At 44.6% G+C, this 72,089-nt stretch overlaps 1 protein-coding gene across 1 annotated transcript; it reads left to right on the top strand.

Moving 5' to 3' along the window:
- The first annotated feature begins 32,776 nt into the window (after positions 1 to 32,776).
- On the top strand, positions 32,777 to 70,079 carry LOC125433508 (thyrotropin-releasing hormone receptor-like). Its single transcript, XM_048498054.1, has 3 exons — positions 32,777 to 32,901; positions 34,254 to 35,140; positions 69,061 to 70,079. The coding sequence occupies exons 2-3, from the start codon at positions 34,331 to 34,333 to the stop codon at positions 69,439 to 69,441; spliced, it is 1,191 nt and encodes a 396-aa protein (XP_048354011.1). The 5' UTR covers positions 32,777 to 32,901; positions 34,254 to 34,330; the 3' UTR covers positions 69,442 to 70,079.
- Positions 70,080 to 72,089: the final 2,010 nt, after the last annotated feature.

Here is a 72,089-nt window from a genome sequence, read left to right as displayed (position 1 = left end):
GAGAGTCCCAGAATTTAGCTTGGTGGCACAAAAGGAGGAAAGGATATAGATGTACTTAAAATGTTCCACATTGCAACAGGAGTCAAAACTAAGGAAGAATGCCTGTGGCTGTATCTTCCTAACGGGCTGTAATACATCAGCACTATGGGGTGGTTTTGTAGCTCAAACACTTATTGTTGTGATGTTAAAAAGTTGACACTTTGATATTCTAGGAACTGAAATCAACCATAATTACTATCCTATTTTTTTTTCTTGCCAGGGATTTCTGCCCTCCTCATTTGATCCCTGTGTCTCCCTTCCACTTTAGCCCTATCATTATCTCTTCAGGAGCATAGGGTATAATAGCTCAACCACTGAGAATTGTTTTCAGGAGACTTTATTTTCTCCCATCCAACATATTTCGATGTGTTCCAATCATGCCCCTTTCATTGCTGGAATGTTAGGTAACCCAAGCAATGCAACAATCTAAGCCCAAATGTGAACTCTAGGATTTGACTACACTGTATTCAAATTATATCTATATCTATAGATGTCAATGCTTATCCCCAAATGTACTAAATCTGAGTCATCTATCTGATCACCTGTGGCATGTTTATATCATGCAATGAAAGTTTTCAAAAGCTCCCCTTGCATGGTTGTCTCATATGCTCCTGGTTTTCCCATGTAGTAGGATCATTTTAAGTTTCCTTCTCCATATCTTTGATAAATTGCTGTCCTTATCTGGAAAAGATTTTAGATGACTTTTTTATTTACGGGAAGGAAGGAATGTCAGTGTTGCTTAATGCTAGCACAGGCTTTGGAACTATGGGGGAGGGCAACAGAGAGTGAGTAGAGGGTAGGTAGGATACTTTCTGACCTTTCCTTTGTCCAGTTCTGCTGCTGTCTTGTTGTTACCAAGAATGCTACTCTTAGAGGTTCCTTTCTTCCAGTAATTTTCTCTCTTCTCTCTCTCTCTCCCTTTGTCCACCATGACTGATGGGCATGTGTTCTACAATCTTTCTCTGTCTAAGCTTAGATAGATGAATAGGTGAGCAGATGACCAAATTAATTAACAGTGTTTTTAGCTTGCCTTTCCTCTGCCCTTCCTATCCGGTACGGAACTTTCTTGCAATGAATGAATGAATGAATGAATGAATGAATGAATGAATGAATGAATGAATGAATGAATGAATGAATGTGTGTGTGTGTGTGTGTGTGTGTGTGTGTGTGTGTGTGTGTGTGTGTGTGTGTGTGTGTGTGTGTGTGTGTGTGTGTGTGTGTGTGTGTGTGTGCATGCTTTATTTATTTATTTATTTATTTATTTATTTATTTATTTATTTATTTATTTATTTATTTATTATACCACCCATCTCCGAAGGGCTCTAGGTGGTGTACAATATATAAAATTAAGAAGAAGAAGAAGAAGAAGAAGAAAAAGGAGAAGAAGGAGAAGAAGGAGAAGGAGGAGAAGAAGAAGAAGAGTAGTAGTAGTAGTAGTAGTAGTAGTAGTAGTTTGGATTTATATTCCCCCCTTTCTCTCCTGCAGGAGACTCAAAGGGGCTTACAATCTCCTTGCCCTTCCCCCCTCACAACCAACACCCTGTGAGGTAGGTGGGGCTGAGAGAGCTCTGAGAAGCTGTGACTAGCCCAAGGTCACCCAGCTGGCGTGTGTGGGAGTGTACAGGCTAATCTGAATTCCCCAGATAAGCCTCCACAGCTCAGGTGGCAGAGCGGAAAATCAAACCCGGTTCCTCCAGATTAGATACACGAGCTCTTAACCTCCTACGCCACTACGCCAAATTAAATAGTATAAAACCCAATTACAAGCATAAAACCAGTTAAAATTAATAAATACAATACAAAAATAGATGGCAAGATGCTAATCCAATACAACCATTCTATTTATTGTCTAAGAAACAGTTTTTTTCTTTTCTAAGTAGAAATTGTTCTCACATTTCTCTTAGCGGGAACTTATTTTATTTATTTATTTATTTATAATCAATTTTATATACTGCCCCTCCCCTGAAGGGCTCTGGGCGGTGAACAACACAATAATAACAACAATAACGTTAAAACCCCAATTAAAACAGCAAATTAAAAAAAATTCCTCAAGCAGCCCAGTTATAAAATTCTGCTGTGCGGATTCAGCTTTCATTTTTAATCTCCAGGTCAAGCTAAGGATGTTTGAACACCTGCTGGTTATCTCATGTCCTGTTCACCAGTCCTGAATAGGCATGATGTTCATCCTCCTGTCAACCCATTCATGGCTATCTTACAAAGCGGCTTTTTAATAGTGCAGTACAGCACAATCAGCTTCTCTTGCATGCCCATTCTCACACAGCCTAATGGAGTTCTGTTCCCCCCCTTTGCTGCCCTGTTGCCCCACATGGCAGTCAATTATTTAAAGAGCCAGATCAGTCATAAATCACTCTACCAGTGGTTTCCCTCTAAGTAGTCCTTAGTAATGGCTGGTGATGTGTTTCAACTGGTACTCTTTCTGCAGTGGAAACGCTCACTGCCCCTGCAATATAATAGCTTGAATTTGTAAAGTTGCAGTAGATCGCTTCTGTACTCATTGGTCCCTACCTTCAGTGTACCTGAGGTGGAAATTCTATCCCCATAAAGAAATGTAAATCACAGATTTGGAAAACTGAAATCAATCTGGAATCTGATGTCTCAAGTTTCTATGGTAACCCCTCCTCACTAATCAGAAATACCCATGGATAATTAGAGCTCTGTGACAACCACAGGCCTATTTCTGCTGCTACAGCTTAGTCTATTACAAAAAAAAATCACCCAAAGGGAGATATGCTAATTCCCCAGCTTCCTCAGATCAGTATCGTTGAAGTTTTATGAACCAAAAAACGAAACAAAACAAGTTCATTTAATATTTGGCACCTCTAAACAAGCGAGAATTTTTAACAAGCAGAACAACTCTGTGTGTGTGTGTGTGTGTGTGCGTGTGCGTGCGCGTGTGTGTGTGTGTGTGTGTGTGTGTGTGCGTGCACTGGTAAGGTCACTGAAGTGGAACATCCTCCTTATATTGTCCATGTAGTGCTCCTATTCTCTGAAAACAGACTTTACTGGAAGGAGGAAAGTCATTTCTCATATCCTTTCTGGTTCCTTGACTAGAAAAGTTTATGGGCTTAATGCTGGAGTTTCTTTTTGGACTGGAGAGACACAATCTGGCACAGAGCTGCAGAGATCAATTCCCCTGGATAAAAGGGTGGCTCCGAAGGGTAGACTCCGTGATATTATACCCTTCTGAGATCCCTGGCTCTCCAGGCCCCACCTCCAAATCTCCAGGAATTTCCTAACCCAGAGTTGGCAACCCTAGAAATGTCAATGAGAGGGAAGTGGATCGCCCCCTACTCCTGCCCACTCCCGCCTATGGAAGCAACCACTATTTTGCACAGCCAGCAGACTGAGAAAACAAATACTAAACAACTATTTTCCATGGGTCTTTTTCAGGCCTGGCTCCTTTTTTAAAGATGAAGCAGCAACTGGCTACTGCCTGAAAAGTAAGTGTATGAATTGAATACTGCATACTGCAGTAAGGATCTTTCCGCACGGGTGGAATAGAGTGCCCCAGGGATGCAAAAACACCGTCCCTGGGGAGGGCATTGTCACGCCTAAGCTGCACGTGAAACACCCTTTTTGAACCCTCGGGCCCACAAGTGAGGTTTTTTCAGCAGCACCTTTCCAGCCACCGCCATGCTTAACGGGCAGTGGCTGGAAGGCAGCATTTCCCTCCCGCTTTCCCCAGCTGACTTACCTGCTCCTGCTGACTCCCATTGCATTGTGGAGGCCAGGGGACATGCCCCCCCTGGCCTCCGTCTACAGCGCCATCGCTCTGGCCAGGGGGGCGTGTCCCCTGGCCTCCACAACGTGACAGGAGCCAGCAGGGAGCAGGTGGTGTTGGTTGGGAAAGGCTGTGTGCCTTCCCGCGCTCTACCTCGGGACCATCTGTGTGAACGGGTCCCCTGGTAAAAGCGTCGGCATACTTATGCCGATGCACCCCTCGCCTATGGCCCGGTATGTATGAAAGGGCCTCTGGCATGAGATCTTAAACAAGTTACACTACAGTTACTGCCTGTTCAGAGGACAAAAAAAGTCTCAGAGTAACTTGTCCAGTCCTGGTTGAGAGGACAGTTCCCTTCATACTGAGATGTAATTTCCCCAAGACCTCCTAGTCCCAGGCAAGAGGATAGACAACAAATTTGACAACACAAAGACAACAAATGTTTGCTGTATGGGGAGGGGTCCTGGTTCAGTCCCTGAAATCTTCAATTAAAAGGACTGGGTAGTAGGTAATGCGAAGGACCTCCTCCTGAAAGCCTGGAGAACTTCTGGCAGTCTGAATAAACAATACTAACCTTGTTGGACCAACAGTCTGAGTCGGGATAATGCAACTTCATGTGTACATTTGTATATGGAACCAGTATATAGGCAACAATGGAGGATATTTACTCTCTCCTCTCTTCTTGTAAATAGTATTCCTGACCAAAGACACCTGCTCCATCCTCATATAGAAGGTATGCTTGATCTACACTACACATTTTATCATCTTCTTTTAATAGTTATGGCATCACCCAAAGAATCTTGGGAAGTGTGGCTTGTTGAAATGCTGAGAAATTTCTATTAGAGGCCTGTTCTGCCTTTGAACTGAAGTTCCTTAGGTTCTCTGGGGAAAGGGAACTAGGAAAGGGACATGAGATTTGTGTTCTGATCACAATATTCTAACAAATAGTGAGCAGAGTCTTCAAACGCTCAGTTTTTGGGGGAAAGTTCAAAATGCCATTCGTTTCAAATTGCACGCAAATCAGAGGAAATGGGTATGGCACAAAAGATGCATTGAGTTCAAAGTGACTGCATTGCAAACATCAAATCATTCTTAGTTTTAACTATTAAATTGGTTTAAATGAATGTGGTATAGCTATTTATGCGTTTACAGAATCTATATCCCATCTTTCTGCCCTTACAAGGATATGCTGGGGTTTCCAGATGTCCACTGAAGATGGAAGGCCCCTTCCCATTGCAGGTCTTCACTCAGATGAGCAGTGGATTTAAGATGGAGGGAGAAAAGACTCAGAAGTGGTCACCGCTTCTCTCCACTAATGCTCTAGGAACTGATCAAATCTCTATCATATTTGCCTTAGAGTTTTGAGGTTCAGAGTGCTGCTGGGGAAATTACATCATTTTCAGATCTTCATCCAGAAGTGACATAAAACAAGCCCTGCTCCCCAAAAGCTCCTAGGGAGTGTGGGTGAGGCCTTGACATCCCTAGGACAGTGTTGGAGAACCTTTTCGAGACCGAGTGCCCAAATTGCAACCCCAAACCCACTTATTTATCGCAAAGTGCCAACATAGCAATTTAACCTGAACACTGAGGTTTTAGTCCTGCGTGCACCTGCCGCTCTGCCCAGTGCCTCCACCCCACCTGCTCGAGCAGGGGCCAGCCTGCTCTAGCCTGCAGCAAGTCCCACGCGCACCAGTCTGTGCCTCTCTAGCATCTCTGTCTCCTCTGCCTCTCCCCTCCCCCCATGGGCAGCAGCCACCTGGAGCACAGGCACCAGGCCCGCCAGCTGAGTCTGCCCTGCTCGCTGCAGGGCGTTGTGCCCAGCGACCCAGGCCACCCTAGGTGTGAGTGCGGGGGGGTGATTTTCTGCCCCCCCCACATGATGAACTCTGTACACGCCTGCCCACAGAGAGGGCTCTGAGTGCCACCTCTGGCACTCGTGCCACAGGTTCTCCACCACTGCCCTAGGATATTCCCATGGGCTGTACATAGAAGCCACAGGAGATACAGCCCAGGTAGTTGGCTTAAAAACCATTGAGCAACATTGTTTCTTCTTTTCCCTTGAACTACTTATGAAAATTATGGTTTCTGTTGAAGCAATGAAAAAGAAAGCATAAAGTGTCCTTCGAGAAGCCCAGGTTATGCATGAGGGAAGTTGTATGCAAAATATTAGCTGCAGCATTAGGATATTTTTGAGTCCGCTGCCCCCTGTCCCTGCCCAGCAACATGTATTTGAAAAGGAGGAGAGGTATTAAGTTATGATTCAATCAGCTTCAACGAAGCTCATATTCTTTCATTTCCTGCCACTCTATATAATCTTTTGTAAGGCAGCCTAGGCTACAGACACTTAGGTTTCTTCCCCAGATGACCTCACATCCTGAGGTTACATTCTGCAGATTAATTATAGTGTGCAAATGTTTCTGTAGCTGAATTCATTGCAGAATGTGTTGCCTTTATCAGTCCTGAGCATAAGTATATGCAAAGACACTTTGCTTACTTGAATCATAATGGATATGGAAATGACAGGTTTCAGAGCAATAGAGTTGGTATTGGTATAGAGGTATATAATGATATTTCTGGGAAACATGAGATGGCATGCATTACGATGATTGTCTGTGGGTATAAAACAGGCAATATGATATTACTTTTAAAGTGTTTATTTGGATATGCATGCTGCATTTGAAACAAATCAAATGTCAAGGTTTTTACCTCAACAGATTCTGATTGGGTGAAAAATGGGTACATCCTGAAGGCAGAAAGCAGCAATTTCGTTCTTGGATGCTTATAAAGATACTAAAATGAGGCATTTAATTCAATGATAATTCGATCAACCAACCAACCAACCAACCAACCAACCAACCAACCAACCAACCAACCAACCAACCAACCAACCAACCAACCAACCAACCAACCAACCAACCAACCAACCAACTGATCAATCAATCCATCCATCCATCCATCCATCCATCCATCCATCCATCCATCCATCCATCCATCCATCCATCCATCCATCCATCCATCCATCCATCCATCCATCCATCCATCCATCCATCCATCCATCCATCCATCCATCCATCCATCCATCCATCCATTACAGTCAAAGACCAGCATAGACCAGCATAAGATAAACACATTCAATGATGAATTTCAGGAGTAATCTTACCTTTTCACAATGGGCATGGATGAGAGAATAGATGGATAACTCAGAGACCAATATCAAACTGCAGAAGAGATATACAAAGCAATAATGACACTTTTTAAAAATCACTAAAGGCATTATGAACCTGGGGACACTCCTGAGTAACCCCGCATGCCTGTGGATCTTAGAACCACCCTGAGTATATCTTAATAATTATAAGCAAGAGAACACCAAACATTTGAATTGTGTTGTGGAATATAACTCTGGAAGGAGGTACATCAGGGACATTGTCCTAAGTATTGCAGAGGTGCAAAGTGTCAGGGTCCACGGGAGACACTGGTGGTAGCCTCACATTTTAACTAGAGCAAGCTGTCCATCAGGTAGGTGGGAGATAGGGAGAAGTTGTAAAGTCTATGGCAGGTCTTTAAATCAGGTTCTTTTTTGAGTTTCCCACCCCCTGCACGCCCCACTTACCTGGCGGGGCGGGGCCAGGCAGGGGCGCCCTTCAGCAGCCTCTGTCAGGTCGGGCCAGGCGAGGGTGGCCCAGCTGTGGCCTCTGCTGGGCCTGGTGGGGCAGGACTGGGTGAGGCTGGGTGAGGCTGGCCTAGCAGTGGCCTCTGCTGGGCCTGGCAGGGTGGGGCAAGGGGGGGAAGGAGGAGGGCTGTGGGGGTGATTTTCCGCCCCCACATGACCCCACCAGCAACCGCTCAGTGCGCTGATCTCCACCCCGCCCGCTGGTAGCTACGCGATTGGTGAGGTATAATACTATAGAAAGTCCACCCTCCAAAGCAACCATTTTCTCCAGGCAGAGGCGTACCTAGGCAAACTGGAGCCCTGGGCAAAACCTGAGTTTGATGCCCCCCCATGGGTGGCCACCCTCCCCCACCGTGACCAAACAATGATTATTTACACCAGATCATTTCAAAGTCACCATCACATTGTAGAACATGCCCCAACTCACAAATCTGAGCACAGCAATGGGCCATGCATGCCACACAGCAGAAATAATTTTTGGACAACGTTTTCAAAATGCTTTCAAAATGTTTTATTACTGCTATGAAAACATTTTATGATGTTGTATCCAGTCCCCCCAATTGAGGGAAACAGCATCACTTTCAATGTTATTTAAACTGGGGACCCCAGATTCTCCCTTTAAGGTGGATTTAAAAGGAGAATCTGGGCCCCCTAGTTTAAACAAGTGATGCTGGAATCCACCCCCAAACAGTATCATTTTCAGTGGTGTTTAAACTAGGGATCCCAGATTCTCCTTTTAAATCCACCTTAAAGGGAGAATCTGAGGTCCCCAGTTTAAACAACATTGAAAGTAATGCTATTTTGGGGTGGATTCTCCCCCACCCTGAAACAGCATCCCTTTCAATGTTAAAACTGGGGACCTCAGATTCTCCCTTTAAATCCATGCGTAAATAATAATAATAATAATAATAATAATAATAATAATAATAATAATAATAATAATAATAATAATAATAAAACAACCTTTATTAGGCATTGAGAGAATAAAAGAAAGAAAGAAAGAAAACAAGCATTGGAAGGAAGGGAGTGGGTTTAAAAAGAGAATCTGGGGAAATTTAGGGGGTGCCTGCTGTCAGGGGTGCAATTGTTAAGCTAGCAGCACCAAAATTTCAGAGTACCTTCATGAGACCCTACAGATGATACCACCCAGTTTTGGTGAAGTTTGGTTCGGGAGGCCAAAGTTATGGACCCTCAAATGTGTAGCCCCATCTCCTATTAGCTCCCATTGGAAACAATGGGGGATGGGGGCACTCCCTTTGGGAGTCCCGAAGTTTGGACTCCCTAAACCAAACCTCACCAAACCTGGGACATATCATCAGGAGAGTATCCCAAAAAATCCTTGAAATTTTGGTGCTGCTAGCTTAACTAGTAGCCTAAAATCTGGTAGCTGGTAGCCTAAAATCTGGTGCTGGAAGCCTAAAATCTGGTAGCCTAAAATCTGGTGCTGGTGGCCTAAAATCTGCACCCCCTGCAGGCCAAAAATGGAAAACACACTGAAAATACAAAATCCCCCACAAATGAACCTGCAATTTTGTCGCCCACCACAAGCTGGTGCTCTGGGCAGATGCCCACTTTGCCCAATGGGAGGAACGCCTCTGCCTCCAGGGGAACTGATCTCTCTAGTCTGGACATCAGTTGTAACTCCAAGAGATCTCCAGGCCCTGTTTGGAGGTGAGCAACCCTATGTTGAGCATATAGATCAAAAAACCAACAACATGTCTGACAACAAGCAAAAAAAAGTATGGCTAGCTTTAGATCAGGAGTACCTAACCATGTTGAGTCTGCGGGCAATTAGTGGGTGTACTGGAGGGGTGTAGAAGACACTCAGGAACGGTGTTGTGTGGTGCTGTAACATGATGTCTAACTGAAAAAATGTGACATCACTACATCACTTGAAAGTGAAGGAATCATCTGATGTCAATAGTTTATAAGGTTGAGAGGATTCTTACAGCATCATATGTCAGGGTGACATCACTTCTGTTTTTTCAGTGTTAAGGCTGTTTCTGAATATGAATTCTCCTAATACATAAATACTCTGCCTCCCAATCTGTTCTGAAGTTCCCTCTGCACCAAGAAAACAGAGGAAAGCTATGGCTGGAGAAGCTGCAACATGCGCATATTTGTGTTGTCATTGCTTTACAGACATGAGCTGCAAGCAGACAAGACCTTTGTGGGGAATCTCCACAGAGAATCTACTGCAGCACACAAAATTGCAGGCACCACTGTGAAGCTGACAAGAGCTCCATGAATCAGGCGGGAAAAAGGATCCATATTAGATTACAATACTTGAAATCTCCCACACTGTGGGAACACAAAATGCCATTTGCATTAGGGGTCATCCTCCTTATATAGTTATTTATATGGGTAGTAAGAATTTCCAAGAAGGATCAATAATCTTCAAATGAAAGATATGCTGAGTCAACAAACATTATACTTTCAATTTTTTAATTTCTATCCTCCAATTCAGACCTGCTGTTTGTCACCCAAATATTCATTTATTTCTGGAAATTGCTTGAACTGTGCATCTTTTCAGTGACGTAGTGCCACAATACAATGTCAGCCTGATTTTCAAGGGACTCCAGATGCTGATATAAAATCCTCAAATTAAAACTACAGATTCTCTTGCATATTTCCCTCCCCCTTTCATTCTATCTGATCATCCATCACTTACCACCGGGAACTGTCCTATATACACGCAGTACAGCAGGTGAGAGATAGAAGAAGATGAAGCGGAAAACAGGTACGAGAAGCTATAGCCTCTTTGTCAAAAAATGTAAAGGTATAATATCAAATCTTTGAGCCGCAGCCTGGCAATCCAAGTTCTTTGTGTGATATAGAGTTTTGGCTGAATTGCATATTGGTGATTCTAAAATTCCTGTCCCTTTGATGGGGTAAAGTGTTGCAAGTGGTGAGTTTTAGTTTATCCATAAGTGAAATATTTAATCAGCCTGTTAAAAAGTTTCTGCTTCTTGAGATTCCAAACCATGCTGCTTCTGGAATATTTGCCCCCACCCAATACTCTCTTCTTCTTTCCAGATTACAGGCTTCACTGCTGAAATCAGGTGAAAAATCATCACATGCTGAGCTTCACCATGATTTTAACATTCTACTATATACAGCATAATTTAATCTCCCTTCGTGCCCTGGCTGCAGTAGATCTGCTTATAAATAAATTCTCACACACACTTTATGAAATGTAAAACAAGTTTTGCAAAGAAGGAGATATTTGTTACTGGGAAATAAATCATAACTTTGTAATGTTTTCTGTTTCCCTCGTGGGCCATTGCTTTGTTTGTTCACTACACAGTCAATTTAGCACCAGCAAGGACTGAAGGAACTGAGCTCATACACAAATTGCAAAGGAAGCGTCTGTTGACCCAGTTGCCACTGTGGGTTTTCATTTATTTCATGTACTCTTTTTCTCATTCTGCGGCACAAAAAAGAACGGTGGAACAGCATAAAGGTTTCATTTCAGACGTCCAGTCAGACAATGGGTTGGATCCAATCAGGTTCTCCATTGGTGAAAAAGGGGGGAGGATTACAAATTCACCATCCTTGGAATAATTGCATCTGCAGTATCGAAATGAATTGGATGCAGGGATAGAGAGAGGGGGGAAAGCGCCCGGTGAACTGGTGCGTCTTCCGCCCCCGCCCCAGAACGCCCCTGCCATGCCCCCTGCCATGCCTGGTGTGTCATGCTCCCCCCAGTCCCCTTGGAGCTACGCTTCTGCTTGGATGAGACAGAGCAAAAAAGAAAAACAAAGCTGGATCCAACCCTATCTATCTGTTCACATATCCATCTCATTTTCATATCATCCTCCTTCCAAGAATCTCATGGTAGTATAACAGTTCTCTCTCCTCCCCATTTCCCCTCAAGAAAGACTGAGAGACATTGGTGGGCCCACAGTCTCCTAGTGGGCCTCCTGGTGGGCCCATCATGTCCCCAGTACTTGCCCAGTACTCATCTCTCCCCTTCACCACAAATATAATCTAATAAGGTTCTGCCACACATATGTGGTCCCAATGTCCGCAATATTCCTTCTTTACAGAGGGAGGAAAAGTGTATAAACTGGATCCGCATGAGTACAGGTCTCTGTTCAACAAGCTCATATCGCTTGTTACTTCAGGTGCATGTTTGTGTGTCTTCATTCCCTCACTGCAAAAATGATTAGTGATAAATCAATGTTTAATCTTTTGTGGGAATGTACATTGTATGTTGCTCACAGAATCTCAGATGGTGTAGAAATGTATATTTTTAAAAGCATGACCAATAATCTAGTTTGTTGCAGAGGGTATCAAAGAAGGATGCTTGGGGGGAAAAGAGTTCCTAGGACTTGTAATATAGAAACAGAGACTATCTATGCTTCCAGCACAGGCCCTACCTGCATAATAGTTAAATCAATACTGAAGGAAGAGGGGATATGATTCACTGTAACTGACCCCTGAGCCACCCCTTCCATTAATGGAGTCATGAACTGCATCCATAAGAAACTTGGAAATTGAGATTATAATGTAAAACTTCAGCTTTAACCGTTCAGCCTTGGTGACAAATTTCTCACTTGAGGAACTTTTCAGGTTGCGGGGGGGAAAAGAGGTGAAAGAAAGGTAACAGAGAAATGCAGTTTTGGCAACTGTCGTTTTTCATAAATCATTTATGGAAAGTTGATTATGAAAAAAATTTCAAAAAGGGAAGGACAACTGACAGAGGCTGACATTAAGAAAAAGCTGTACAGTTCTAGGTAAGAACCTTTTTCCTCAACACCTAGTTTTCGGCACGCTGAGCATTTTTTGTGTGTGGAGGAATGTTCTACTGTTTCAGTCCCAACCTGCAGTCTGATGTGATACAGTCTAAACACCAAATTTATCACGTCAGTGTGAAGCAGGCCAAAGCAAACAAATGCTTAGCATTTCCGAATTCTGCAAGAAAACTTTACAGGTGCTCTCTTTGATCAAGCTCTCATCTCTGCCTCCCTCCAGATCTATCCCACCGAGATTCTGCCAGGGAGAAGGACTCAGTTTTACCCAGGGTGAGGAGATTCAGACAGACAAAGCTTGTGGAAATCCTGACAGGACCTTTCTTCTCAGACCTGGGCTGTAGACCCTCAATGGCCCAGATATTCCACCATGTTCTCCAACTATTTGGAGATAGTTCCGGTTTCCAGGTATTTTGCCCTGTCCCTATCATGCCTTTCAGAGAGATGTTGGATTAGAGTTACCAGTCACCGGATGGGGTCTGGAGATCTCCTGGGATTACAATTGACCATAGAGATTCATTCTCCTGGAAGAAATGGCTGCTTCAGAGGGTAATTTTTATGGCATGATAGCTTGCTAAACTCCCCACCACCCCACACCCCCAAGCCCACCCCCTCTAGGTTCCATCCACAAATCTGCAAAGATTTCCTAACTTGGAGTTGACAATTGTATGCTGGATAAGCTTTTGCAACATACTGAAAAGCTTCAGCTACACATTAAAAGGAGAGAACATTTTTCTCCAAGCATGTTAGCAACCCTAACCCACACTGTAGGTAAGTAAGGATGTTTGTTTCTTGTTGTACTGAGATGTGTCTGCTCCACTCTGCCTTAGCTATGCCCACACTACAGATCTATATTCCTCACGTTCAGCTTACTGAGAGGATCGAAAGCTTGCTTGCTCTGAGTCTGTGCATGCCCAGAGGCTGATGTTTGGTGGAAAAGTTTCACACAGCTGCCTTTTATCAAGACTAAAGATACTGGGCCAGCATCTCCTAATAACAAACAACAACTGAGATAACATATTGTTTTCATGAAGACACTCAACTATTGTTCTCATACCTCATTCAGCATTACTTAGGCTCATTCCGCACATGCAGAATAATGCACTTTCAAACTGCTTTCAGTGCTCTTTGAAGCTGTGCAGAATGGCAAAATCCACTTGCAAACAGTTGTGAAAGTGGTTTGAAAATGCATTATTTTGCGTGTGCGGAAGGGGCCCAAGATCCATTTTCTATATGTAGGATGCTAGCAGCAGATGCTGCCCCTGCGTGGCTGCTCTCACTCCAACTTCACCTCTCTCCTTAGGCCTTATGTGTGGAGGTCATGCATAGCTCCTTTGCTTCCTGACCTGGATTGGTAATGTATAACCCTGCCCTATATCTTTTCCAAATCCCATTCAATACTTTATTTTCTTCAACTCTGTATGAATGAATCACTGTGAAACGATTGCAGTAACTTGTAATATTTTTCACTCAATTGACAATATAGTTCTTATTATTCAAAGGTCTAAACTCCTAGAGAAGGATCTTGCTATGCAATGGTGGAGAGATCTCACTGTTACCCAACTCGGGCATGAATTAAAGTTCCCCCAATAATGTACTTGGTTGCAAACTATTAATTGGGGTAACAATATCGATACACATTACATCAGATACATAACAATAGTGCTGGACAAGTCTGAAAACAATAGCCATTTTGCTTCTTATAGGTGATGCTGTCCCAATTTACACTGTGTAGTGTATATTTTGGAGAGACAGATTAGGATCTAGGAGATCCAGGCTCAAATCCCAACTCTGCCTCACTGGTGCCAGTTACTGTCCCTCGGTCTAATCTACCTCAGAGATAATAGAGGTGTGTGTGGGGGGGGGGGGGGGCAGAGAGAAATATGCTGTTACTTGCTTGGGATCCGAACAGGAAGAAAAGTGAGGAATACCAAAAACAATTCCCTTGGAATTACAGCTCATATCCATAATTCAGAGATGAAGTTAACATTAGCTGCAAATCTCCAGGCATTTCCCAATGTCAATGTGACAACACTACCCCCCCCCCCATATCCCCTACCTGTGGCCAGGGGGCATCTGGCAACCCTGGAAACTAGAGTTTCCAGCTTCAGTATCTGAGGGTATGAAAACATTTACCTCCCTCTTGCATGCCTACACTGCCTCGGTTCTGACTCTGGGAATATCTCATTCTAGGGATGCGAGCTTCTGGGCAGGACCTGGGAATCTCTCAGAGTTATGGCTCAACTACAGGCTTCAGAGATCAATTAGCCCAGAGAAAAAAGATAGTGGACTCTAGGGCTTTGCACACCACTGAGGTCCCTGTCCTCTCCATGCTCCATCCACAAACCTCTGGGAGTTTCCCAACCTGGATCTGGCAACCCTACACCTCCCCATCCCCAGTTGGGGGGCAGGAATGACCTGACACCCCTATCTTACCCCAAATCTTCCAGTGTCTTGTCTCTTCTGAGCTTTAGCTGTTATGACTTTATTTTGCATTTGTCTCAGCCTTGTTCTTTGCTCTTGGAGATACAAAACAACTTGGAGACGCAGCCGGAAAACTTTTCTCCTCTCCCCATCTTTTCCAACTTTGCATTATGCCTGAAGTGATCTATTACCTGCTTTTCAAAATACATATTTTCTGCTCTTCACGGAGCCTTGTACTCATCGATTCAAGCAATGAAATGGAATCTGTTACCCTCCTTTGTTTTGATTTCAGTACTGAGAAGGTGCATTCATCCATGACGCTGGGCTTTCAGTCACAATCTGCTCAATGCCTAGCTGGGCTTACTAAGGCAATTTCTCACTGGCGATTAATCCTGGGATAGTCACCTGAAATAACCAGGTTTCCTCGCGATCTCCCCACTGCCGAACCACGGAACACAGATCAGTCCCATTTCTGGCGCTCCCCCCTCCCTTATCACGGGATTTTCGTGGACCTGCTTGTATATGCACCTTTTTGAAATGAAAAGAAAAACACTCCAATGGGAGCTAATAGGAGATGGGGGCTACACATTTGAGGGTCCATAACTTTGGCCCCCATGAACCAAACTTCACCAAACCTAGGTGGTATCATCAGGAGGGTCTCCTAAAGATACTCGGAAATTTTGCTGCTGCTAGCTTAACAATTGCACCCCTGACAGCAGGCACCCCGCCCCCCCCCCCCGGGACAGGCCTAGATGTCTTCACTAGAAACATGCTGCAGTGAGGATGTTGGAACCTGGATGAAAAAGTGCCGATTCTTTTGAAACTTTGTTGTATCTAGATTAACTTTTCAGTGGGAATTTGGCCGAAGTGTGTGTTGGGAGAATGAGAGACCAGTGGTGCTTTGTCGACTGTCAGAATGAAATGAGCATATTGCCTATTGCAGTGGAATGTATTAAAGTTAATTGAGTCAGTGATCACTAATCAATGGTTTGAGAGAGAGAATTGAGGGCGAGACAGCTGGTAGTAGTAAAAAAAAGTCATTATTCTGAACCCTTTTGACCTGAGATGCCTGTGGCCCACATCTTTGAAAGCATAATAATTTCCAGACAAGTTTCCAAACAAGCAGCGGGTTTATTTCTGCCCCTGGACAGCCCTGTTTCCTCACTTTCCTACAAGAGTGCCGGCAGACACCATGGCCTCCCAGACTCTACAATTCCCTCTAGACTTGAACCACAGTGACATTTTTAGTTGGTGATGTACTGGAAAGCTTTCTCTTGCACTGTGGCCCAGGATTTTTTTAAAAAAACTGGACATGTTGTTCCTTAAGTGCCGGCATCCATGCATACTGATGGCTACCACCACCAACAGCTTGCTTTGAAGTTCAGAACGTAAAAATGGAAATATATGTTTAGGTATCCATATCTGTCCTTTGTCTCCAGTAAGGATCCAAAGCAGCTTCAGCATTACACTCCTCAGTTCTATTTTATTCACAACAACAACAAGCCTATAGGAAGGTTCAGCCGACAGAGAATGACTGTCCCAAGGGTTACCTAGTTAGTTTCCCAGGCAGAGTAGGGATTCTAACCTGGTTCTCCCAGATCATAAACTGGGAGAACCAATTGGTCATACTGGCAGGGGCTGATGAGAATTGTAGTCCATGAACATCTGGAGCACCATAGGTTTGCCACCCCTACATTGGCCATGCTGGCGGAGACTGATAAGAATTGTAGTCCATGAACATCTGGAGCACCATAGGTTGGCCACCCCTAGTAACCAGTACACAACACCGGTTCTTATAACACACACCACTTGATCTCTGGTTAGATCTGGGGTCTCCATCATTTTGGGCTTTATTGTTATTTGATCATTTATGTTTTTGCTTGTGAGATGCCTTGAGCAGGTCTCTGGAGAGATGGCATGTAAGTTTCCCTAAGGAAAATAAATAGATAAATATTGTAAGGTTTAGCTACCTGCCACCTATGATGATGGGAGAATGTTTTCAGCTTCCTTTTCCCTTCCCCCCTGCTGTTCTGAATATTGGAGATTTATAGTCTTTTGTAAAGCCTATTTATAAATCTGAGCAGGTAAGCAGTCAGACAGTCAGTGTTAGTCTTCAAAGCCGCTCTTGTACACAAACAGCCACCTGCCAACACTTGGATTGCTCTTTGATCACATTCTAATTTCCATCCTGCTTCTTAATAAACTATGCACCCAGCAGAATATGCACACAGTAAAGCACTGGCTAGGTTTCCCACCCCGGCAGGGATATGTTCTACATAGCAGCTTCCAACCATCAAAAGACAGCCATTATCACCCACTGAGATAACTTGGGAGGGCAGTATTAGTTAGAAAAATGGGCATCTCCTCACAGTCATTACAGTATGTTAGCAGAGCTAAATTCAAGTCTAGTAGGACCTTAGAATCCAACAAGATTTTCAAATAATCATGGGAAATCATGTACCATATCAGACTCAAAGGATTGAAGGATCTGCTCGAGATGACCCACTGAACAAAACCAGTCCACAAACAAAGGAGTCTAATTATAAAACCAAGGAATAAAGATGTAAATTTTGTAATTTTGTCACTCCAAGGGCCATGATCTATTTGCTTTGAATGTGAAGTTTTGCATATTACCTTGGATTTTAATAGGATTTTAGTGCAGGGGGCTAAAAGTCCAGTTGTTCTGACTCAGGAAGGATGAAGAAGGAGCTTGCACAATGCATACTACCTTCTAGACTAAGGCCTGCATGCATTTAAGGATGTAGTGTGCACAATTCATATGGCTAGAATCCTACCTCAGGTTGAATCAGCTTACAACAACAATTGCATCTGCAAAAGGCCAAAAGGACCGAATGTGGGGTTCATGCATACAGTTTGGTTCCACTTGAAAGCAGCAAAATAGCAGAGCCCCAAGCATCAATTAGTTTTGCCCAAGAAAATGATAAGGAGCAGGTGGACCATGCTCTCATCTTCAAAACAAACAGCACCCAGAGACAAAACAAGCAGCACAGAGCCCTTCCCCATGCACGTCCCTGCTGCTGGGCAGAGGGAGAAGCTCCGTGCCTCGTCAGACTTCCGCCTCCCTCAGCCCCACACATTGTTCAGCTACCCCAGCTGTGGGTGGGCTGAGGGAGGATAAAGTCTGACAAGGCACTGACCCTCTCCCTTAGCACGGCAGCAGGGATGCGTGGGGGCGGGGCTGAGGGACATGGAAATCTGACGAGGCACAGAGCCTCCTCAGACTTCGTCCTCCCTGGGGCAATGTGGGCAGGGTGGAGGGAGGGCGAAGTCTGAGGAGACTCCATGCTTCGTCAGACTTCATCCTTCCTCGACTCAACCCCACATGGCATGGGAAGGGCCATGGAAGGCAGAAGTCTGACAAGGCACAGGGCCTCCTCAGACTTTGTCCTCCTGCCTTGGCCCTGGGATGACGTGGGCAGGGCTGAGGGAGGGCGAAGTCTGACAAGGCACGGGGCCTTTGTCCTCCATCAGCCCTGCAATGACGTGGGCGGGGCCAAGTGAGGCTCCCTCATCAGACTTCGTCGTCCTTCGGCCCCACCCACATAATCAAAGAGGACGATGTGGGCGGGGCTGGGGTAGCTGAACTCTGCCGAGGCTCTGTGCCTCGTCAGACTTCTGTCTCCCTCAGCCCAACTCTCTGGTGACATGGGGGGGCTGATTTTGCGCCTCCCCACATGACTGGAATTATTGTGCCTGTGGACATGGGGTATCCCATATCCCTAGGCCAGTGGTGGCGAACCTTTGGCACTCCAGATGTTATGGACTACAATTCCCATCAGCCCCTTCCAGCATGGCCAATTGGCCATGCTGGAAGGGGCCTGATAAGCCAACAATCCCTGTATCTGGAGGAATATAGAACCGCCACAACCCAAAGGCAGATACGCCTCTGACTGTGGAGCAACTATGGAGGTCCCTTTGCCACAGGGAAATATTCTGCAGCTACCCTGAGGTCAAATAGGAAATCAAGATTTCCTGGGCAGATCTGATGGATTAGTAGAGTGACAATGAAATTTCCAAAATAGTCAATTCTCTATGAATGATGTCACATTCTGGTACTGATTTCCAAAAGGTTACGCTTGCATTTCAGACACAAAATTGAACGCTGACATTTGAAATGCTGCAGATTAGGTTTTTTTCACCTATTCAAGGGAACGTTTCTGTAGCCTTGTGGATCACAGACATTTTGACAGACAAAACAGATTTGCCAGAACAGACTAGCAGATAGCTGATATGTGTATAGGACTGCGGTAATTTGCATATTTAGCCAAGGTTCATGAGTATGCTGGTGAATGATCACCATAACAGTAAAAGATGGTCTAAAGAAGGACTGGGCTCCCTAAAAGAGCAAGAGATTGTTGATTGAGGAAGACTGAAGGCAGTCTTCTTTGAAGGGAAAAGCTTGTTTCACAAAGTTTGGAGCTGAAAAGGGTCAGATCAGAATGCTGAATTAGTTAGCTGGAAAAACTGAACTATCTTCCATGAGAACTGCAATACCTGGAAAGAATTGTGCAATCCTTCTTCAGAGCAGCTGTTACGGGCGAGAGGAAGGAACAGGGCTTCTGCTCTGAAGAGGCGGAGATGCAATGGGGACATCTGGGGCAGCTCGCCCCAGGTGCCTACCACCTCATTGCAGTCAATGCGGCAGGGGGGGCTGGAACAAAGGCAGCCCTGGGAAAACTGTAGCCCTGGGCAAAACCTGAGTTGGATGCCCCCCCCCCCCGATGGGCGGCCACTCCACCATGACCAAAAAAATTTTGCACCAGGACATTGGTGCCTGCAGGGGGTGCATTTTTAGACATATCAGCACCAAAATTTCAGCATATCATTAGGAGGGGGGCACATTTCTGAAGTCACAGTCTCAAAACTTTCAGGGACTCATCTGCAGACTGCCCTAATGATACCCCCAAGTTTGGTGCAGTTTGGTTCGGGGGGCAAAGTTATGGACCCTCAAAACTGTAGCCCCCATCTCCTATTAGCTCCCATTGGAAACAATGCGGGATAGGGGCACCCCCTTTGGTAGTCCATAAATTTGGACTCCCTAAACCAAATCTCACCAAACTTGGGGGGTAGCATAAGGACAGTCTCCTGATTATACGCTGAAATTTTGGTGCCGCTAGCCTAAAAACTGCGCCCCCTGCAGGCCAAAAATGGAAAACCACTAAAATACCCAAAAACGAACCCAGCATTTTGATGCCCCCCACAAGGTGATGCCCTGGACAGCTGCCCACCTTGCCCAATGGGCATTACGCCAGTGGTCACGTGTCAGGGGTGGGGGGCGTATTGGGGTGGGGCGTATCTTGTCGGGGGTGTTTCGGGGTGGGGGCAGGAGGGGACACATGGGCAGTTCATGTCTCGGGCGCAGTTTTCCCTGCATTCGTCACTGCTTGCCACAGCTGAACTCCTGAAGAGCTGCCCCATCTTGTTTTGCCAGGAGAAAGGGGGGCCTGCTCCTAGGGCAGCTACCAAGCTGGAAGACTCATCTGGTTTTTTGGAATTCTGCTTCAGCCGTGGCCTCAGAAAGAACCCACAGTTCCATCTGCAAGGAATTGTGAAGAGGGCTCTGATATGAGATAGTGGTTAGTGAACCAGTGTTGATATTTTTGGGCACGTTTTCACAAATGCTGAAAATAAAGGCTGAGTGGTCCAAAACAACTATAATGGCCCAAAGGTATAATTGATAGCAACATATGGAGAATTTTGAGAAGAATTTTTGGAGGCAATGTTGTTTCAGTATTCAGTAAAAATCAGTGATTTTTCTCCATCTCTTCTGACATGTCCTGCTTCATTTGAACAACCAGGGATCTGGATTCCTTGTCTTATAGGGATTTCCAGCATGATGCAGCTCAGTGGCTTCCACTGCATACTTGAGTCCCCTTTAAATTCGAATCTCCACTCTGTCACGGGAGTTTGCTGGGCGACCTTGGCCCAGTCACAGACTCAGTCTCACAGCTTACTGTAAGGACAAAATGGAGGAGACGAGAATACTGTAAGCCACTTTGGTCCTTATTGGGGGGAGAGTTGGGATATACATGAAATAAAAAAATTCAACAAAACTTAATCCCAGCGAAGTGTTCTTAGGATTGCAGCCTCTGTACCTCATATGAACAGGTGGCCCATAACTACAGAAATAAGGACATTATCAAACTTCTTGCATTATTCCTCCCTTACTGTTTCTTTAGCTGGCCATTCAAGCAGGAGGATTCAATGCCAGCACCCTTCTTTCCCCACCTGTTCTATTTGTAGTCATGCACTAAAGCAGAGGCATATCTAGGGAAAATAGAGCCGGGGCAAAATCTGAGTTCTCCTCCCACTCACCCCCAGCTCCATTTCCCCAAGATATGCCTCTGCCCGGTGCCAGCTTCCCCCGCAGGCACAAGGCACAGCTGTGGCAGGGGGCCCCCCGAAGCCCCCGCCCCATGCAGGGTGCCAGACCAACAAGAGGGGGCTGGAGGAGGCAGGTCAGGCACAGGGTGAGTTGCCCTGACCAATCCCGCATGTGAATCTGGGCTTCATACCAGGGTCTTGGACGCCAGCCCGCCTCCCCTTGGTCCCAGCCAGATCTGCCTGCTCCCCACTGCTGCCTCTTGGCCAGCCCCACGCTGAGTCTGCCTCCCCACCTGGGGTGCTCTCCCCCGGATGGAGGCTGCGCAGGCACCACTCATCCTTCATAGTGGCCAGCATCATCCACATCCTTGGTCAGGGCCCGAGCAGAGGCCAGCAGGGTCAAGTGGGAGCTGCGTGATTGCTGCATTTCCACTGGTCCACCAGGTCAGCCTGCTCACCAGCTTCAACAGCCGCCACCTTCCATCCAGCCCTGGCCCATCCCAGCTCAGCTGCCACCTCCAGAGGACTGTGGGGGGCAATTTTCCACCCTCCACATGACAAAATGGATGCTGCCCAGGGACATGTGGCCCCACACGTCCCCCTGGGCAGTATGGTACACCACTGCCCTAAAGTTTAGCACTGGACTGAATCTTTTTGATAAAAATGTTTGTCCTTAAAATACTAATGCTGTGCTTAGAATTTTATTACGGGATGCTCTCGACCCAATTATGTCTTTCCTTTTGTGTAGACAGCTTCAGCGCTGTGTCTTCCAGGCATGGATAGAACCGGCGGAGTAACACATCTCCTGATGTGAGAGGATTTATGGTGACTGGATTCATAGGACGCCGTTAAAATGAGGCCACTGAAACTGCTGCATATGCTGCATGCTCTTCATTCATGCGCTACTCAGTGGCCTCAGAAGACAAGGCCAATGGCAACCTGTTAAGTGTAATGAGGCAGAAATTGTTTGGCGGCGAGAACACAACCTGAAATTATTTTTTATTTGCTTTGCTCGTCCTGTTGAATTACAGTAATTAAAGGGGAAGAGGAAGAATCATGTCTGATCGGGTCTCTCCTGACTGTCCTCTTGCAGAAGGCGAACGTTCACTGCGCATCTTGTACAAAGAAATTAGGGAAGGGATCATCAGGGCTGTCACAGTCAGCAGCTGGTTGACGCCAAGATGAATTCATTTACAGGGGATCTTAAAGGGCTGCATCTCACATTTTGAGTATAAACTTAGTATAATTTCAGACATAAGTCTGACATCTAAGGTGTGGATGGGACAAATGTCAGCCCTTTTCAAATGCAGTGTAGGGAGGTACAGCCACAAGTTCCGACCTTTGACCTACATATGTTTGTTGGAGAGCGTGCATATATTTCTCTTTCCATACAATCTGGAATGCTACTTTTTAAGGGTTTGTGATCATTCCGCATAAGCCCTCTATGTGTTTATATTATAGGTCAGAGATGGAACTTGCTACTGTGATAAGCCCTTCTTCTAACTTATGTATACCGCAGAATCAAGTACCACATAGATATACCACAGAATCAAACTGAAACTGTGGCATGTGTGCTACTCAAGTAAAGGTGTCCCCAATCTTGTTGAGCCTGTGGACGGTGCTAGAATTTTGACAATGGGGAGTGGAGGGCTCCACAGAATGGCTACCACATGAGTCAATCACAAAATGGCTGCCATTGGGTGCTAGGGTTTGTTATGAAAGGTTGAAAGGTTGAAAGTCAGACATCCTGTTATGATGTGTGCGGCTCTTTCTGAATAGTGCTCCTTGCTGATAAAAAGGTGTTGCCTGTTTGGTTCTTCTGAGGTTTCTCCTGGACCAGTGAGGTAGGAAAAAAGCCTGGACTCATTCACTGCTCTGAGGAAGAGCTGCTTTATTAAATAAGCAAACATGAAATCCATGACACCCACAGGTGCCATGTTGGGGATTACTGCTTTAATATTTCTACCTCTATGCTTGTTCTCCAATTCTGCATCCAAACTCTTTCCTAAGCCTTAAAGCTTATCTATAATTGGATGCTAGCACCTGCTTCTAAGTTTTCTGTTTTGAGTGACAGAAAATTCCAGGGAACAGCCTTTTGCAAGGTCTGGTGAGAGGGGAGAGTTCTGCATCGTAATGGAGGGTTTGTAGGCTTATATTTTTGAATATGTAAGCTACACATGGGGCTCAAGCAGGGATTTTGCACACTCTGAAAAATTGCAACCTTTAATAGCTTTTACTCAGTGGTCCCAGTCCATGAAATCTGGTACTGAATTTGCCAAACTGGTAATAATGAAAGTTCTGCAATGTCAGAAGAGGGTGCATGTGGAGAGTTATCTTCCTTATGTTGAGATCACAGAAATAAGAATGGATCAGGCAAAACATTTACTTGGATTGCTCTTCTATCTTGTGGGCTACCCATCTGTTCCATGGAATTATGGTCATAAGGGCATTTTTGCAGGGAACTTAACTAATGCTGCAAAGCATGAGAACTCAGCACACACCCCCCATTGATGATGCTGCCTCAAGATTGCCCCATTGTCTAGTAGATTTCCCTTCCAGCAAGTATGTGTCTTAACATTTTGTGTGTCTTAACATACAGAAAAAGGAGTCAATACCCTTTTAATCCCAATGCTTTCTCTGGGGTCACTGTGTTATGCTATGCCCCTATCTTGACCAGTCCATCCACTTTGTCTCTCTTCTGTCTCTTTCCTACCGTGAACTGAAGGCAGATTTTTACTCTCTTCCTGGCTCTGCCCTTCTGCTCTCTTCATTTCCCCTGTGTCCCACAGATATGTCACAGGTAAGTGGCATCTGTGAGGCCTTCCCAGGAGGCCACGTTTGAGCTTATTTGCTGCTGCCCAGAGCTGAATTTATGCACAACCTAAATAAGGTACAATTCAGGGCCACAGATCATATGGGACCCCTAAATACAAGAAAGTAACTAAAATCACTAAATTACCTTCTTTGGAAATTCTATGGGGCCTCTTCACATAGTTTACACTCTCAGCAATCAGTATGTCTTAATCAGGCCTTGCTGCTTCTTCAGAAGGGCATAGTCATGAAATAAGAAGATCCCTGCTGGATCAAACCAATGGGCCATCTAGTCCAGCATCCTGTCTCACACAGTGGCCAATCAGATACAATGGAAGTTGAACAACAGGGCATAGAAGCTGAGGTCTTCCCCTAACGTTGCCTCTTGGCACTTGTATTCAAAAGTTTAATGCCTCTGAATCTGGCCCAGCATGCACCACCAGATGTTTACGTGCAAATGTAATGTTCAGAAAGATGCACTTATGTCAAGTACCAAATATCTTGCACCCTGGGAGGCTGTGGAAATCATGAACAGGTGCCTGGAGGGATACACCTTTATGACAGATCAGAGTATCATTGTTTGAATAGATCTCAGCACAAGATTATTTATGTCAATTTAAAGGAGTACCACCATTATTATAAAGAGCAAGAAACATATTTGGACTGAAGAAGTGGACATACATCAACAAAACGAGCAGGAACCAGGGGGCTCGTCAAAAACTGATTCTTCAAATTGCTCTGTCATTCATTGTACAATGATTACAGTCAACTCGCGTAAATTTCTTGGTCTACTCATGAGTAAATTTCATGGTCTACTCATGTCTAAATTTTCCATGGAACTTTTTTGTCTTTAATGTATTGCTGAAGGCTTTCATGACTGGAATCACTGGGGTATTGTGTGGTTTCCGGGCTGTATGGCCATGTCTAGTATAATTTTCTCCTCACGTTTCGCCTGCATCTGTGGCTGGCATCTTCATAGGATTGTCTTTTTTTGTCTTTATTAAATACTGCACACCTTAGCACTCTTTGTGTGGTTGTGATACCCTAGGTATGATTGGTACAGTTGTTGGTTGGGATTTTGTTTCTGTTGTACCTGCTTTGGGTTGTTTGTTGGCTTCCAAAAGACGATAAACACTTCTGCTCCCAACAAACACAGGGAAAATCTCCCTTGCTGCCCTCTTTTAAACAGTTCCTTTGCATGAACCTTCTTCCTTGGGGAACTGGTGACTTGATTCATTCAAAGCAGATGAAAGAAGCAAATTCTAATGAGCCTTTTTTTTTTGTAAGAGAACACATATTGCCGAAGCTTTGGCTGTAATGGTTGAGAGCCAGCATAGTGTAGTAGTGGTAAGGAGTGGTGGACTGTAATCTGGAGAATTGGCTTTCATTTCCCACTCCTCTACACGTGGTCTCCTGGGTGACCTTGGGCCAGTCACAGTTCTCTCAGAACTCTCTCACCTTCACTGCCTTGCAAGGTGCCTGTACAAGGCAATTGTAAGCTGCTTTGAGACTCCTTATGGTAGAGAAAAGCAGAGTATAAAAAACCAAATCTTCTTATATACCCAGGCTGTTCAAGAATGTTCCTGTTGTACATTTCCATAATTTGACATGCCAGAGTTGTAAACATCTCTTTTACCTTCTGAGAATGGCAGCTTTTGTTCCTCCATGTGGGCTACTGGAAGAAAAGTAAAGAACAATAGGTAAGGCAAACTGATTTTGTAAGGGATGTTTCACCATGGTTTCTATGGGTGCAAATTACACCTGGTCAAAAGGAGCAAGCCTATTCACAACTCATAATGAAAAGTGATTATACTTCATAAATGCTCTGTTTGAATCGAAAAAGAGAAGTGACCCTCAGAGAACATTTTATGCTTTACACTTAGGAAGAATACACCAAAGAATGTTGAAACTGTGGCAGTTTCAATTAGCTTTAGTGATTTTGTCAGGTTTTTTAAATATCAATGCAGTTTTGTAAAGAAAAAATGCCTTTCTGTTATTAAATGTTCCTGTTATTAAATGGTGAATAGACCATTGTCAAATAAATTTACTTAAACCGGGTTTAAAAATTGATAAACATAATTGCCATTATGAAATACTGATGAATGATCCTCCCACCTACCAAAAAACCCTCCTAGCTTAAATGGCCGCGACGTTGCCAGGATGCGCCTCTGCACCGCCAAGAGTTCTGGCGGCGCATGCGCAAGTTCCCGCTCGCGATGAACGGGCGGCTGAGGTCGGCAGGCGGCAGGCTGCTCCGCGACGCGAGTCGCCTCTTCCCCCTTCTTCGCCTTCGATTATTAGTAATTGTTGTCGCCGTTGTTGGAGCGTTGTTCAGTCTTCGACGCTGCCCTCCGACCCCCCTGGAGGTCGGTGGAGGACAGTGTGGGCTGGGCTGCGACGCACAGCAGGCTTAATTTCACCTTAAGCGACACATCGCGGAAAGTGGGCGGGATCGGAGACAGCGTTTTCTCTGGTGGCGCTGTTCGCGACCAAGGCCGCCTGGAAGACGCTTCCTTCCCAACAACAACCCTTTAAAGGGTTGTTGGTTTGGCGGCCTGACGCCACCCTGGGGAGGAGGGAAGCGCAGTCAGGCCGCCAGCTGCTGCGCAAGCAGGCAGCGGCGCCTCGTGGAAACGGCGGTCTGGGGGGCGGCTTTTACCGCCCAGGCCGCCGCGGCACGGGTCAGTGTGGAAACGGCCTTATATAGATCCTGAACATGAAATTCTTAACATGCATAAGAAGCACAGGTATAAGACCAAATATGAAGAACGGTTCCAATATAGTCAAGGTGGGAGAGTTCACCAACATGCGATGGGAGCTCTAGAAATGTCTTTTGGGGAACGATATGCACCCCTAGGAGAAGAAGACTTTTCTCAGTCTTTTCAACTACATCACATCCTTGATCAAAAATACCCCTTCTCAGCTGCTATGGGTACCAGTACGGGGGAACGACAGGCATGATAGAGGTGTGTGTTGTGTGTTAAGTGCCATCAAGTTGCTTCCAACTCATAGTGACTCCATGAATTAATGTTCTCCCAAATGTCCAATTGTTAATAGCCTTGCTCAGATCTTGCAAACTGAGGGCTGTGGATTCCTTTATGGATACAATCTATCTCCTGTTGGGTCTTCCTCTTTTCCTGCTGCCTTCAAGCTTTCTTAGTGTTATTGTATTTCTTTGTCTTTCCCAGTGACTCTTGTCTTCTCATTATGTGATCAAAGTGCGACAGCCTCAGTTTAGTCATTTTAGCTTCCAGGAATAGTTCAGGCTTGATTTGATCTACAGCCCGCTTATGTGTTTGAGTTTGGGCAAATAATGCAAGCAAAGGAAAAAGTTAAATTAGGCAAATGATGCAAGCAAAGGAAAAAGTTAAAACTGTTCCAAGCACCGCTTCTCAGATCCATCTTTGGGACCACTGGAACTACTTTTAAAGGCCAAAATATGTATTTTTAGATATTGACAACTCCAGTGTCACAAGTAATTTAATGTGGTGGTTGTTACATGCATGAACACATAAAGCTGCTTTATACTGAACTAGCACTAAAGCCCATTTTAAATTAAAATAAAATAGGCTTAGTGTGGGAGGAGGGACCCCCTTCCCTCCAGGAGAGCAGTCTCTCCAGTTTGGGGCAGGTGTGGCTCCTGGGTTGGGGAAAGGTGGGTGGAAAAATAGGATGGAATGTTTTGAGTCCTGCACACCCATCATCATTGGACATTCTATCTCTTAGGCAGTTATGTATAAGGATTTGACCACTGGTCCATCAAAGTCAGTATTGTCCACTCAGACTGACAGAAACTCTCCAGAATCTCAGACAGAATATACATGTAGAACACACAGGCCCCCTATAGCTCTTGCCTATACTTTGCTTATCAAACCTGGTCAAAATTGTTCATGTTGGTTCAGTTTGGGGACATCCGCATCAACTGGATCTGTCTGAAAGAACTGCACACACATCAGGTCCTTAAGGGTAAAGTTGACTCTCCTGTTTTTGCTTACTTTTGAGAGCAATGTCCGCAATATTGAATTCAGCTCTTGGAGATATAATGTTTGTCACTGATGGGATTTGTCTATCATGTGATGGGAAATGTCTTCAGGAAAACACAGGCTATTTACCATAAGCAACAATCTTATGCAAATTGTCTTATAAGAAGGTGCCTCAGTAGGATTTACTAGTCCCCTTGAGCTTAATGTGATAGTGTCTTGCTGGAGATTTGCAAAGGCTGATCTACTAACAGTTTCACCCCACCATATCCAACTCCAAGTGAAATATTTTGGCCCTGAAGCTGATGTTGATGAAGTAGCTGCTGCAGGGTGTGTGTGTGTGTGTGTGTGTGTGTGTGTGTGTGTGTGTGTGTGTGTGTGTGTGTGTGTGTGTGTGTGTGTGTGTGTGTGTGTGTGTGATTTCCATTCAAAAACTTCAGTTGTCCCCAGCTTCTGCTTATAAAGTATTAGTTATTATTCTGTAATTTATCATTATAGTCAAATAAACATTTTAATATATGAAAGCTTTGTATCAGGCTTCAATGGGGAACCTGTTGGATAGATAGCAATGCATGAACACCAAACATGTACTTTTTCCCTGATGGGCATTGTAACAAAATGTAACAAGAGATAAAGTTCTATCACTAACCGACAAATTACAGCAAATCACTGGAAATAGATGCCAGGAGTTCTTATTGAGTTCAGATGTGAAACTGATCTTTTAACAAAAATGTGCAACTAGTTTTTAAAGTGTGTCTTCTTATTGGAAGACTGGAAAATAGCTCGCATTATATTTGGTTTCGAAAAGGTCTTTGCAGGGGGTGGGGGCAGAAATAACATACTCTACCATTAACCTGCAATCCATCATAAGTAAACAGGAGGAAAGCATTATTAAAGCTGAAATTATAAAAGTTACAAAACAAATATGCTTTGGTGGGAACAAACCAGCACAAATACAAAAGGAACTTCTGACTCACCATCCTGTGAGAATTCCTTAAGAAAGTCAACAAGTATGTAAACAGAGGCACTCTGGAAGAGACTGTATCTTTGGACCTCCAGAAAGGTTTTGATACAACCCCTTGCCAATAACTCCAAATTAAACTTATAGCTTGACAGTACTTTTTTCATTATCATTGTACATATAAAGTAGGTTGTTTATGCCCCTGTTCTGCATGGGTCTTGTTCTGCTGTTGAGTGAATAGCATTTTAATGATGTTCCCTTAATGTTTTAAATTGCAAAGCTAGCTCCACAAACATTAATATGGCACTAAACATACATTGCTTATCATCACTGTTAGACAACCTGAGTCCTATGAGGTGCTATGCACAGTCAGGAAGAAAGGATCAGAGGAATGTGAAAGGATAATTCGACAGCGACTAACAGTGTCACCCTAAACCTTTCTAGGTCCATTGGGTCAAAGGCAGTGGTGGGATTCAGCAAGTTTACACCACTTCGACAGAACCAGTTGTTTAAATGGTGCTTGTAAACAACCAGTTGTTAAATTATTTGAATCCCACTACTGGTCTAAGGGCTTAGGAGCAGCAGTGGCGTAGGAGGTTAAGAGCTCGTGTACTCTTAAGCTGGAGGAACGGGGTTTGATTCCCTGCTCTGCTGCCTGAGCTGTGGAGGCTTATCTGGGGAATTCAGGTTAGCCTGTACACTCCCACACACGCCAGCTGGGTGACCTTGGGCTAGTCACAGCTTCTCGGAGCTCTCTCAGCCCCACCCACCTCACAGGGTGTTTGTTGTGAGGGGGGAAGGGCAAGGAGATTGTGAACCCCTTTGAGTCTCCTGCAGGAGAGAAAGGGGGGGGGATATGAATCCAAACTCTTCTTCTTCTTCTTAGCATGCTGCTTTAAGTCCACTCAGTGATATTAACTACGTAGGTGGACTTTGTAAAGGGACTAAGGCAAGTGAGAAAGAAGATGAATTCTCAGAGAACACAAATGGAACTGCTAACTGGCAACGGTTAGAAGGAAACTGAGAAGGATGGTATTTGCCCTGCTCCTTAAGACACAAAACTCTTATGCAAGCTTTCCTCTAGGGAAGGGGATAGAAATGCCACTTTCTTATGCACAGTTTTAGAACATTCTGGGTTGCTTCTTTCACAGAGACCACAATGAATACATTCTTTCTTACTGGGCAGCCATTGAATCTTTGGCTGAGATGCTAAAAAGAATAAGCCCTGTTCAATTGTTATACTTTGGTGATCCAGTCATATGTAATGCATGATCCTCTTGATATGTGTGGTTAGCATTTTGTGTGAACAGTGCTGTGTGTGTGTGTTTTCAACACATGCAGCTTCAACACATGCAGTTAGGAACTCAGATTTCTGAGGATATGTGTGGTGTAGTGGTTAAGAGCAGGTAGACTCTAATCCGAATGTATCAGATTTGATTTCCCACTTCTTCGCATGAGTGATAGATTATTATCTGGTGAACTGGATTTGTTTCCCTGCTCTTACACATGCTAGGTGATCTTGGGCTAGTCACAGTTCTCTCAGAATTCTCTCAGCCCCACCTGTCTCACAAGTGCCTGTTGTGGGGAGCAGAAGGGACTGTGAGTATAAGCCTCTTTGAGAAAGAGAAAGGTGGAGTATAAATCCCAATTCTTTTTTTTTCAGTGCTAGAAAATATATGTGTGGCTCTTTTCACACAAAATGGCAATTGCCTGTTTTGGGGAGGACTGTAGGTAATATGACATTTGATGTGGTTGAAGTGCCAACATTTTCATGACTTGGCAAGATATTTGTCAGACTGCTCCCTGTTAGCTAACTTTTAACATGAGATCTCAGCTTGGCATTGCATTTGGGATTCATTTGTTTGTTAAATGTCTGTGCCACCTCTCCAGAGAACCAGCATGAGGTGGGTTACAGAATCAAAAGTAATCAGAAATGAAAACACCATCAAAATGCTTGGCAATTTTAAAAAATAGAGCATAAAATACCACAGAACAACAAATAGCTTAAAATCAATTTTATAAAACAGTTCCCACGCTAAAGGCAGCCTCTAAAAGTGATGTTGAAAGATGAGACCTTCATTAAAGAAGCAGAACATGCCACTGAGTTGCAACCAACTCATGGTGTCCCTATCCATAGGATGATCTCAGCAAGTAATGAGCAAAGGTGGTTTGCCATTACCTTCTTCTGCTTAGCACCCCTGGTCTGTCCCTGTTTTGGTCTGGTTTTTGAAAGGCCAGATGACCCTCAAAGGCAAGGGCATTCCACTGGAAAGGTCCCACAGTTGAAAAAGTTCAATCTTGCGTTGTCACCTCCATATGTTTGGGCACAGAGAGCAGGTCTCATGAGGAATATCTTATCTGTTGGCTGGACAGCATGGGCAGAGATGGTCCTCCCAGCACCCTGCCCCCAAGCCATTTAGGGCTTTAAACCGGCCCTTTGAATTACATCCCAAAACAACCAGCTGCTTGATAAGAACATAAGAACTAGCCTGCTGGATCAGACATCTAGTCCAGCTGGATCAGACATCTAGTCCAGCACCATCTAGTCCAGCACTTTGCTACTCGCAGTGGCCCACCAGGTGCCTTTGGGAGCTCACGTGCAGGAGGTGAAAGCAATGGCCTTCTGCTGCTGCTGCTCCTGAGCTAAGGCATTTGCAATTTGAGATCAAGGAGGATCAAGATTGGTAGCCATAGATCAACTTCTCCTCCATAAATCTGTCCAAGCCCTGCTTTAAAGAAGCTATCCAGGTTGAAAGTGGCCCATCACACACCGCCTCCTGTGGCAGCATATTCCAAACACCAATCACACGTTGCATGAAGAAGTGTTTCCTTTTATTAGTCCTAATTCTTCCCCCCAGCATTTTCAATGAATGCCCCCTGGTATTGTGAGAAAGAGAGAAAAATTTCTCTCTGTCAACATTTTCTACCCCATGCATGGTACATAGGCGTCAATCCCATATCCCCTCAAACGTCTCCTCTCCAAACGAAAGAATCCCAAACGCTGCAGCCTCTCCTCATAAGGAAGGTGCTCCAATCCTTCAATCATCCTCGTTGCCCTTCTCTGCCCTTTTTCTATCTCTTCGATATCCTTTTTGAGATGTGGCGACCACAACTGAAAATAGTACTCCAAGTGCGGATAGAATCCTTGTATCCCACTCCTGAAAGTAGCATGGCTGCTGCACTATGCACAAACTGAAGTCAGCAAATCACTTGCATCCTTTTCCCAAACCAATTTCAGCAGCGGTGTATTTGGAATCAAATGTAAAACACTCTGAAACGACAAGATTTCATCTATGTGGAGCTGGGAGGGAGTGGGAGAAGAAATACATAAGGACACCTGGCCAGGAGCAATGCTCAGTGTCAACAGGACAGAAGCCCTGGAAATTGTATGCCTGATGCTAGAAGCCTTTCCTAGTAATCCCAAGCAGTTCACGTACTACTTTGGGGCTTGTGTTCAAAACCACCTCACTCATGATCGGTGCTCCAAAACCAAACCTGATCCAAGAGCCTGGAAAATCAGATGAAGCCCTGGAGGGCAAGAAAGAAGGGACGAATCCCTGTGGGTTGGGCGGGAAATTCAGTTATTAGGTCTTCCCCTTATGTGCAGTCTTTGGCCCCAAATTGCCATTGACCTCAAGGCAGAACCCGTCCCAGAGCCAGCACTAAGCCGCCGGCCTCACCCCTGGAAGGATAACACCCGGCTTGCAATAGGAATCAACAGGTGATGCTTTTCCCGGTTTGGAGATGGAGCCATTGGCGGGGGGGGGGGGTTGGGGGGGGGAGGTGATAAGTACCCCGCCTGCCTTGCGGTGGGAAAAGATCCCTATAAAAGCTGGGGATGCGGAGAGGGGTTGGGGGCCAGGCGAAGGCCGCAGATCCAGCTGGACGAAGGGTCTTGCTCGGAAATTCCCCCAGAATCGTAGGACCCCCCCAGCCCCACCGTGACGGGGCGCTAGGACCCCGCTGCTGCTGCTGGCCAAGGTGGCCTGCGGAGGCAGCCGCGCGGGCTGATCAGACTGCGGCAGCAGGGCCAGTTGGCCGCAAAAAGGCGAAGGAAGGAAGGAAGGAAAGAGCGGCAGGCGGGCGAGTGGGCGAGAAGACCCCCGTCTAAGCTCGCTTTTGACCTGGTCTCCAGCTCAGAGCCTCTTCGACGGCAGACGCGTTCTCTGGCCATGGTAAAGTTCTTTCTTTCTTTCTTTCTTTCTTTCTTTCTTTCTTTCTTTCTTTCTTTCTTTCTTTCTTTCTTTCTTTCTTTCTTTCTTTCTCACTCGCATTTGGGCTTCCAGGGTCGGGCGAGGGTTCAAACCTCTGACGGCCTCTCTGGGAAGTTTGCCGTCGTTGCAGGGGCGCGGGCGGGTCAGCGGAGCTGCGGGGCGCCCACGTGCGGGATTTGGTTCCCGCGGCGGGCGAGCGGGCGAGCGCCCCTCCGGCCGCCCCCCGGTGCCCCAGGTCCGACGGCGCCTTGCAGGCGAGCGCGCAGCCAGTGGCGAGGAAGACTCCCCAAGAGGCGCCGGCTGTTTTCTGCGCCAGGCGGCAGCTCTAGAGGAAGGCGCTCGATGGGTCGGTCGGGATCGCCACTCAGGTGGGCTCTGGGATCGCGGGATGAATGGGAGGCATCTAGAAAGGGAGGACGATCCCGAGCGGTCGTTTTGACGCTAAGAGGGGTTGGAAGAGCGCGGTGGCAGAAAGTCTCCTTGGCTCCGCGCCTGGAGGGAAGCCCGCCTTGCCTGTTGCTTCCAGGCGATGTTGCAGCCTGCAGCAGGTGATGCTAGGGGAAAAGGTGCCGCGGCTCAAACGTCCACAGATGCCTCCTTGTTCAGGCTCTTTCGGAGAAAGGACATATTCATGGTTCTCCGCTTACGATCAGGGGCTTGTTGCTACAAAGGCAGAAAGCGCTGTGGTGCTCTTTTTCAGGTTAGGCTTTGCAAATAATGGTAGTAATGTAATAACAGTAATGTCTTTCGAAATAATAATAAGGTCATAGGAATTGATGTGAAGTCTTCAAAATAGTTTGGAAATATTAATAATAAAGTAATGCAGATAATGTGAAGTCTCTAGAAACAATAATGGTTTAGAAATAATCATGTAATAACAATAATGTGACATCTTTAGAAATGATAATTTAGAAAGATTGATAATAATGTCACACTGATAATGTGAAGTCTCTAGAAACAATAGTGATTTAGAAATAATGTGAAGTCTTTAGAAATAACAATAATTTAAAAATAATAATAATGTGTAGGTAAATAATAATGTAATGGCAATAATAATAATAACCTATTCTCTTAAGCACTCAAAGACACTGACATATATCTCAATAATCCTCACAACAATCTTGCAAGGTAGTTTAGTGCTTTTATTCCCAGGTGAGTATTTGGGTGGGAGAACTGAAGTTGAGCCTCAAGCCTCTTGTTACATTTGTAGGTGAATGGTGGTCTGAATGCCGGCCTTCTCAGCTTTTACCTACTAGACCTACCTAAAACCAACTGTGAGCCTACCAAATAACTTTCCTTTCTTTGTGGCTCAGGGTACCTGCTGAACATCCTACCAGTTTGGAAGCCCCAGCCAACATCCGTTCAAGAAAGAGCACTTGAAGACCTGGCAATGGAGAACCAGACTTGGGACTTCTTTGGGACACCGGTGGGCAACGGGAGCGCCAACCAGACTTTTCTGGGCAACATGCCCCGTTTGCCCCTGGAGATGCAGGTGGTAACCATCTTGCTCGTGCTGCTGATCTGTGGAGTGGGCATTGCGGGCAACGTCATGGTGGTCCTGGTGGTTCTTCGCACCAAGCACATGGTGACCCCCACCAACTGTTACCTGGTCAGCCTGGCCGTGGCGGACCTGATTGTACTGCTGGCAGCCGGTCTGCCCAACATCTCTGAAGTGGTGGCATCTTGGATATATGGCTATGCGGGATGTTTGTGCATTACGTACCTGCAGTACCTGGGGATCAACATCTCCGCCTGCTCCATCACCGCCTTCACAGTGGAGCGCTACATCGCGATTTGCCACTCCATCAAAGCGCAGCTGCTGTGCACCGTGGCACGGGCCAAGCGCATCATCGCCTGCGTGTGGTTCTTCACCTCTCTTTACTGCCTCATGTGGTTCTTCCTCGTAGACACCTCGCAGGTCGTTTTTGCTGATGGCGCGCAAGTCAGCTGTGGCTATCGGGTCTCCAGGAACCTCTATATGCCCATCTACTTCTTGGACTTCACCATCTTCTATGTCATCCCCCTGGGCTTGGCCACAGTCCTCTATGGCCTGATTGCTCGCATCCTCTTCATGAACCCACTGCCTTCCACTCCGCAACATGCCAGCAGGCTGAGCAAACATGGCGGATCCATCAGCACCTCCAGCTCGATGAAGCTTTCTTGCCGAGGGAATAAGAGTGCTTTGAGCTCCAGGAAACAGGTCCTCTTCGTGGCTTTTTGGGCTGGTTTAAAAGAGAAACACATAATGAAATGTAGGGTGGGAATGTGGGTATCTTAAGGGTGCATGAGTGTGCACATAGGAGAGCCAGCATCGTGTAGTGGTAAGAGCGGTAGACTCTAATCTGGAGACCCGGGTTTGATTCCTCACTCCTTCACATGAGCAGCAGCAGACTCTTATCTGCTGTACTTGGTTTGTATCCCCACTCCTATATATGAAGCATGCAGGGCTAGTTACAGTTCTCTCTCAGCAGTGGCGTAGTGGTTAAGAGCAGATGTACTCTAATCTGGAAGAACCGGGTTTGAATCCCCACTCTGCCGCTTGAGCTGTGGAGGCTCATCTGGGGAATTCAGATTAGCCTGTGCACTCCCACACATGCCAGCTAGGTGACCTTGAGCTAGTCACAGTTCTTCTGAGCTCTCTCAGCCCCACCTACCTCACAGGGTGTTTTTTTGTGAGGGGGGAAGGGAAAGGAGTTTGTAAGCCCCTTTACGCTGGTCTCCCTATGGGAGGGAAAGTGGGGAATTGAGTAAATCCTAACTCCTCCTCCTCCCTCCTCCTCCTCCACTCCCTCCCTCAATAATGCCTCTCAAAGTCTACCCATCTACCTCACAAGGTGTTTGTTGTGGGGAGAGGAAGGGAAGGAGCACATAAGCTGCTTTGAGACTCCTTACGGTTGACAAAAGCAGGGTATAAATCCAAACTCTACTTCTATATGGTTGTGGGGGATACCTAGAGAAAGCCCAAGGTTTAGTCGCTTTTGAAGCTCAAATGCCCAATACACCTTTGCTCTTTATTGAGGATGCCAGCAATAACCACTTGCCAGAACAAATCCTACTGTTGGAAAGGGCGAGGCAGCTTATTTCAGGCAGCAAATTGGTTCTTAATTGCAATTCAACATTCAGTGCTTGAGCCGAGCTGCCTCACCTTGCCACAAGTTACGGTTTGGCCCAGTGGTGGGGTTCAAATAATTTAACAACTGGTTGTTTACAAGCACCATTTTAACAACCGGTTCTGCCAAAGTGGTGTGAACCTGCTGAATCCCACCACTGGTTTGGCCCTAGTAATAAGAGGGAGGAGACTTGCCACTGGGAGGCACTGCTTTTCTTTAGGAGGGTGAGAGGACATTGATGAAGAAGGAGATAGAGCAGCGTGCAACATTTTGTCCTGTTTTATTGATAACCTTCTTCTCTGGACACTTCCAGAGCTTGTGCGGTCCCAGGTTGGTCTGATTCTGAATTAATTTGGAGCACCTCAGTGTAGATAAAAGGGGGAACATTATTTAGGGGTGTGAATGTAAGGCCAGGGAGGAAAAAACCCCAATAAAATACAGGTATTTGGGAAACAGTTTGAAGGGAGAGGCATAGCAATATCACAGTTCTAGCAGCATTTTTCAGGTGGTACAGAGGAATAGCAAACATGGGACATGTAGAGTCTGTTTTGAATGCCCCGATTCAGCTGTAAAAATGAGATAGTGGGAGTTTTAAAACAGTGTGCCTCTGAACACGTGCAGAGTGAATTTTCCGTGCTATGGAGTGACTGCTGCCACTCCTGTAAGGTACATTATATATCCAGTGAAGTATATCATTCTTGTTATCCTTATATTGCAGACTGTAAGAAGTCAGGGATGGAGACTGAGACAAAAGCTGAGAGGCTGACTTGTCCAAAGCTGTGTAGTCAGCAGAAGTGAGATTTTAGCTCTGGCTTCCTGATTCACAACCCTGTCCTTATCTTAACACACTTAGGTGGTTTACTCTGAGAAGGAAGAAAAGAAATCAGAAGAACAGCAAAAGACAGCTCCTGTGTCCAAACCTCCTTAAAAATATTTGTAAAAGAGTAATAACTGCAGAGAATTTTTTTTTTAATAGTGTAGGAAAACAGCTCAAAATTCTTTTGAACGCTCTTGGATAAGAGAGAAGGTTCATTTTAAAAGATAAGAAGAGGAGACTGATGAGAACCATGTAGAGGGAAAGTCTGCAGTTGTTTACAGAAGACACAATGTAGGCATAGATGCCACCTTTTCTTGTAGCTCCTGTGGCTCCTGTTCTGTGGAGATTTTATTTATATTTATTTATTTTATAACATTTTTATCCACCCTTTCTGCCCTCACATGAGCCGCCAAGGCAGTTAACAAATTAAAGCTCACAAATTAAAACATGATAAAATGAACCAAAAGCTGGCACCTTTAAAATAATTTAAATCAGAGCTGAAAGACAATCAAAGAAATAAAAAAATGGTTAAAACACGGGATGGGAAGGAAAGGTTACTGAGGAAATGACAGGTGGAAGACATCTACTGAAGGGACAGGTGAGTCTCCATGGGGAAAGAATTCTACAGTTTTGGGACTGTGACCAAAAAGACCCTCTCTAAGGTTCTGTGGGTGTTAAGTGATACCAAGTAGCTTCCAATGTATTGGCAACCCTTTGAATTAATGTCTTTCAAAACATCCTATCATTGACAACCTTGCTCAGGTCTTGGAAACTGAGGGCCAAGACTCCCTCAGGTGCGTCAATCCATCTCACTTTAGGGCCTTCAACTTTTCCTACTGCAATAGTCTTTTCCTGTGACTGTTGTCTTCTCTCAGTGTGGCCAAAGTACGATGGCCTCAGTTTAGTCATTTTTGCTTCTTGAGGAGAGTTCAGGCTTTTTCTCAGTCTTGGAGGGCAGAGCCATTCAAAGCAGGGCTTCCAGAGATGACCATAGTAGTCAGGTAGGTTCATAACTTTTAAAGACATCTATTTGGGAAGCTCTAAGTATCAGGAATTCTTTGGGTGGAGAAAAGTTCAAATGACCCTGTTTTGTGATTCCAGACAATCCCAGGAAGATCAGGGGTTTCTTCTCTTCTCCACCCTGCACCTCATATTTTCATTAAGCATAACCACAACCCTGCAGAAAGACAGAATATCTCACAAACGTTTCCCTTCACTAAGGGACCTCGATTTTCTGCTGCTCCTCAACCAAGAGAAGGTACAAAAGTGTGCATGTGAGCATTGGCAATTTTTGTTGCTCACACTATAGTACAGTGGCTGATTAGGAGAGTGTTAAATTGCACAATGCCTAGAAGAGCGCCTGTCTCTCCAGACTGAGATCAGGTTTAATTAACTCCTCTAATTTAAGACCATTTACCTTAATTCTGAGAGGGAGGGGGAAATTAATTGAACAGCTCCTAATCACATCTGAAAAACCTTTTGGCACTATCTGTTTACCTGTTGCTTAATTGTATCTTGTTTTGACATCTCTTCTGAAAAGTACACTTCTGTTACCGCATTCCCCAAACCAAGATCTTCTTTGCGTTTAGGAAGATAAGAATATAAAACCTGCCTTGCTAAATTAGGAGAAGACCCAGATAGAATGAAAGTGTGTCCTCCAATGATATCCATCTTGGCTGACCTCCCTTTCTGTGCTCCCCCAAGGTTTATTACTGTTTATTAATGTCAGTTATGGAGCCTATACTGAAATTTGGTTTTAAACTGTTATATATAGTGCTTGATGGCTGTGATATTGTGTCTAAATGTTGTGAGCCTCTCTTGAGTCTATCCCAACAGGAATGAGCAGCATAAAAATCTAAGTAATAATAATAATAGCCAGTCTGATATGTTTGGATGAGAGCAGCAAAGGCCTGTTGTTTGTTTCCAGGATTCATTTCTCAGAAGTAGACTGCCTTCTTGGTTACCTTGGCTGATAAATGTCTGATAGATCTAGCCTTCATTCATTCATCCTTTTTAAAACACTATCCTAGTAGCTTGTGAACTATCCTGGGACAGGCTGGGTACTATATGAAGGACTTCCTTTTGTGTGCATGGAACTTCCTACCAATTCATTTCCCTTGAGTATCTGATTTTGAGACCAAGAAAGGTACATTTCTCCGTGTGTGAACTCCCCATCCTGTTTGCAGTGTTGCATATCTCTCGAAACTCTCATTTATCCTGAGGCTAAACAGTCAGAAGCTTTCCTCATAATGCCGGTGCCCTTTGATAATTTTTGATGTCATTATCTGTAACTGTTCCAGATCTTGAATACCTGTTGGCATTGTTTCAATGAGGATGTAATCAGCTGGGAATGACATCACTTCTCCAAATCAGATGCACCATTTTGCAAAGACCACCAGTAATCCCCCCCTCCACACAAATGCTGCCTGACCCTCAGCTGCACCACTTCATTATTTCACTGTAATAAAAGCACCCCTTCTCAGAGTGTTTTCATACAATGACATCCAACAGCAAGGGTCTGTTCTGTGCTGCTACATCAGCAATTCCCCACTGTTTTGTGGAGCTCCTAACAAAATAATGTAACTGTGTACTCCCCTCCTTTGTGATTCAACTGCGTGTCTGAATTCAGGGGGGAGGATGGGGGAAAGAGCAATTAGCTAGGCCTTCCCCTGCCAGTGCAAACATCCCCTTTTCTGTCTGTTGTGCATGGATGGAATGCATTGGGCTTTTAATTGAAAAGAGGTTTGCGGCAGTATCATTAATTTTTAATTTAGTGGAATGAATCCAGCCATGCCCCTGAGGAACGGCTGTTGTTCCCACTCTTATCCAGTAGGGGACGGCCTTTTCCTGTCTCTTGCCATCTTGGTCCTTTGGTGTCAGACTAGGAGACCTGAAGAACAGGGAAACAGTGAAAAGAACATGGGGAGAACTCACAAGGACCTGTAGGGGCATCTCATTCCTCCCTGCTCTTTCCCTTTCTTAGCAACCCCCATAATTTCCCCTTATCATGATTTTTCTCTCTCTTTTCCATTCACCTGCTAATCTACTTTACCTACTCCTGTGTTTTCTGCTTCCCCTCCTTTCCTCCCCCTGGAAACCTCTGGCCAAGTGGAATCTTGCTGGCTCAGACAGGCACGGCAATGCAGTGGGGAACCTTGAAGGACTTGTAGGGGTAACTCGCTTTCCCCTGTATTCCCTTCCCCCACTATTTTCTCTTTCTTCCTGGCTAACCCCTGAAAGAAAGCCTTTGGTTGCTTTAAAATTAAGATTAAATTACTTTCAGGTGAGTGGTTCTATGGCTGGGAGGAGACTGGGGGTGGGGACAGGCCAGGACCCTCCCTGGCCTTGTCCCTCAGACTCTTCCCAGCCACAGTGCTGCTCACCTGAAAGTAATTTAATCTTTAAAGCAACCAAAGGCTTTCTTCTGGTGATGGGACCATTGGCCACTTTTATCCCTCCCCTGCCCCTCCCCGTTGCCACAATAGTCTCAGGTTGCTTTAAAATTAAGATTAATTTAATTAAGGTTAAGATGAATTTACTTCCAGGCAGCAAGGCTGGGTTAGATCAATTGGGGCGGGGGCTCTTCTGGTACCCTCCTCCAGGAGCTCCTGGGGCTCAAGGTACCCCTACCACCCACTGGCGTACCGACCTAGGGGACAAGGGGTCCCCTTTGTCCCCGGGCGCAACAATTTTGGTCACAATGAGGGCCAGGCAAGAAATTTCCTCCCCCCACAGACTTCACCATCATCATTGCACCGGCAGCCTGCTTTACACAGCAGCCATTACTATCAGGCAGCTCAGGCTGCCTTAGCCTCGCCCACTCTGGACGGTGGCCCCACTGGGCCAGTTCCACCTCAGTCTATTTAGCATTAGTGAGCTCCGCCCTCCTTGGAACCACAGCTGCGTGCCTTGCCTCTCAGGGGTGTGGTGGCATGCAAACAAACCTCCTCCCCTGCTCAGAAGGGGAAGGAACGCAGTCTCGAGGAAGCTAAGCAGCAATGGCACGGGCACAGGGGAAAGAGGTGGGTCCTGTCTTTTAGCCTCTGAGTTCTGCCTGTCAGCTGTCGACTCACTCAACAGCTTCATTGTGTCCTCGGCAGAAAGCAGCCATATACTCGCCAGAGGACAGAGAGGTTTGCTGCTAGTCCATCACTACCCCCCCCCACCCCCCCCACACGCACTTATCAGGAAGTTTTGTTTTTTTCCTCCCAGCCCATGCGTTCTCCCTCCCAACAGAGTGGTTTCACCCAGTTCCTTTCTGCTCATGGTCGCCTCCGCCAAGCTGGCCTGCCATGGGCGACTCATGGAGAGGCAGCAAGAGGCGATGCAGGTGAGTGCAGCCTCAACAGGTGTGCAGAGGGGAAACAGCAGCAAGTGGCTCCACGGGCGCTCGAGGCTCTGCCCTCAACTTTATTGTGTGCCAAACAAAAGAGCAGAGTTTGCAGCTCACGCCTTTGCAAAGAGGGAGGTGAAAATCCCTCGTTTTAGAAACTGCCATAATCTCACAATCTTGAACAAGTTGCTTCTCAGGTTTCCTCATTTTTCCCTGCACTTCAGCTAAGCTTCGTTGCTTACCTCGGACCTGGGAGGTGCTGTAGGCACCGGAGGCAACCACGGAGCGAGGTTTCCCAGCACCTTCCAGGTCCGAGGTAAGCAAGAAACGCGGTTTAGCTGAGTGCACAGGGAATGAGGAAATTGAGAGACAGCTACCCGTTCAAGATTGGCGTTGGAGAGACGAGCCTGAAAGAACGAGTTGAAAGTTTCTGACCTCTCTTGGGCATGAAACGGCTAGCTAAACAGAGTTCGGGGTTGGAGGAGCAAGCCGAAGTGTTCAAGCTTCCACTGTTCCCCTCACGGCTTGCTCCTCCAACCTAGGCTTCAAAGTTTGCAGCTCGCCTTTGCAAAGAGGGAGGAAAATCCCCTCGTTTTAGAGCCAGGGGAAGCTAAACTGTCCCCTCCCAATCTTGAAACGTTAAGCTTCTCAGGTTTCCCTCTGAAGGGCTTTTATGTACAAGCTTGCTGCCTCTCCTTGAGTAGCACTCCATCACCCGGGAAGAGTGAACTCCCCAGCCCCTCAGCCTCTGCTGGACTTCCCCACCCCCCCCCTCAATTCAAATTAACACGCAGCCAACTGGAGAGGTAAAAGCACTTCCCTTACTCCCCTGCAGCCCTGCCGCCCACGTCTCAAGCAGTCCTGACACCCCACCCTTATAACCCACTTCCAGGCAGAAATCCCCACTGGCCTCCCTCTCCCCCATACGCCTCTGAATAGTCTGGCACAATCCCCTCCAACTCCTCCTCGAAAAGTGCACGCATTATTCCGTAGCTACTTTTTTTTCCCACCTCCCAGTCCTGTGTTTTAACAATGACTAAATATCCCCCCCTCCTTTCATGCGGCCAGGGGCTTGTGGTAAGATATGTTACTGCTTTTCAACACCACATATAGCTTCATTCCCCCTTGCTCATTCTGAACCCCTTACTCTGTTCTGTATTCATCATTTTGTCACTGTACACCTGTATTGATACTCAAGATTGTTCCCTCTGTATTAGTTGCCCTATTCGTGTCACCCTATTGATTAGTAGCCAATGCCATGGTTAAGGAAAGGGGAAAGCCCCCCCCCCCCCTCCTTTCTGGGCATGTCAGTGTGGATTCTAATCTGCGCCATGAATGACTGTGTCTGGAAACAAGATTGCTCGCATTCATCTCCTTCTGAGTTAGATCTCAGAAGCTAAGCAGGGTTAGCTCTCATTTGAGTACTTGGATGGAACTCTGTTAAAGAAATCCAGGGTCATTGGGCAGAGGCAGGCAATGGCAAAACCACCTTGAACATCTCTTGTTTTGAAAACCCAACAGTGTCACCATAAATTGGCCATGACTAGTGGCACTTTCCACTACCACCACTGGAAACAGGTGCAGGAATTGCTATAGATGGCAGAGTACAGGATTTGATTTTTGGGTATGTGTGCTGTGGGATCTGCCAAATAGTTCATGTTCCTTGAATAGACAGCGCTGAAGTCCAGCATAAACTTGCCTGAGATCCTTTGTATTTGAGACTAAAGGCTGTCAGGACAAAAGTCTAGATAAGTGCTCAAGACCTTGCTGGATTTAATCCTTTGCTGTTGAAATAAGATGTATGCTCATGAGGGGACTGCTGTTTAGATAACACTAGCTTAGTGTAACTAAAACATAATGTAGTAACTAAAACATAATGTAGTTCTTGGAGAAAGATTCAGGTTGATTTATTCAAGTGCTTCAAGTCTCCTGCAATCGTGAAAGGGAAAAAAGCTATATCTTTATTCAGGGAGATTTGGTAAATTGCATCTTTCCAGAGAGGTTTGTCCCTTTAAGCATATGAGAGCTGAAACAGGCATTCCTGCCTGCAGCGAAGGCCAACGGGGGTGTGGATCTCTTTATATTATTCCAATTATTCTTAAAAAACTAAATTCCGTAATAAAGAGGATGTAAAATCTAGCTAAGGTATAAGTAGATCTAAACTAATTTCTTAACTGATGTAGTTCACATAACTTCAGAACTTTTCTATTGGGCAAGGAAAAATTCTACCATTGACATCTTATTGCCAAAACAAAAATTTCTTTGTATTGTCAAAGGCTTCCTGGCTGATTCAACTGGTTGTTGTGGGGTTTCCAGGCTGTGTGGCTGTGGTCTGGTAGATCTTGTTCCTAACGTTTCACCAGCATCTGTGGCTGGCATCTTCAGAGAGAGAAGTGTGTTACACACTGCGCCCAGTATTGTGATTTCATGATTTTACCTTTGTTCTACTGTTAGTTTGGGTTTGAAATTTCTCCCAGTTTGTCCCCACCCCTGCTGCTTTGTGGCTAGGCTGTTACTTGCTAACTTGCTTTGGTTCTACTTTTAAGTTTGTTGTCTTAGTTTTAAAAAAAAAAGAAAAAAACCTTTTCTTAAAAAGTGGGTTTGTTTTCCAGTAGTTCTTGCTGTGCCCTGGCAAACCTTGTAATTCCCACTTCAGTTTTTTTTTTGGGGGACTTGTGTTTCTGCTGTCGTGTAGTGCTGTGTGGATTTGGTAGGAGATTCAGGGCTTGCAAATGCCCTTGATGTCCATAGTTCATTAGGTGTTGTAGAGTGGCTTCATTTTTTAAAAGGAGGTGGAAGGCAGTGTAGGGAAGGGTGTGTGTGCCTCTGTTCTTCTGGAGGGAAAATGCTGCTATTCTCTATTTAAAGCAGTGAGAGAGGTGTGGGATTGGGTGAGGCTTGCTGTTATGCCAAGCTGTCCCTGTGGTAGAGATTTCAATGGCGGTAGCTCAAGGGGTCTTGCTCTGTAGGGGCACCAAATTTACCTCAGTGGCTGCTGCTGAGTGTCCTGACAGGAACCAGTCAACTTTGCTGAAGTTTGCTTTGAGGGGCAAAATGCTATGGGGCACCCAGTTGAAGGTGAAGCTGCTGCCCACAGAATGAGTGCCCAGGACATCCAAACTTCAGCAAAGCTGGCTATTGGTTCTATCTCTAATGTGGAATAGTTCTGAACTGGGCTTCTTAGATAATCTGGGGTGCCTTCTTTAGTGTCATATAGATGAGTTTCTTATCCTTATAGGCTTTAAAACATATTTCAGATGAAAAAAGCAAAGTATTCAGGGTTATTCTTTAAGACTATGTTTCTGCTAAGTTATTATTTTTTCAGAAAGACTGAGTTCATGCTCAGTGCCTTTGTCAGTATTAAAATTCAATGTGTGCAACTACTGTGGAAAACATGACTTGAAATTTGTCCCTGTCCTCTCCCTCTCTCCCTCCCTCCCAGCACTGTGCTGTGTTTCCAATGCTGGGGTCAATTGGGGTGCTGGATAGAACAATCGTGAACGCCACAGCAGTGATAAACATTTTGAAAGCATTTTGAAAAATTGGCTAAAGGTTTGATTTCTGCTGAGTGGTATGGACTATTGCTGCATTGAGGCATGTTCTATAATGTGATGGTGATTAGAAATGACCTGGTGCAAAAGAATCATTGTTTGGTCATGGGGGGGGGGTCATGGGGGGGCGCCAAACTCAAGTTTTGTCCCCGGGCTACAGTTTGCCTAGGTACGCCCCTGCTACCACCCCTGGTTGCGCATCCTCTGGTAGCGATCTCTTTCATGTGAATTAGCACTGAACTGTGAGGGTTACTCCTTATTGGATCAGGCCAATTTTGTAGAAAAACATGTTTGATAGTTTTAAGATCATTAATATTTGTGCTTTCAGTCTTGTGGGTAATGACATGTAAGAACTTTAAGCCAATATTAATTCACTTCAACTTGTGATTGATTGTAGTGGGCACCATTTTGGCTTAAGTTGAGGGATCTACAGATTAGTTTCCTTTATCAGGAGCATTGACTAGTACGTTTGGTGCAGATTTAAGACTCTGGATTTTTAGTTTGATTTTGGTGGCATCCCTGCTGAGTGAAATGGATTAATTCTTGGGTGTTTTTTTGTAAATCTCCTGTGTAGTCTCTTGATCTAAATAATATATTTTCTTGGTCCAGCAATTTATAGACACTGTGAGAAAGGCCAAAGCACACTCAGATCTCCACCTCTGCAAGGGCTTCCACATCAGTTCTATAGGCTCAGATAGAGGCTTCTGTGAAATTTGCTATGAATCTTTAGACAGTCATACATTTCCAGCCTAACTTACCTCCAAGAATTATTGTCAGGATAAAATAAAAAAAACTGAGTGCCATATATGTTGCTGTGAGCTCTTTGGAAAAACAGTGAAATAAAAATGTATTAGGTAAATAAATATGCATCCAAAGCTGTAGGTCTCTGTTGGGGTATATTTTGCAAACTAGACATGTATTGTCAAAGGCTTTCACGGCCGGAATCACTGGGGTGCTGTGTGGTTTCCGGGCTGTATGGCCGTGTTCTAGCAGCATTCTCTCCTGACGTTTCGCCTGCATCTGTGGCTGGCATCTTCTCTGAAGCCCAAAAACCACACAGCACCCCAAACTAGACATGATTTATTAGTGTGAATGAACTGATAAAAAATCTTTTGTGAATATCCTCAGACAATCATCTACACTGACATGTTAAGAACTAAACAATTGTTCAAAAGAATTAATTCAATTCAGCAATTGAATTAATTGTTCAAAAGACTAAACAAGATTAATTCAGTGTTCTACAGTCCTGATGACATTTTAACACTAGAAACATAAGCCAACCTTAAGCATGATTAATTGTCATGGGTCCCTTGATGTGGAGTCAGGCGAATAGCAATTTTCTTTGGAACGGCTACAACTTCTGCATGCTGTACAATTTGTCATTTGTCCATCTATATTCTTATTTCTCTGCTATGATTAAAATTGCTTCTCTTTTTGCTGTGTATGGGTAGAAAATGTGGAAATATTTTGTCAAAACTTTAAAAATTTATTTGGCAAAAAATCTGCTTCAAAAACCTATTGGGGGGGGAGTCTCAAATATCATCTGTCTGTCTGTCATGTATCTGTTTGCTTCACTTTTGAAGTCACAATTTCAGTTTTCTAGCTGTAGCATTTACCTAGAAATTAAAATTTGTTTCTGGTTTATTAGATTTGTATACCACCCTCCCCAGAGGGCTTCTTTACTCCATTAATAATTAAATCATATAGAGAGAGATTTTACAGCAATGAGCTGCTGGCCCTTTCATATAATGCTAGAACTCAGTAAAGTTGATGGGCAAGAGAATTACGGTGGACGAAACAAAGTTCTTCTTTACTCCATTAATAATTAAATCACATAGAGAGAGATTTTAAATGTACTAATTGTTATCTGCATATTTTTTTAATCTTAAGAAACAAGAATTAGCAATTAAATAGCTATGTTGAAATAGCAATTAAGTTAAATCGTATGAGTCCCTCCACCAACTGGCTTCCTTTCTTTATGATAGAAAGCAGGGGGAGGGGTGGGCAGGGTGGCATGCTAGGGAAGGGGAGGGGCCTCGGCATCTGGACATGACCCACCCACCCTAGTGGAGGGAGGGGGAGAGGGAGGGGTGGTATGCAAGGGGGAGGGGAGGAAGGGGTAGCATGCAAGGGAAAAGGAGGGGCCTCAGCATCTGGACATGGCCCATTCACCCTAGTGGAGGAAGGGGGAGGGGAGGGAGGCGTGGCATGCAAGGGAAGGGAAGCTAGTTGGTGGAGGGACTCACACAAGTTCTACCAGTGCACATAGTGATGGCCACTAGCATAGATGGCTTTAAAATGGCGTTAAGAGTCATGGAGGATCGATCCATCAATTATTACTAGCCATGTTGAATTAAAGGAACTCCCTTATAAAGAATCAGCAAACCTCTGAATGCTAGTACTAGGGGGTAACATCAGGGAAAGGTCTTGACTTCTATGGCCTGTTTGTTAGTCTTCCCAGGCAACTGTTTGACTGCTGTGCAAGAAAGAACACTTGACTAAATGGACCACTGGCCTGATGAAGTAGGCTTTTCTTAGGGAGTTCAAATAATAATAATAATAATAATAATAATAATAATAATAATAATAATAATAATAATAATAGGGCAGCACTTGAAACATCTTCGAATTGACAAAATTAACATCTGTTAAATTCAGAAGGCAGCCCTGCTGGGATCCGCACGAATACTACGCCGATACATTACAACTTCCTAGGCCTCTGGGTGAGGCTCGAATTGTAATGAAGGCCAACAACCAGCTCAAGATCTGGCAGCTGTGAAATCTACAGTAATAATAATAATACTTTTCATAGTGATCCATGACTTATTTTATCTCACATATTTATGCTAGTACATAGGACCTTCTTTAAGTGGGATCACTGTCCGAGCTTCCTTGCAGAGCTTGCTGCATATAAGATTGCTAAACATTTGTTAAGGTTTCTTGGGACTACAGAGGTAGGAAAGCTAAGGCCCAGAATTGACAAGTGGCTCAAACCAATGAGCCAAGAACAGCACCTTGGACAGCGTTCATCCCTCCCATCCCCAGTCCTGTGGCCATTACATTAGAACGGAGGAGTACAGAAGCAGGTGGATTAGGCTGCAAGTATGGAAAGAAAATGGTAGGAAATAAAACTTGGAGGCAAAATCAATTTCTCTTTGTTGCAAGAATGCAAGAAGAACTTTCAAGCTGAGGAACGAGCATGATAAGTTCTTTCATACACTGGCCGAGTCTCAGTGCCCTGAAGCTGGCAGCCAGAGCTGTCTATTTAGCAAAAAACCCCAGGAAGTAAGTGGAAGTAAGCTGTTCTTCATTGTTCTTTTCCTACAGAGAAACAAATTCCCAGCTCCCAAGGCAACCTGTTGAAGGCTCTGGAATGAACTTAGCTGGAAGAAAAATATAGCCTATCTGGTATAAGAGTTGTTCAGAGCATGAACAGTTGGGTTTTGTTTTGCTTTTAGTAAATAAATTTTTCATGGTAAGCCTTTTCAAGCTAAAAAAATTGTACAAAGGCACTCAGCAGGTTGAACAGTTTTGAAACAAGGATGGAGCTGCTGTCTTTGAGGAACAGGGGGAAAAATGCCCACAAATGCAGGTTTTAGCATCGTAGCATTGGCATGGAGAGGATTACGACAGTCAAATATTACCCAGCTGTAGTTCTCTAGAGTCCTAATCAGAATAGCCCTGGCTCGCCTGGTCTTGTCATATCTCAGAAGCTAAGCAGGGGCAACACTGGCATGTATTAGGATGGGAGACCTCCAAGGAATACCAGGGTTGTGGCATGGAGGCAGGCAACGGCAAGCCAACTGTGAACATCACTCACCTTGACTCTTGCCGTGAAAACTCCACCAGGGATTACCATAAGCCAGAAGTGACTTGGTGGCAAAACACCACCAAAAGCTCCAGAATGAGAGACGTTCTGTCCATGGAGTTAAATTGGTAGATAATTATGAAAAGCAGTGTTTCCACAGCACTATGTAAGGATACAACTAAGTGGGGAAGAAGGGGACATAATGACTGTTCAAAAGTCTGGACAAGCATGCCATGTTTCTAAGAACACATATTTTATGATTTGAAGCAAAAGGATATGATTCTTCCTTCACATTGTACAGCAGCTGAATTCCATAAATGGAATTTCCCTTTCATTTTTTCCTATTTTCCTTTTTCTCTTCTAAGAATGTTTTTCTAAAATTAAATTCTGCAACTTAATTTTTTAATACAGGGTTTTATATTGTGCATTCACCTTGATTGCTCAGTGTTTTTTTTAATTAAATAGTGTTACGTTCCCTTCTTGGATTTACAGGGTGAGGATTTGGGTGAGCAAAAAATTACTGGAGGCTTGTGATTCTTTTGTAATATCTGTTTACTGAGATACACATTGAGCAGAGGAGGCAGGCAGGCAGGCCGACGGCAAGGCAATGGTAATCTTCTCAATACAACACTGGATACCCCACATACAAGCAGCAGGATGTCCAAATAGTTTCCCAAGGCTACTTCTTGCCAGCCAGAAGGCCCAGGGCCTGTCTGAATGTTACATTTTCCCTCACGGTGGGTTCAAGGCATGTTTTCTGGAGTGCCACTCTTCGCAAGTGCATCTGGGCCTGATGTGGTTTGGGGCTTTGTTTTGCAGGGGGAAGGGATCTTCTCCTTTCTTTTCCTTGTGCTTTTATTTCTCAGTGTGAAATGAGCCTGAAGAGTTGGTACTTCCCCCAACTGAGGAAATATAATGTGTACCCCAACAGTGTAAATAATGTCTCCCCCGTGAATTATTAAAAGTGATCTGGGCAGGTAGAGAGGAACACATTGTCAATACAACAGTGCACACTTGCTGTGGAAGGCAAATTCAACATGCTCATGCTCAGATGTACCAAGCCAAAATTTGAAGGCAGGTCTTCTTAGAGAAAATAATGGGCCTTTTTTTAAAGTTGCTTAGGTTGATGTACACGATTCTCTGGTCTTCACATCAACTTTGTGAATTTGGCCAGGCAGAAAGAATGACTAACCCAAAATAAAGAAGAGCAAGAATTTGAATTCAGGCCTATCAAATGCTAACCCAAAACTTTAAGAACTACCCTATGGTGGATTTATAACATGCATCTGAGAGTGTTTGCTGGTGGAACAGTATGGTGTCACATGGATAGGCAGTCTGTGACTGCCTGTAACTCTGGGGTGGTTTTCTGCCCAGATTACACATTGGGACCCTTTTTAGTCACAGAGTTAAAATAAAAGCCATTCTCTTAAAAAAAAAAAAAAGAGGGCAGATTGTCATTCTGGACAGCCATTCTGCTACAGGTTACAGCTCCCTGCAGATTTCTGCCTACCATGCTGGAGAAATGACCGGCATTCTTGGACGAATGAGATGTCATGAGATTAAAGGAAGCAGACGAAGCCACCATTAAAATTCTCAGGCTTTTTCAGAGCAGTAAAAAAACCCTGAAGTCCCATATTTGTCTAACTCTTCATAAATGCAATAGCCTCATTTGCACTTGACTCTGAAATGAGAAATTTTACAAAATAATGAAATTGGGATCAATAACCCACCCAGAGATTCTGGTGCAGAGCATCACAGCTGTTTTAACAGTACACCACAAAGCTCTTCAAGTGTACATGGGGGAGGGGGGAGACATCCATCAATGCATTGGGACCCAAATCTAATTATCTAAGAAGGGGAAAAAAGCAGTCCTGGTCATGAGGTTATCAGCTCTAATGAAAGAGGATCATTAAAAACCACAGTACTCTTAAGTTCTGGCTTTCCATCTGTCATACTAAAAGAGAAGGCTACAAATGATTTTCAGAGCTGTCATTGACAGCAGTGTAAAACTCTGGTGTCAAAGCTTCTGAGAGTTTAAGTGATCAAAAGCTTAATTATATGTCATCTAATCTTTTTGCTAACCAGGCACATTTGAAAATCCACATCTGTCCGGAATCAATAAGATGAAAAGGCAGCATAGATCGATATGAATGACAACAAATTGTGCATGCTGAAAATATTTCCCTAGTGCCCACTGTACAGTATCCCATGCACTTTTGATTTTAGTATAAGGTGCTGAGCCTCCAAATATGGAATAATAGAAGCTAGGGGAATAATAGAAGCTTAGCGTGCAAACAGAGAAGTGAAACCTAAGTAGGTCTACTCAAAAGTGACTCTCATTTAGTTAAATGGATCTTACTCCCATTAAAGTGTTCTTAGGGTTACTTTTATAATGAGGAACCCACAGAACTGTCCTAAACAGAGCTATGCCCTTCTAAGGCCAATGAAGTGGAAATTAGTGCATAACTTGTAGACCTGAAATCTTTAGGAATTTCCCTCATTTTTCTTCCACCTCTGATTTGCACTTGATGATCATTTGTTACTGAGAGCCCAGATGTCTTTCCCACACGGACAACTTTCGTTGTAGAAAATGAATTAATGTAAGCTGGTATATCAGAGCCACAAATCAGGAGGGGCCCTGTTTGACTCTTCCATCTGCCAGAAACTCACTGTGACATTGCAGAAACCACAGACTCTCAGCTGCAGTCCTTCCATTTTTACAATGCTATGTTAATACTGGTCTGTTTTACAGGATTGTTGTAAGAATTATGCAAAAATGTGCATGAAGGGAACACTTGAAAACATTATTCATTTAAAACAAAAAACTTAAATCAATTTTGATTGATCAAAGATTTAGATGATGGATCAATAAATCTGGTTTTAGTACTTGGCTGAATTACTGTAATGCACCCTACTGTAATGATGCCCTTGAAGAGAACCTGGAAACTGCAGGTGACTCACAATGTGCCAACCTGATTATTGTCAGGACCCAGCCAATGGAAACATATCTTGCTTGTCTTGCAATGGCTGCATTGGCTGCCAGTTTGTTTCCAATTCAAGGTCCCGATTAAGAACTTTAAAGTCTTGAATGCCCTGAACCCATACATCTAAAGGGCCATCTTACAGAACCATAGGATCATAGCATTGGAAGGGGCCACATAGGCCATCTAGTCCAATCCCCTGCTGGATGCAGGATCAGCCTAAAGCATTCCTCTCCCCAAGAATCCCTTTTGGTTCTGCTATGTCATTATATTAGAGGATATTAAAAGAAAACATTTAAGGGTCCTTCATTCTAACAGTGGGTGTCACCTGAAAAAAAACAACATCCCCACAATCCTTTTGGCAACGTGCAAATGCATATAACTTCAATCGTTTAGTCAATGAATTAGTGATAAGGCTGGTGAGAAACCAATTATTTGGTCAGTTTACAGCCCTAAGAATTGCAGCTGAGGCAGAGAAACCGAGTACTTATTCTGTTTCTTGCGCAGTCACAGAGAAACCAGGCCACGGTCAGAAGGTCTGCAGAAGCAAAAGAAAGCTTACTGAGCTGCAGTACCTCCAATTGGCCATCTTCAGGGATGGCGCTAAAGCACATCAGAGAGAAGGACAGCAACTTTCTCCCACTGCTAAGCTATCCCCGAGAATAAGGCACCACCAAATACCTGGGTTCCACTGCTGGAGTCCCTTGATGTCTGCCAAAAATGCATTTTCCCTGTATACAAATTGAACCATTTTGTCACTGGGATCATACGATTCTTCCTCTAGCTAGGCTTGGCATTTCTCTTGCAAATGGGAGATTATATCAGTTTCTCTGGAAAGCACTTGGCAAATCATTAGCAATGGTGTCCTTATGTCCGGTTCAGTGTCCCCTTTTTAAAAACTATCATTAATTCATTTATTTGTGGCTTCTGAGGTCGCTCACTCCCCATTTCTCTAGTGCGGCACTCACCTTTGAAGACGCATGCAGTGTTTGCCCTGCTTTGGTCTTCGACAGACCTCTACTTGTTTGCGAAGGCAACGGCTCAAGTCTCATTAGGGCAGACAGAAAGGAAAGGGTTGTATGCCCTGATTGGTGACCCTTCCTTAAGAACCAGCCAAAGGTCTGCTCAAGATTCCTTGTGGAAAATGCCGCAGAAAACTCTCCTTTCTAAAGCTGACTTCTTTCCTGCACTTTGACCTTTTGCTGAAGAGTGAAGACCGCGACGTAGGAGGCTTTAGATGTGAGAGGGTAATGAAATAATTGGAAGCGCAGGCAGCAAGGGAGAGGGAAGCATCTCCTCAAATGCCAGATGCAGCATATTTAGCAACCAAACAACCAAAAGACATTTAAATGCAGAAGAGCAATTATAGAATAACCACAGTTAGTGCCAAAGGAACAATGTAAGAACAAATAATTCTTGGCAGCATAATAATGCTTATCAGAAAAAATATGGCCAGTGAACGCCGCCCCGCCCCCTGCCCCCCAAAAATCTTTAACAAAATGTGCACAATCTCATTTTTCTGTTTCTACTTATATTCATGTTACCCGGACATATCCTGTACCTTAAGTGCAGCCACATTTAGAATAGGGTAGATGTCCGTGGTTGCCCAGACTCAAAATCAGAGCCAGAAAAGCAACAGAAAAAGGCAATTTACATGGTTAAGAATTTGGTTCCTCTTGTCCAAAATGAAAGAAATTTTAATTTAAAAGAACTAATTGGAATGGATACAGGAAGCTTAAAAGCCTTGTGGCACAGAGTGGTCGGCTGCAGTACTGCTCTCAAAGCTCTGCTCGTGACCTCAGTTTGATCCCAATGGAAGTTGGTTTCAGGTATCTGCCTCCAGGTTGACTCACCCTTCCATTCTTCCAAGGTCAATAAAATGAGTGCTCAGCTTTCGGCGGGTTAGGTGTAGCTGATGCGGAAGGCAATAGCAAGCCACCCTGCAAACATGGTCTTCCTAGTAAATGTTATGATGCGGCTGGTTCTGGTGGGTTTTCCGGACTGTGTGGCCATGGTCTGGTACAGCTTGTTCCTAACATTTCACCTGCATCTGTGACTGGCATCTTCAGAGGTGTATCACAGAGGGAAGTCTGTGTGGCCATGGTCTAATAGATCTTGTTCCTGACGTTTCGCCTGCATCTGTGGCTGGCACCTTCAGAGGTGTATCACAGAGGGAAGTCTGCTACACACTGTGTCCAGTGAGAAGGGAATGTTTTAGTGGGGAATATATTGTCATGTCCCTGGGTGGGGAATGATGTCACCTCATGAGTCAGTAATGACCCAGTGATTGCACAGGAGACTACCTTTACCTTTTGCAGAAAGCTTAACAAGTTGTGAAGGGTTTGGAGAATTCCAGGCTCCACCTGGAAATTGGCAACTCTAACCATTAGTACTGCTGTTCAGTGTGATTTTATCAGGCTCCTCCCCATGAACTCATAAGGCCTCACCCCAGGAGTTTCCAGGTTTGAATTGTTGGAGATCCAACAAGCCTACTCCAATGTGGATGAAAGGGATTCATGGGGTTCTGGTCCCTTTGATGGCCTTCTGCAGCCCTGATTAGCTCCACCCTGTGGTTTTATAACACAGGTTTAAGCTTAGGAAGGCACAAGATCTATACCATGAGAGGTCGTGCCCCTGATTCCAAGGAACTGTTCTGCAATTGCTTTAACTGCTTTTGGAGGCCTGTTACTTTGCCAAGTTTTTCCTTTCCTGTGAAACTTAGCAGGTTGTTTTATTGCAAGGATTGCCTCCCTTTTGAGGAATCACAAAAGGAAACAACTGAGATCTGAGGCTGTGACAGGTATAGGCAGAAGGAAGTTCTTTGTTCGGTTTAAGCTTTCTCTGGCAACTATAATTTCTCCCTGCTAATTAGGAGATTCTTCCATCCTCAGCACTTCTAAGAAGGCGTTGGGTACGCTGTTGTTGCACCAGTGTGGAGTGCAGGAATAGATTATATCAAATGCAGCAACACAACTGTATAAGGGAATGTGTAGAAATCAGGGACTGTTGCTAGCCTCTTAATTCTAAGTTGGGCTCAGTGGCTCAGTGATAGAGCCACTGTGGCTCAGTGACAGAGGCCGTTTCTGCACGGCGGCAGAACCAGCTGTCCACCGGCATAATTAATGCCAGTGGAGCCACAGGACTGTTCGCACGGTCTCCTGTGGGCGGCCCCAAAGCTGCTGCAAACTGCAGAGGTGGCTCCACATGGAGCTGCCTCCAGTCTGCGTGTTTTGTTTACCTTGTCTTCCCTCCAAGGCTCCAGAGGGAGGAAGTGACACATCCATGCTGCCCTCTGACCCACGGGGGTCAGAGGGCAGTGAGGGCGGGTCCCTTCTCCCTCCGGAGCCTCGGAGGGAAGACAAGGTAAACAAAAGACACAAACAGGCAGTGCCTAAAAACTGCGCCCTAACACTGTTGCCCTTTGAACGGCACTGGAAAGAAGATGTCGCTTTCCAAAAAACTTGCTCATGGAGCGAGTTTTGAAAACAGCGTCTTCCTGCCATTTTTTGGGGGGGGGGGGAAGCACAGTGCTGCTGTGCTTCAGCAGCGGCAGCTGTGCAAACAATGCCCCAGGGATGGTGTTTTTACCGTCCCTAGAGTGCTGTTTTTGGGTCATGCAGAAACAGCCAGAGTGTCTGCTTTGTATGCAGAGGGTTCCAGTTTCAGTCCTTGTTATCTGGAGTCTTAAAAATTATCTGCTAGTAGGTGATATGAAAGTCTGCTGTCAGAGTGGATAGTGCAGGCCTTGATTGACTGCCTCAGAGTCAGGCAAAATGATGTGGATTATCAATGCTAATTTTGTTTATTTCTCACATTCATATCCTGCTTTTTCCCCAAGATGTTAACTGCACATCTTCTATTTCCATTTTGGACAGGAAATTGCCATTCTGTCCCAGATCAGGGCTGGTCCAAGTATGGTGTGAGGAAGCCCTGGGTTGCTTTATCTCTTTCATAACGTCACAGCTATAGTTGGCTTGAAGTTCGTGATGTTTCTTCCATGTGCTTTATTACTTAAGCCTTTTTCAGATGTTTCAAATGGGCAGAATGAATGCAAGTGGAGGGGGAGCAGGATTGCAGAAACCATTGTTACCCTATCCCCATTCATGTTTGTTGGAATGTATCTGCAGAGCCTATTGGTTGGACCCAATCATTTTTTTCAGCTGGTGAGAAAAAAAAGGAGTCATTCTCTCTGACCATCAAAAAAGGGGTAGTTCTCTCTGACCATCATGGGACCTACATGATGAAAGCCATATGTGTTGTGACAGTGGCAAGGAGAGAAATTGAGCAATAGATAGTGAAAAAAACTGGTTGGATCCAATCCTGCATGTGTACATGTAAGGCTTAATATAGAATCAGCAATTCATGGATCCTGATCACACAGAGAAATTCACATCTTCGCATTTGTGTGATCATAGATTCTGTCTATATATGACTGTCAGGAATGGTGCTTATTGCTGCTGTCCTATTTTGTCACCGCAGTATGTGTTCATTCTTCCAACTAATAACAGATGAAATATGCTTCGGTAAATATATATTTTGGAAATCAGTAAACACATAATTGAATCCCTACAAGCATTTGATGAGGGAAAGGAAGCGATGAAGAAAATCTCAGAGGTTTTGCCCGGTTCAACACGGTGGATAAAATGTTTTGGTAGATCTAGCTGAGTTTGAAAAGGGTTCTTTCTAATTTGATTTCATCAGCCTCTTCTCGGGCTGTCTCATTGTGCTACATTGGATTTGTTTCAAGGACAAGGATGCAAAACTATTGAAGGCTTTTTAAAAATCCACACTCTTAGAATTCTGAACATCACTAACATCCAAACAGCATTCAGTATCCGTCAGACCTTTCTTTCCTCAGTACTCAGGATCGTTGATGTGGATCTAACTGAAATTCAAATTTCAGCCTTCAAAGGTGATACTTACAAGTTGCTTTTAAAGCTCTACTTAAATTTCACATGACGTTTGTAAAGTCACTACAGTCAAATTCCCTTTATGTTTATTCAGAATTTTATGTTAATTCACTGCCAGCCTCTAGCAGATCCATTTTTTTTATCCTAGCAAGGATTTAAGAAAATCCTGCTTATGGAACTCTTTTCTTAAGCTTTATGGACTAGAAGGACAGCTAATTTATTCAGGAGTGTTTTGACTAAGCAGTTGATGCAGTAGTGATGATGAGTGAATGGTACCAGCCTTTATGAGAACTTTCTTCACACTTTAGGCCTTTAGGTGTATATCTGAAATATTTCAAATGTCAGCGTCAAGGATGAAAACAACAAATAGATTTTCTACAAAAGCATGCCTTGCCCTATAACATCAGGAGTGGCTGTGTGTGTATGTGTGTAAAATGCCATCAAGTTGCTCCTGACTTATGGTAATTCTATGAAAAGTGGTGGGATCCAAACATTTTAGTAACAGTTTCCCATGGTGGTGGGATTCAAACTGTGGTATAGCGCCAATGGGGCTGGGTGAGGCACGACGGGGGCATGGCCGGGCATTCCTGGGCGGGGCTGTGGCAAGGACGCAGCCGCTGCGCCGGTCCTTGGGCAGGAAACGAATGCACGCAGGCGCAGGCTGCCACGCACGCCGATGCACCTCCTGCTAGACTGCTTCAAGCTCTGCACGCTACTGCTGAGAAGAGGGGCGTAACTAAGGCAAAAATCATGTGGCAAAATCACCAATTAGTAACCCCCTCTCGGCACATACAAATAATTAGTAACCTACTCTCGGGAACCTGTGAGAACCTGCTGGATCCCACCTCTGCCTATGAATCAGGAGATGGGGGATGGTGGGTACAGCCTGGAGAAGGAGGCACAACGGCTTCTTGTCTTGCAAGTGGTGCCCAGGGCACATGCCCTGGCTTGCCCTGCCCTAAAAACACTACCCTAGATATACCAGTGCTGACAACCCTACCCTTGATCTCCAAGGGGTCCTGGCAGTCTTAGCTGAGGCCTTTAATTAAGATTTGGCGCAGGAAACCTGCCCCCAAATGAATAATGTTCAAAAGTGGGATTTTTGGTCTTAGTATGCACATTCGTCTCCCTTTTGTCCCCCAGTACATCCGTTTCTGTACAGTATCATAAGTTCAAAAGAGCTATGGCCATTGGTAAGGATAGGAGAAAAGAAAGTGTGTGAAGGCTCCAAGAGAACGCCTGTCCTAAAGTACTTTCAGCTTGTAAAAATGAAGGGGCTTAAAACTGAGCTGATTTTATGCCATTTTGAATTACCGGAGGATAGCAGAAAGACGTGGAATCAATTCAAACAGCCTTCAAGGTTAGACCTCAAGGCATGGTAGGATTGCAGCCTCTTTCTGCAGATTTCACTTTCTTCTCTTTCACCCCAACTTAACCTGCCGGAGTTCTTCTAGAAATAATAAAACCTTCAGAGTCAGCAGAAAGCGGCCAAATGAAATTCCACTTTACAAATAATGACCAAGTTCAGTGGGGAAATATTGAGGCTTTGCTGAGGCTCACTGGGAAAATTGCCAGAAACTCGAAAAGGGAGCTGTTGACTTATTTCCCTCAAGCTATTCCCAGCAATTGTTGCTGCCAGGAAGAAAACTTTCTTTCTACCAAAAGGCTAAAAGGTTCTCTCTTGTCATTTACTCAAGATTGCAATTTGAGAAATTTAGAGCACCTAAAATTCCATTCTGGTCTGACGGCCACGTGGATTGATTCTCTGCCTTTCTAAGTGCTTCCAAAGAACAATATCAGTTCCAGTTACAGAGTAAACACAGAATGGATTTGAATTGATGTGCCATCTGCCTGTATTGTATCCTGGTATTTGCTGCTTAGAATAATAATTACACCTTTTATCACAAAGACAATCTGTGAATATTCACTCCAAAACATGGTTGCTATATCCCCTCCAGGGGCAGGGAATCCCCCCTCTTTGAGCCCCCCCCCCCCGTACCATTCAGCTGGTCAGCAGGAGTCTTATCGGAGTCGAACTGAGGTCTAGCCCCCATGTTGTCACTGACATGTGGAGTCACTTCTGGGGAGCACCAGAAGTGTCACTCTGTCACCAATGACACTGGCATTTGGGCAAAAACTCTATAGTGAAAATGGCTTCTACCACATAATTTTTGCCCAAATACCAGACCATCTCCATGTCATCACTGACAGGATGACATCATTTTTGGTGAGTGCTGAAAATGTTGATGTGTCAACAACAATGTTGGGACTAGGCTTCAGTGCAATGCTGGTAAGTTCCCCCCACTCCTTTGCCAGTTGCCAAGAGGTACATGGTAACCTTACTCTAAAATAATATTTCATTGAACAGCAACTACAAAAACAACTATTCTTATCATGATGCTTAACATTTACATAACACCTTAAAATGTTTTTAAAACATGCTTTGGGTCCATGAGTTCACAGCATCTCTTGTCCATGAGGTCAGTATTGTTATTTCTTTGGGGGTGAAGGGAACAGGGGAACTGGGGAACTGGAGAATAGATGCCAATGGCCAGTGAATATGGGTTGAATCCAAATATATGGTTCTGTTGATTGAGGAGGCAGGGGTGATTTATGCTGATTCCCTCTTCTGACTGCAGATCAGATCCTGCTGGCTCCTTGACCTCAAGGACTAGGCCTCCCATTTACCTGCCCAGTGTGAGGAATTACCAGCCTCAAGCTAGTTCCAATTTCCTATCCCTGAGAAATTGAGAAGTAGGAGTAAAAATGAACCCTATACAAAGACACTGTAGGAATTTCCCCTGGTTTCTATGGTAAAGAAAGTAGAGACTAGGGAAGGTAGCATAGAGCGTCGTCCAGAAGTGACATCACATCCACTGCAAACTCAACCCTCCCTGGGCACTACTCACCAAATCTCCCAGCCTTTGTCTTCCATTTCATATTGAGTCCATCCATCCCATGTTGGGTCTTTCCTGGTGCTAGCATTACTGTCTTTTTCACCCACTAATGTCTTCTCCTAATGTAACCAAAGTACAATATCCTCAGTTTAGTCATTTTAGCATCTTGGAAGAGTTCAAGCTTAATTCGATCTAGAACCCACCCATTTGTCTGTGGCAGCCTACAGTATCCATAAAACTGTCCTTTTAAAAATGTGCATGTACAAAACTGACTACCGAATAGATCAGTAACACATGAACCCACAAAGCTGCCTTATATTGAGTCTGACTATTGGTCTGTCAAGGGTAGTGTGACTGGCAGTGGCTCTCCAGGGTCTGTGGCAAAACTCCTTCACAGCACCGCCTGATACTTTTAGCTGGAGAAGCCCAAACTGAACCTGGTATCTTCTACATGCAGAACAGATGCTTTACAACTAAGCCACAGTCCCTCCCCTATTTTTTCACAGCAGATAATGATTATAGTATTTCTGGTCTGAGTGTTGAGAACTAAGACACCGTGAGTTGCTGGATCCCTGATCTAGGCTGGTGGCTAAGTCAGCAAGAAATGAAGATTTCTATCTAATAGTGCTCACGTAGATTATCCATATATTTATATTATATTATATATTATATTTATTAAACTTGTATACCGCCCTCCCCCAAAGGGCTCAGGGCGGTTCACAACATAACTATATAAATACAATTAAATATATAAACAAATTCCATGCATCTTAATACCCCTCCCCGTTAAAATACAGCGCTCAATTACTACGTTATTATATTACAGAAGACAATAGATGGCGTCCAACAGTTTAAAACTCCCCTAAGGGGAGACAGCAGGGCTCGTGATGTCAGAACGAGGGGGGGCGCGCATATCTATGGCTGGCCTCCCCAAAAGTCCAGTGGAACAGCTCGGTCTTGCAGGCCCTGCGGAACTCCTTAAGGTCTTGCAGGGCCCAGACTGCTGGAGGAAGAGCGTTCCACCAGGCAGGGGCCAGAGCCGTAAAAGCTCTGGCCCGAGTGGAAGCCAGCTGCATCATGGAGGTGTCAAGTTATACCATCTACCAGTGCAGGCTGTAGGAATGAACTGTAACGATCTCCTGTTTTGTTTTGTTCTCTTATGCTAAATTTATATCATTACAATTCTAACATGCTTTTTTGAAGTGACCGGTTTGTTGAGTTCTTAGCCATAACTTATTTTGAAATCACAGAGAAATTGCAAACCTCCATGGTAGGAATTATGCGGCTTTCAGTTTTTATTATATCTCACCGTGGAGGTGAGGAAGAGGGTCATGAAAAAGAAAATGACTGGTACGGTCCAAACATGCCGAGAATAAAATTCAGTAGAAGACCAGAACTGCAAAAGATACTGTGAGATTCCACAGGGAAGCTGAACTTCGGAGTATTTTTCCTCTAGAGTCACATCAGCCCTCTTTTTGACATGTGAGTGTACATTGCAGAGGACTTATGACTCAGAGGCAGAACTTCTGCTTTGCCTACAGAAGACTCCAGGTTCAATCCCCAGCATTTCTACTTGAAAGGATCTCACAGTAGGTGATTAGAAAGCCACTACCTGGGGAGCCGGTTGGAGCAAGTGTAACCTCAGCTTGTGGGTTCTGTGGTGCAGAACTTGGAATGAGTTTGCAACAACAAATTAAAAAAAACAAAATGGTTTACTTTCTTAACATATAACATCAACATTTAACATCACACTTCAAGGTCCTGTTCAGGTTTCATTTCAAGTCCTTCTAGTTACAGTCTTCTGATATTGCTAAGTCCAATTCTTCTTTGCAAGTGGGTTGGCTCCTGAAGACTCCAAGGGCTTGATGAACAGGATTCAACATGATGAAGGTTTCCAGGAGAACTCTCACCCATTACAACCACAAAAACCCTGAAATAATAAACTCCAACATTTACAACTTAGCAAAAAAACAAACAACTACCTTCCCAGTAGTTCCCAACAATATTGCAGTTACCTTAACAAGGTGTTAAGGGTTTATAGAAATCAAGGTCCGAGTCTGGTAGCCTTGTCTCCAAACTATGAGCTCTGCAGCCTTCTCCTGCTTTGAGTCTCCACCCCTTTCTGGGTCAACCCATTCTGAGCATGGGGGTTACACAAGCAATACTGACTTTGATAAATCAGTGGCCTGACTCAGTATAAGGAGCTTCACATGTTTATATGTCTGTCTAGCTAATGCTGCTTTTTACACAGTACATCTTTTTGTGTTTAATGAATGCAAGCTGACAGGGGGGATAATCAGCTGTCACACAAATAGCTCTGTGTAGGGCTTACAGTTGTTAGAGACCTCCAATACAAGACAAATGTATTTAAAAGGGGGACAGGGGGAAGCTGGCACAAAGCAAGAATGAAAAGGAGCAAATTTCCTCATTCTTGATTCTTCATTGTTCTCTGCATGCTTCTTTGATGTGTGTATTTATTACCCACTCCATGTGTATTAAAAAGGGAGTTCTTTTGTCAGAAGAGACCCTGGAACCTGTGCTGGGTTCTGGAAACATTTAATTGCATCTATTGTTTGATCAGTTTGGTTTTGCTTTGCTTACAGGGACTCAGAAATCAATAAAATCTACAAAACAACAAAATACAAAATAAACATCTGCTTCACAAAGCCAAAGCACTCTGCCTTCACAGAGACCTTTTCAATTGTTGTTACTTTTAAAATGCAGCATCCAAAGTGGCATTTGTTCAGGGACACTTGGGGTCGTTTCCCCCCCCCCCCCCAATGTTCATATCCCTTTTCTTCCTTTAGTGAAGAAAGAATATGTGCAGTAGAATAATCTCCTACGGTAGGATTTCAGAGGATGGAACGCACATTTCCTTTTGTTTTCTCCTCATACGGTATAGTGGTTAGAGTCCCACACCAGGGATGCGAGAACCCCCGGTTTGAAAACCCTCCCCCCTCTGCTGTGGAAGCTCACTGGGGAACCTTATAGTTGTGTGGGTGAAGTGGAGGAAGAGTGAACGATGCTGCTTTGAGCCAAAAGTGGGAAGAAAAGGAGGATATAAATATCTAAATGAATAAATATCACATTAGTGAATATCAAACTGGATGTGAACATGGCTGGCTGGCTGGCTGGCTGGCTGGCTGGCTGGCTGGCTGGCTGGCTGGGGCAGTGTGGGAAGGGGAGAGAGGAGCTAACTGTTCCACCCCATCAGGTTTTACTGTTTGAAACCAACTCTGAGGCTGTTTCCACACAGCCAGAGCAGCGGCCTCCCACTGGCTTAAATAAAGTTGGTGGAGCATTGGAACTGCTTACACGGCCCTGTGCAGGCAGTTCCAATGCTGCCAATGCCCACAGGCTGTTTGCTGTTTGCTGTCCTTCCTGTGCAGCTCTGGATGGCTGGAAAGACATGCCCACACTGCCCTCCCGGGCAGCGGAGGGCGGCGTGGGCGTGGCTGTTTGCGAGGCATTTACCTTTCCTTCCTGTGCAGCTCTGGATGGCTGGAAAGACATGCCCACACTGCCCTCCCGGGCAGCGGAGGGCAGCGTGGGAGTGTCTTTCCAGCCATCCAGAGCTGCACAGGAAGGAAAGGTAAATGCCTCGCGAACACCGGAGGGGCCAAAAGTGGTGCCCTCATGCCAGCGCAGCCAAAAAGGGAGAGGCCTAAAAGCAGCTCCACACCGGAGGGGCCAAAAGCAGCACCAGCTGTGTGAACAGCGCCCCAGGGACGGTGTTTTTTCCATCCCTAGGGTGCTGTTTTTTGGCCGTGCGGAAACAGCCTGAGGGGTGTCAGCGCCAGGTAGAACTTGGGATCCCCCAGAATCACAGCTCATCCCCAGACTACAAAGATCAGCTCCCCTGGAGGGAAAGGATGCTTTGGAGGGGTGGACTCTTTGGCATTGTACCCCACTGATGTCCCTTTGCTCCCCAGATTCCATCTCCAAATTCCAGAAATTTCCCAACCTGGATCGGGCAGGCCTATGGGGAGAGACCTGACAACGCCACCAGCACTGTCATTGGCCTTTCAAAAGGAAGCAAGTCAGACTCTCATTTGCCTAGCTTTTTTTAAAGGTTATAATTATACAGAGGGCCAGTTTCAATTGATAGTATGCAGGGGTGGAAAGGCTAAACCTCTTTCTATGCAGCCCCAGTGTTAAAGGCACCCCGTCCCTGCTCCTGCAGCTGCAATGGAGCATTAAAAGGTGCTGTAAAGATCTGCTAAGGGCTGTCCTGGCATCTCATTTGTTCTGGCCGTCCCCGTCAGAGGGGCTTGAAAAAACAGGTCAATACCAGACTATCAGGATATACCGAAAGGGTAAGAGTTGCTAAGAGAAACATTGCAAGGCCAAGAAATCTATTGTTAATTAAAATGTAATAGCCCCAGTCTAGCTAAATTAATGATGAGTGTAGTTCCCACTGAAAATACTAACTCCAATCTCATTACTTTCTATCAGACTTTGGGTGCAACTTGATTAGAGATCTTTAAAAGTAATGAAAACTCTTTGTAAGGGTCCCAAAGTATCAGTATCGGCCTCCTCTCGGCCAGGCTGTTTTAAAACGATGCTGCAAAGTAAGTGGCGCCTGAGGATTCCTAGAATTTCCACTGATCCTAGACTATAGAAATCAGTTTCCTTGGAGACAGTGGTTGCTTTGGAAGGTGGACTGTGGTATTATTCTCTCCTGAAGTCCCTCCCCTTCACAATCTCTACTCTCCCTAGGCTGTACCCCAAAATCTCCAGGAATTCTCAGCACAGCATTGGCAACCATAAACCATGTATGTCCTGTTGAGCTCCCTGAACTCTTTGTGAGTCTGGTGGCCATTTTGATTGCTCTAGCAACCCTGTTAATTGCTATGCTTTCTTACACAACTGAAAAGATGCCTGAATTCTTGAGAAATGAAGGAGCCTTGTGAGAGTTTGGGAAGCTATGTGACATGTGTGGCTTGCCATGCTATCTTTTAAAAGAAGCCTAGGGGAGAGGAGGCCAGGAAGTTGATCTTTTCCAGTTCCTAAATGGAGTAGGAAACACTAAGTGGAAACCAGGCAGATGACCAGGTAAGGTTACTAAGGCTCCTAGTGGGGGTGAAGAATTCCCTGTCCCTGACTCTTATTTCCAACCATTGTTCTGAGTGGTGCTAGGAGTAAAATAGCCATTGGGCTGAGAGCATGACACCCCTTCTGGGGAAAACCCAGAAATTATGCCGCTCCCGCAATTCCTATAAAGGCATGAAACGTGGATGTGATGTTCTACTGTCAATCAAGATGCCCCCCCCCCCAATATTGCTGCCCCCTCCAATCCCCAGCCTTATAGCCAGTGCAGGAGGCTACTGCCTCAGCCTGAGGAAGTGCCCCTTAAGTTGGCGGGAGGCTCCTTAGGCATGCATCTTTTCATTTTCACTTTGATCTGAGTGGAAAGATACATGCCATATTCCCTAGAGCCATCTGTAGATATTACTGTAGCATTCCATTTACATGTTGCTGGAATCTGCCATTTACTGGGGAACGGGGAGCACATGGGATCCCACAATGTGCCTGATTACCATGATTGCTGTATCATATGAATTGGGAAACATTTTTTTTCCCATGCAGGTACAGTTTCTATTCACAGAACCCAGAATCAATTCACAGTTATGGGATAAATACCAAAACAAACAATGATTGGCTGAGTGCTCCTGAAACAAACAATGATTGGCTGTATCCTCTGTATGAACAGGATGGCAGCATTTGATCTGCCAAAGGTGTTATGTTTTTATTCAGTCATGTCACTTTGCTTGCTACAGATAGCTGTGTTAAAATGACCCATAGAGATTTAGATGAGAACTGTACCACTGGAGCAAGCAAGCTTAACTCTTGCCCACCTCGTCATTTCCCAGTGAGAAATCAATTCATTCTCTTCCCCCTCCACAGTGGAGCTAATTTTTGCTCAAGTGGACCAGTTTCTATCCAGAGAACGATCGATGGAAAAAGAGAACACCGCCACCTCCATGCCCCAGTGCTGTAACTTTGTTCTTCCACAAGAAAGTCTAGTCACAAATCTCTCACATCTTATCTAGACAAGTCCTTGATCATGACTAATTTGACTGAATTAGGGCCAGAATTTTAACTGGGGTTGGGGGGGGGGCTTTTTTCCTATTTATAATTATTATATTTCTGGAGACTTGACCTTTTGTCAAATGTAGAATGGCCTTGAGAAGATGCAAATCCTACTCTCAGAAGTCTTCTGATCTTCAGCCATCTTTTGGGAATTTATTAAGAATACAAAGAGAAAGAGAGAGAAAACCGTCACATCTTTTGTGCCAATTCCAAGTTCATTATTTTTGCCCTTCCTAGTTGTTCTCTACTTCTAAAAATATATAAGCTGTCTTTTTCTTTTCTTTTAATTTAGTAATTGCTTTGATTTATTGGCATGCATTCTACCACTCTGCTCAGTAAAGCCTGAATCCTTCCAACAGCAGAAGGAGCCTTTGAAGGAGCCCCTTCCGCTAGAGGAAGTTGGCAGAAGTCTCCTTTGGCAGGAAGAACAGCCCCATCTGTTGGTGGAAGCCTCCATAATCCCGAGGAAGTCTTCAGACTTTTCTGAAACGAGTGGTAAGATAGGCAGACTTAAGAGTTTCCATCCTTTTATGAGATCTTCAGGTCTTGACCCCCATTTCTTCTATTTCATCTTATCTCTAGCAGTCTCTGATGTCTGCTGTTGCCTCTTTGCATTGCATTCAGCATATTTTAGACTCTTCCTGTTTCTTTTAATCCCTCCCCACACACCCTCCACCTCACTTGTGATTGCCTCTTCTTTCTTTCTTTCTTTCTTTCTTTCTTTCTTTCTTTCTTTCTTTCTTTCTTTCTTTCTTTCTTTCTTTCTTTCTTTCTTTCTTTCTTTCTTTCTTTCTTTCTTTCTTTCTTTCTTTCTTTCTTTCTTTCTACCCTGTTTTAATTCCTTTTGGCAACCCACGTTCTTCTCCTGTCCTCCATTTTACTCTTATGTCAATCAACCTTTGAGGGAGGTTGGACTGAGGAAGAGTGGCCCAGGGTCAGCCAGTAACCATCCACTGCAGAGTGGAAATTCAAAATCCAATCTCCAAAGCAGTGGTGGGATTCAAATAATTTAACAACTGGTTGTTTACAAGCACCATTTTAACAACCGGTTCTGCCGAAGTGGTGCGAACCTGCTGAATCCCACCACTGCTCCAAGGTAATTGACATTTTTACCACTACATCATACTAACTTTTACACTATTTGCATTGCTGCCTGAGAGAAGTAACTAAGAGCCCTCCCACCTATTATATCCCAAATTAATACAACAACAGCATGATTTTGTGGTAAAAAATGTTGGCCATAGCCTTTTATTAACATACTGGTTCAAGGTAAGCAGAGGTCGATTCCGCACTTGCGTAATCGACCTAAGTTCAAGCTGCGTTCGACCTAAGTGCTCTGCACAACCACTGGGATCAATGTGGTTTTGTACCAGCTTCGCCCCGTGTAACAGTCAAATATCCAACTCCAGTTGGGAACTACAACTTTTTCGGGGAACCATGCTCAAACTCAGGTCGATTCCAGTAAAGTGCAGAATCTCTGGTGCCAGGAGTCCCCCATTCAGCCAATCACAGCTGAGTGTTTCAGGCATGCGTACAGCTGGCCAATCAAAAAACGCCACCTTTGTCCCTCCATTCCTGTGGCAGTTTTTTTTAATAACGTGTGGGGATAGACAGAACATGGCCGTAGAACAGTAGCCGATTGGAATGGAGTGGCAAAGAGGCACAGGATGATTCCGCCCTCGGAGCTGGGATCAAGCTGGTTGCAGCGGGGAACAACAATGGCTTCGACCTAGGTTAGTACCCTTCTCAGGGAACTGGGTCAAACCTATTATACTCTTGTGCGGAATCGCCCAGAAGCATAAGGTGCAGCATGGGGTTCTGATCTATGTGCTGGGCAACCCAAGTGCTGTCCCCCAGCAACCTAAAAATCCCACTCAGTTTGATTGTGTTTAATAAATTCATGCTTGCCTTGTTAGTCATCTACTTTATGTACTGCCACACATTCATTTTTCTCAGCTTATTCCTTCTTTCACTTCTTATCCCCTGTATCTGCTTTCTGTTGTCAGCATTCCTCTGACTCCTGTGCCTGTTCTTTTTTCAGTTTCTCCCAATAGCCTCGCCCACTATTTTTTAATAGAAACTTTTCATTTCATAAAATTAAGACCAAGTGATGCTGAGCATGTAATATTGTACTCAACTGATTGACGTAAAAGTTCTAAATGGTGTCTGTATGCATCCCAATCATACAGAATTATGTGCCCTTAAACCCACTGAAATGAATGAGCTTATATACATCTATCTTTGGATAAGATCAAACTACAAATATTTCTTTTGACCAGGCTCTGGTTATTGATTAGTCCTTGTAGTCAGTGAGACAAGGACTGTGTTGTTTGTTCCGGTCACATTTTTTTTAGAAATATCAATAAATAAACATTTTTGCAGCACTAACCAAAAGAGAGCAAATTCAACTAGCAAGGTGGTATTCTTAAGACGTTACATGATCCTGCGGTGCCCAATATTTCTTTACCAAATATCAAGACAACGAAGAGAGTTTTAAGTAGTGTTATTTGCAAAGAAAGGGGAGCCATCCACACATGGGCAGACTCCACCGAAACAGTATATCCACAGCACGTCTATCCCCTTCTCCTGAATTCGCCACACCCTCTCTGTTCCCCCATTGGCTAGGGGTACTTAGAGTCACAGCTTTCTAGTCCATCTACTTACATGTTCCTCCTAAATATGTGGCCCCCTCCCATATTCTTCCTGTATGTTCATTATAGTACAGTTTGTCGTCAGAGCAGGAAGAGAAGTTAATATGTATTAGCCTATTAAGCATCCTCAATACATATAATCTAATACAAACCTTGCCCTTCAGCCTAGTCATCCCACAGTCTTATCTTGTCCTGCCACAAACATACTCGCCTTTGGAGGAACCAGCCGTTGAAGGTGCCCCCCCTTTTTTGGCCCTGACATCTGGGCCAATTGTCATCCTAGACTCGCCATGCCTCCCTTTTGGAGGGGGAGGGAACTTTTAGAATTGGAATGTTGGACGCCACTGCTCCCCCCTCTTGAGGGAGGGGTGGGAGTTATAGTAGTAGACTGTTGAACGCCATTTATTTTACTGTAACTTATTATATTTATTAGACATGTTTTATGGTTTCGCTGCTTTTAAATGTTTTAATTGATTATGTTGTTCTTTCGTATTGTACACCGCCCAGAGCCCTTTGGGTATGGGGCGGTATAAAAATCCAATAAATAAATAAATAAATAAATTATGATTCATCTCCTCATCCCTAGTAGAAAACACATTTCTTATCACAATCCTGAACCATATCCTGTAGTATGCTTCAAATCCCAGCTCTGTAGCTTGCTTGGCCTAATTCTTATTCAAACTCAGTGAGTTTTCAGCTTTTCCTTCTTCCCCACAAAGTTTGTTTTTGCTAGGGTTGCCAGCTCCATGTGCCTGGGGAGAGCAGAGTTTGGGGAGGCAAAGGACATCAGTGGGGCATAGTGCCATTGAGTCCACCCTCCAAAGCAGCCCTTTTCTTCCAGGTAACTTTTTTAAAATGCAGAGATCAGTTGTAATCGTAGGAGGTCACAAGTGCTCACATGGTTTGCTAGCTTTACTCTGCTGAAAAAAATAGCCTCACTTATCTCGTTTCTCTGTTTTCAACATAAAGGTGACCAAGATGTTGGCTGTGGTGGTGATCCTCTTTGCCCTCCTGTGGATGCCGTACCGTACCTTGGTGGTGGTTAATTCCTTCATGGACCCTCCTTACCTGAACAGTTGGTTCCTCCTCTTCTGTAGGCTCTGCATCTACCTAAACAGTGCCATCAACCCCGTAATTTATAACGTGATGTCTCAAAAGTTTAGAGCTGCCTTCAAAAAGCTATGCAAATGTGAGCAGAAAAGAACTGAAGCCACTACCCAATATAGTGTTCCAGTCTTCTACAGCACCATGAAGGACTATTCCCATGACAGCTCGGAGCATGATTTGACAGAACAAGAAGATCTCAACGGTTACCCTCCAACAGCAAGGAAAAGTAAATATTCTAAATAAAACGTAGCATGATGTTGACTTTGGCAAAAACCACCTACTGATGTGGTTTTCAGAAATGTAGAAACAGCATGACACACGGCCTAATATTTCATAACTTCCCAGTTGCCATTTTAACCCAATGTTTGCATAAGGCTGATGGGTTTATTTACCTTTAATGCTAATTGAGGCCAAATGTTTCAGCTGGTATTGTGTGTCATTAGGGAGCTTGTATGGGATGTGGCAGCGCAATGGAATTTCCTATTTTATGTCATGCTCAGTTGCCATACAGAAAGAACTTTTGGGGGCAGTACAGAAAGAACTACCAAGATCTTTTGAGGTTCTGAAATGACCCACATGAAGAATGAAGAGCATGGATCCCACAGTGTCTCCTTGTGACTTCGGCTCACTTTGTTGCAGGCATATTTCTCACATTAAGCAAGGGTAGAGACTTTAAAGCAGCGCAAGGATTGCCCCACATTTTAAAGCCAGGTGCAAAATGGAGATTGAGTTACTAATGCCATTTGATGCAAGTGGGTATATATTTCTGTTGTGGTGGAGGAAAATGCTGTCAAATCACAACTGGCTTATGGTGACCCCATAAGGTTTTCAAGGCAACAAATGAACTGAGATGGTTTGCCATTACCTGCATCTGTATAACAACCCTGGACTTCCTTTCTGATTTCCCCTCCTAATACTAACCAGGCCTGACTCTGCTTATCTTCCAAGACCTGGTGAGACTGGGGCCCCTTCTGTAGAATAATGTACTTTCAATCCACTTTCACAATTGTTTGCAAGTGGATTTTGCTATTTCGCACAGTAAAATCCAGCGGCAAAGCGCATTGAAAGAGCATTGTTCGGCATGTGCGGAAGGGGCCTGCAAAGTGTGTTGAAAGTGCATTATTCTGCATGTGCACTGAATGTGCGTTATTCTGCATGTGCGGAAGGGTCTCACTAGCCTGGGCTACCCAGGTCTCCTGTAGTAGAGATGGGCAAAAACCTTAAATGAAATGCCCTTGTTAAGTCTGCCCTCTTCCAAATCCAGGGGAAGATTTCCATATGTTTTCCGTCTGCTGCACTGGAGTCCCAACAAAACTAGCCTACAGCTGTGGGAATCTGGTAGGCAGGCCCTGGATCTTTTCAAGAGGTTGCTAGAGGCAGGAATACATGCATGGTGCCAGTAGGGATACTTAGAAGCGGATGAGCAGACACAAACCTGCCTGAATAAGATCAGGGACTTTCCTACTGTCCTGGCAGACAAGTCAAATGGCTGATCAGTCAAATTGGTGATCAGGGATAACAGCCTAACATAGCAGTCCTAAGCAGAGTTATACCTTTCCAAGCCTCTTGAGATTGTTTTACCAAAGTCGGTTACAGCGGTCTCCCCTTCTGCATTTGATCCTCACAAAGGTGAAGCTGAGGGAGAATGACTAATGGAAGGTAACCCAGCAAGGTTCTATGGCCGCATGAGGAATTGAACCAGATCTCTCAGATCTTAGTCCAGGCCTGTTTATATTAACACTCTGGCACTCTTGACTGATAAATTCAGTGGTTTTAAGATGTCACTTTGCACAGGAATGCACTGTAAGGGACAAAGGAATGAACTTGGGGTCTGTAATCTTAAGACCCAGCTCCCCTGTCATGTGTATCAGCTCCCATGTTGCCAGGGAAGCAAGAGACACGGCACAGCAGTAGGTCCATTTTTATAGGATGTCAAAAAAGCAGCACTTAGCGCCCTCAGCAGCTGTGGAAGGCATTTCCGTGCAGCTTGGAAAGGTCAGGGGGGGCTTCTCTTCTTGTTCTATTGCAGTTTCTTTTCTGCCAGAGAGTGGATTTGCTCCGTGAAACAAAAGACACAAGCACTATTTTGATTCTGCCCTGCTGTGTTTTGTGTACTAGTGTTGCTGTATATATACTGATCTGTCAACTACCATGCTTTTCTGCACAGCCACCTCCACCAGTGTAGGATAAAGTGTCTCTGTGACATCCTGAAAATAGCTTGTACATACTAGTAATCAAAGTGGCTTGGCATGCTTTGGGGAGTGTCAAGGGGCAGAATATCTCCTCCTTGTTGCTGTTAAAGCCCTGAAATGAATCTTGATGAATCTGCATTCCACCTTTACAGTGAAGGGCCATCTCTGCAAGGGGGTTGCTAAATACAGCCTAAAAGGAATCTGAATGTGTCATCTACGTGACTGGGGGGAAAACACCCAACACTGTTTGTGAAAATGATTTGTCTCCCTAGAAGCCATCAGCTGTAAACCTAATGGGTAACTCAGATTTTCTCCCTTACTGTTGACAATTTGAGCATGACACACAAACAGCCTTCAAGTGAGGCAATGCACAAATGCGTCTGCTGCACAAAACCCTGCCATGGTAGGGTTGCTATCTCCAGGTTGTGAAATTCTTAAAAATTGGGGGGCAGTCCCTGGGATAGAGAAGTTTGCAGAGTGGAGGGAGCTGTGACGCTATGAACTCTGCCCTTCAAAACTTACATTTTGTCCAGGAGAACAGATCTCTATCGTCTGGAGGTTCGTTGTCATTCCAAGAAAACTCCTGGTCCCTCCAGGAACTTTGCAACCCTAGACATGGTTCAGACCACAACCAGCCCTTCTTCAGGGGGGATGTGTGTATTAAGAAAATACAAGATTTCAAAGAAACAGAGGTCTGTT

This window comes from Sphaerodactylus townsendi, linkage group LG05, assembly GCF_021028975.2.
Source record: "Sphaerodactylus townsendi isolate TG3544 linkage group LG05, MPM_Stown_v2.3, whole genome shotgun sequence".
Classification (NCBI taxonomy): domain Eukaryota; kingdom Metazoa; phylum Chordata; class Lepidosauria; order Squamata; family Sphaerodactylidae; genus Sphaerodactylus; species Sphaerodactylus townsendi.
Note: the sequence above shows the minus strand (reverse complement) of the source record. Positions and strands in the feature narration are given on the sequence as shown.

Bases quoted from the DNA above. Each gene is read 5' to 3' on its own strand.
- LOC125433508 (XM_048498054.1), top strand. From the start codon at position 34,331: ATGGAGAACCAGACTTGGGACTTCTTTGGGACACCGGTGGGCAACGGG. The intron at 35,141-69,060 runs GTCCTCTTCGTG...TTCAACATAAAG, and splicing joins CTTTGAGCTCCAGGAAACAG to GTGACCAAGATGTTGGCTGT.